This window comes from Mytilus trossulus, chromosome 3 (assembly GCF_036588685.1).
Source record: "Mytilus trossulus isolate FHL-02 chromosome 3, PNRI_Mtr1.1.1.hap1, whole genome shotgun sequence".
Taxonomy (NCBI): Eukaryota; Metazoa; Mollusca; class Bivalvia; order Mytilida; family Mytilidae; genus Mytilus; species Mytilus trossulus.
Genome location: NC_086375.1, coordinates 39,151,607 through 39,206,885, shown reverse-complemented (window position 1 = coordinate 39,206,885; position 55,279 = coordinate 39,151,607). Strand labels below are relative to the sequence as shown.

The window sequence follows — 55,279 nt, the reverse complement described above, 5'->3', positions numbered from 1 at the left end:
ACGGTCCACTGAACATAGAAAATGAAAGTGCATGTTTCAGGTTAAAGTTTTTGGTCAAGGTAGTTTTTGATGAAGTTGAAGTCCAATCAACTTGAAACTTAGTACACATGTTCCCTATAATATCATCTTTACTAATTTTTATGCCTAATTATATTTTTTATCCAATTTCACGGTCCATTGAACATGGAAAATGATAGTGCAAGTGGTGCATCCGTGTACTTTGGACACATTCTTGTTATAGCTATTTTTTTAACTGCGATGCACTTCCTCGTGATGAATTCAAATCACGTCTCGTCATTTTTATGCCCCACCTACGATAGTAGAAGGGCATTATGTTTTCTGGTCTATGCGTCCTTCCGTCTGTTCGTCGTATCGTCCGTCTGTCCGTCCGTTCCTCCCACTTCAGGTTTAAGTTTTTGGTCAAGGTAGTTTTTGATGAAGCTGAAGTCCAATCAACTTGAAACTTAGTACACATGTTCCTTATGATATGATCTTTCTTATTTTAAAACCAAATTAGACTTTTGACCCCATTTTCATGGTCCACTGAACATAGAAATTAAAAGTATGAGTTTCAGTTTAAAGTTTTAGGTCAAGGTAGTTTTTAATGAAATTAAAGTCCAATCAACTTGAAACTTAGTACACATGTTCCTTATTAGTTGATCTTTTTACTTTTAAGGCCAAATTAGATTTTTACTGAATTTCACAGTCCATTGAACATGGAAAATGATAATGCAAGAGGGGCATCCGTGTACTTTGGACACATTCTTGTTCGTAAAAAGTTCATCGGAAGGTACTAAGACCTTCTTGATAAATATTCCGTATCAACTTTACAAATAATACATGATGGTCTTGATGTATAGATTCTGCATACTAATGTTGTTTATCATCTTAATAACGTGTTATATTGTCTTTCGTTTGTCTTTGTTCTATTATTGAGGGGGATAGGACCTTTGTCGGGATCGGGTGTTTTTAGCTCGGGATTTTGGGATTGACCCTTTCGAGATCTGGGAATATTTTTTTCGAACTTCTGGACCTCGGTATTTCGTGTTTTCAAGCCCGGGACCTCGGGATCAGGACCCCTCCTACCCTCCCTCATTATTAATATTACTTTTGCTGTTGGATGGTTTGATGTGATCTTCATTTAACGTGGCTCGGTACTTAAAAATCACGTCAGTGTGTTTGTATTATCTTTCATTTTTTGCTAGTGTGCTTTGTATATATGCGACTTTTTGTGGGTTTTTTTTTATTCTTATAACGTGATTCTGTACCTTAAAAGATCCCGTCAATATAATATTTTTCTATTGTATGTCATAATGACATATTTCTATTATGAATTAGAAAAATGTAAAATAACAAAAATACTGAGCTTAGAGGAAAATCAATTTGGAAAGTAAAATTTTCTGACGCCATACACGCGAATCAATGAATGTGTTTGTACATAGATTTTTTTTTGCGTTCTGTTAAATTGTTCCTTTAAAAATTGTTAAACAATGATGACTGCTGTACCCATATTTTGACTATTTTATTTATTATGTCTGTTTAGTTCACGCATCATTGTAAATATAACGGAATTTGACGAGACCGTCATCAAAGTGGGAGGTTTGACGCGTTAAAACCAACTTTAATCCACCATTTTTACATTTGAAAATGCCTGTACCAATTCAAGAATTCTTGTCCATTTGTTTTTGATGTGTTTTTGCCATTTGATTTTGCCATGTGATTATGGACTTTCCGATTGGATTCTCCTCTGAGTTCAGTATTTTTGTGAATTTACCTTCTTCTATTCAAATGATATTTTTTGTCAAGTTTTTAATCTAAATCATATCAGGTTGAGCATCGTGGTCTTCATGTTAATATAATTTCTGTATTTCCCAGGACCATATATCGGTCAATTTACAAAGGTATTTTTAGATTTCTTTGCCAGATATAATTCACAATTAGTTACAATTACCCTGTGGCTGTGTTCTTCAATACGAATATGTAATATGGTCGCCGCCCAGCGAAGCTGAAACGGTGCTTTGGGGTAGTCTTGAACAGTCGGGGGAAATTTTCGGCATCATAAGTTTTGCAATAAAAGGTTGTAATGGGTTACTTTTTCAAATTGTTATTTGGATGGAGATTTGTCTCATTGACCCTCACACCACATCTTCCTATATCTACTCATTTGCTTTTTTTCTTTATTTGCTTGATATGATTCATATGTCCTGAGCATGTTAATAATCCGAAAAGAATATCAAAGATATATACTTTTGAAACACTATAAATATAATTTGTTAATATACATTACATGTACACATTATGTTTCTTCACTGATAATAGGTGTAATTAATAATATTTATTTTTGGGCAATCGATGATTTAACAAAAGCTGACTGTGTATGAAATTAAACAATCTGATATACATTTAAAAGCACCCCTAACAGAAACTTTAGTCTAAAAGGAGCTTATTAGTGTGCGACCTGTTGTGCATCCATCAACCGCTATGCAAATCCAAACTCAGTCAAAATGTCCTTATCGGTAACAGACCGCAATCGGTAAATCAACAGATTAAAGCTACTCCTCTAGTTATTAAGGTCTAAGAATTTCAAATAAAGGCAAAAGTAGTATATCGCTGTTCGAAATTCATAAATCGAATGAGAAAAATACAAATCCGGGTAATAACCGTACGAAAACTTAGGGAAACACGTCAAAACACTTTATTTATGAGTTGATATACACGGACACATCAGTAGTCCAACAATTCGTAAAAGTGACTGTTTATATACTGATTAAGTGTCAATTTCAGTCCTTCTTCCACAAAAGTTTGTTGGAGAATTTTTTGAGTTCTTAACACTCTTTGTAAACATGAAATTATATATGCTACGACAAAAGGCAGGGGATTTGCAACTTCATTGTACCGAGAAAGGGAAGTTGGCGATCAGAAAGTTGAAACCATCATATATTCCATTTTGAAGTCGTCCATCTGTTCGCATCGATAAAAATATTAAGACCCGTAGCAAACCTTGTAAGTTTTGGTGGTATTCTGAATCTCATGTTCACTGGTGTTTACGTGATACAAAGATTAGTATAACTTTTATGTTTTAATAAAAGGGTGTTCAATTATTAACCGTTAGTTTACCGACTATTGGGTGAAGTAAAACACAACTAAACTAAACAAATTTATTGTCGGCAATATGTCATACTTGCTGTATTTGTTTATTGAATCAGTGGGGTTCTAGAATTGAAAGTTCACATGTACTACAATTTTTTTCAAATGTCAAAATATAGGCTGTGCGGCATTTTTCAACGTTTAAATGCCCTGAACTTCTCAAAGTTTAAACTAACACTAATTTTCTGAACTCCCCCTACCTCGAATGAAAGGTTACCACATATTTCAATATAAACAATATACACATGTATATTTACTGGTAACATTCCCAAGTTATGTCTCTATCAGATGGAACACAGAAAGCATAACTGGGAACCAGTATGTAAAGAAAATTAATTTTCTATGAATATTCTAGATCTCCCAAAAAGAGGCGTGGTATGAGAAACAGCTGTATTTAAAATGTGCAACCTCAAATAGTAAGATTTTGCAAAAATCAAAACACAAAATAAGTATCTAGGAACCTCATTTTGTAGACAATGCTTTGATTCATGAGACGAGGTATTTGTTTATTCTATTGAGTATGGGAAGTTGTAATTTTAAGTGAAAAAAAAATAAAAATATTCATGACTACAATGTTTGTCACTGAAGAGTCTGCTGTTTTTTGTAGACAAATGAACATATATATATAATACCAACATTCAACCTCGAATTGAACAAACATTTTACATTGAAAATACTCAAATGGTTCTCTTGAATTTTATAGTAAACTAACACTGATCAGAAAAAAGTGTTTATATTGTATTTTATTAGTTTTATTTCATGATATAATCGGGTTATAAATTAGAAGAAAAAGAAACAATTATTTTATTCGTATGAGTCAAAAGTATAACATAAGCAGTTGTTAACCTTCTTCACCTTGTATCATCGTACAGCGAATATAGGTACTAACCAAGCTGACATGATCGATTTTGAACTGACACGGTAACAAACATCTTTGCTTTGTTTTAACAGCATTCAGTGTACATTTCTCAACATCTGAAATTCGATCAAAATCGATCACGCCCGCTTGGTTAGTACCTATATCCGGTGTACTGATGATACACGGTGTTCTTTTCAGGAAACGATATTCTATGAAGTTTTCTTATATTCCATGCACTAGTATTCCAAGAAATGTTGTTTGTGGGTATCGATTAATACTATAGAACACATTGGTGCTACCGTAACTGGTTGTTCTAATAAAAGCATGCTCACTCTTCTGAATCCTGCACAAAGCAGTCATTGATGCGGAACGGTGATTGGTTTCCGTGCCGGTTTCTCCTGCAGTTGAAATAATCTTATTCTCCACCACAAGTTCAGAAACAGCACAATCATTGTGATCAATAGTAACTGTCCAGGAGAACAAGTAGTATCCCTCTCTAGGAGCGACAAAAACGCCATCGTGTTTATTGTAATGTCCTCCAACATTCAAAATAACTGTTTCAAAAACGACAGTAGATTTTGCATTAAGCGGTATAGTTCCTGAATTTATAACTTTGTAGAACATTACTGGGTCATTAACTGATCCTAAAAGAAAAAGAAACCTGTCAAAATATGTGTTTGAATGAATTAAAAAAAAAGATAGACGTTAGAAAATGCATGCTAAAAAGAAACCCTTTGTCAAATAAAAACGTGAAAAAATGACTCATTTGTCAAAGATAGCACAGGAAAACAATATGGCTTTAAAAAAAAGTATATAAAGTACGACTTGTCTTACACTTAGAATTAAGACAAACCATGGACAATATTTAAGAAATGTTTAAGTTTCATAAGAACTAACGGGGAAAATGTATTAAGGAGCAATGCTTTTGTCTTTTTTTATAACTTTTATATAAAGTATTATGAATACTATTTTCACCAAAATTGAAAAGTTTACATAATTTTAATTAGACATGATATGCGAGATAAAAGTCAATTGGACATCAGCGGTAACCAAACAAAGCACGTATACTAAACTAGCCTTTTATGAAATAACAAATGTTTGAAAGTAGTAAACATGTGGATAGATAAAAAAATATAACATGAGATGAAACAAGTATCAGTAAAGAATGAACATATCTCATATTTTATAACTTAGAGTTCAATTGAAAATAACATCCAGTGTATGAATTATTTATGAAATATCATAACTTGCTAAAGTATAAAAACTTCAAAATATTTTTTACCTTTACTGTCAGAAGTATTAAAAATTTCAATTGTATTCTCCAAATAAAATTGAGAATGGAAATGGGAAATGTGTCAAAGAGACAACAACCCGACCATCAGAAGGTCACCAACAGGTCTTCAATGTAGCGAGAAATTCTCAAAGTCCTAATAATCCTTTCAATGTTTTCCAATCTTTCATTCTGTGTCTCTTAATGTCAGGTTTTGTTTTTGGATTGACTTTGAAGAACAAATTGCCACCACAATACATAAAACAAGACGGGATCTAAGCTGTTCCATCGTCCAGAGTTCAAATTCCCCCGTGTTATTTTCTTTTTCTTATTTACAATAAACATCTGAATTTATAGTTAGAAATTCAGATTCATTGTATATGTTATATACAAAAAACATGTTTTATATATCTAACAAAATGTCAGATTGTATTTACAAAAAATGAACTCTGATTTTACCTCCGTTATCTTTGAATAAACATGTCGAAACCGTAGTGTTTTTGGTGGGTTTTTTTCAATACCAGGTGTCTTTTTTGTTCGAGATACATTAGGCTACCTCAATATAATATGACTGCTCCAATATGCCTGTATCGCTTGTGTGTGTTTTTTTTTATTGATATAGCAATACTCATAGTTATCCAATTTAGAATGTCTACCCACAACTACGATGAACTGACAAAGATAGATATAAAGTTGAAACAGAGAAACAAATAAGTCTCGAAAATTGTGTAAAGGATTCAATTAGAACTAACCAAACAGAAAAAGACGATGAATTTGTGTTTACAACTTATCATAACCTAAGTATAAGGATTTCAGTGATTTACGAAGAACTAATTTAAATCTAATACAATAGTATTTGTTCTTCCATAGGCGACAATATTAACAATTTCTAAATTTATTAGTTTTTATAATAAAAAGCCAGACAAAACAGTTTTGTGTGATTTAAGTAGTTACATTTCTTATTCGAATTTAGCTTTTTTATGGTATCTGTGCCGACCGTCGTTTTACATTGAATTTATTTTTAAAAAATAATGAAGGCTTTTCGAATAAAATAACAAAATATTTTTATGTTTTTCAAAATTTAGATTGTAAAGTTTAACATACACACTGTAGTTATTTACAATTAATTTTGAAAAATATGTTATACCCTTACATCCAATCACAGCGCTTCTTAGTTGAATTCTTTCACCTACATGTAACTTTATTCTATACCTTGATAATCCTTTCTATAAACTCTATTTTTTGTGTTGTTGTACTATGGTATTTTTTTGTGTCATTGTGCTATGGTAAATGTTTGTACTTTTGTGGGTTTTTTTTCTAATGTGCGTTGTCTATATGCATTTTTGTGTTTCTTTGATTCATATATGACGTGGCTATGTCCTTATACCTCCCGTCATTGTGTTATGATAAAAGTTGTATTTCTTAATTGTCTTTCATTTTTTTAATGTGCAGTGTCTTTATGCATTTCTGTTTTTCTTTGTTACATATTTGGGTTTTTTTTCGTGTGATTAAGATTGTAGACATTTTTACCATTGCAGGTCGTTGTTTTGGTCACCCATCGTTGTCAATATAATGGAATTAAATTCGACTGTCATACAAGTGAGAGGTTAAACTTCGTACTCTATCTTTCCTTTTTAACTTTTGTGGATGCGAGCGTCACAGATGATTCTTTTTGTAGACAAAACGCGCGTCCGGCGAAAATACAAAATTTAATCCTTGTATCTTTCATGGTTATTTAGCTAGCTATAAAACAAGGTTTAATCCACCTTTTTCTACATGAAAAATGCCTGTACCAAGTCAGAAATATGACAGTTGTTATCTATTCGTTTGATAAGTTTGATCTTTTATTTTTGCCATTTGATTCGAAACTATCCGTTTGGACTTTCCTTGCAGTTCAGTATTTTTGGGATTTTACTTTTTTCTTATAGACATTCTATGTGAACGTGTTCTCGGTCAAAATATGGGCATGATTTCCTACTAGATGCCATACTTAGACGTTCATTCACCAACCAATCAAATCATTGTTCACAGAAATGACTGCGCCTCCTTGTCCCCCTGTCAGACGATATGTTCATCTTGCTATATAATGTACGGTCTTTTCGAGAAACTTCCAAGCAACTATCAACTAAAGACTTTTGTCCTCATTCTTTTATCTCTCGTTAAATAACTGTCTCATTGGTAAACATACCAAATCTCCATGTTTTAATATTTGTCAAAATGTAATCCTTTAAATTTTTACAAATTTATCAACATCTTTTCAACTAATAAAGTACTATTGAAAAAAGTTTACAATTAAATTTATAAATGTCTTCCCTGAAAGATTTTTTTTTAATTAAGTGAATTTAGAAACAAATGCATGAAATAATTTTTAAGAACCAAATGTTTGAAATAAGTCCAATATGCGTGAAAAAGAGACCCAGCTTGGGGAAATTGTGTTTATATTCATTTCTGAACATCGTCTAAGGTAAAGGACATGTGCATATATTTTTAAAACGTGGAAAATACCTTACATCCTTGCTTTGTGTTCATTGTTTCCATGTTGGTTTTTTTTTGTGTCTCGTTGAGAATTTTTCAGTTAAGCAATTGACAACTGAGTTTTACAGTTTTTGTGATGTTTCACCAGATATTTAAATTGTCCAGGTAAGGCAGGATTGCACGCTTACAAAAATGTCAAACTCCATCTCTTTTTTTACATGTGCCTGTCCAAAGTAAGGGACCTTTTATCTAGCGTCAGTCATGTCTGTTTATCGTATTTTTTTTGTCATTAACTATGTCGATAACTTCTTTTGTTTAGATCGTTTAACATATTGTCAAGTAATTTGGTGTCATTTTATTGCTAACTATACGGAATTGGTTGTACTTATTGAATTGTATAATATGGTGACTTATATGTCCGTTGCTTGCGCCTATTTGTAATCATACCATATCTCCTTATTTTATAAAGTATCTCCTAAAATAAAGTTTAACAATCAATCATAGCATTTCAAATTAGCGGCTTTCAAGGAGACGAGCTTTACCATTATTTTGGAGTATTTATCGTGTTAAATCATTTGGTGAGCCAGTGGACTAGTAAACAATTGGGGGAAAAGTGATAATCAGCACACAACATGCTTAAAATAAACTATGTTTATAAATACAAAAAAAAATCAATTATTATCCTGAATTATGTATTTAATTCAAGTAAAATCATATAACACATTCTTCAAATTGATAATATATTTCATTTTTAAATGTCAGAACTATTAGACGCTTTAGTTTTCATTGTGAACAAGCATCCCAAGAAACGACGATCGTGGGCGTTGGTCATAGCTATAAATCGCATTCTCTCCTCCATATGCTGTAGTTCTTATAAATGCATGATCATCTTTCTGCATCCTACATAACGCTGTCATAGACGCGGAATGATAAAATGGATCTGTATCAGTTTCACCAGCATTCGATATAATCCGATTCTGAACCACAAGCTGAGTTAGTATGTATTTAGATGCAGTACTTGATACGGTCCAGGAGAACAGATACACCCCTTTCCTTGGTGCAACAAAAACCCCATCATTTGAATTGTAATTACTTCCTATGTTTAACATGACTGATTCAAAGACAACTGTTGACTTTGCACTCAGATAAATAGTACTTGCTGATTTTATTAAAGCATAGAACATGACCGCTGATTGATCTGATCCTGAAAGAAAATAACATAAATATAATTAGTAAAAAATATTCAAAATGAAGAATACGGAGTATTCATCCATGACACGAGATCATTACAGGCTCTTCAAAACACAAACAAAAAGTAAAGAAACAGTGCTTTTATTACCATTCTCCGTCTCAAGGTCAGTTTCTTTGGGTATACTTCTAACGCGGAATATACTATAGATTAGTTTAGAAACTGCGAACAAGTCAAATGTTGTCGTTAACATATAGTAGATTATTATAATGTTTTCCTTTTTGCATTATTTTCAAACATCTTTGGTATATTTTTTCTTCCGTCCCCTCTCTTGCTTCTCGTGCTTTTTTCACAAACAATTTCGTACCCAATAACTATGTATCAAAAAAAGTTAGGACAAGTGATATTTCACTGTAGAGTAAACATTGTGACCTTTCGGCAATCTATACCAAACCTTTGAATTCATACGATCATTTCTTTTAAGGCTATGAATTTTAAATTTATTTTCTTTTTATTTACTTTTTTTTGGGGGTGGGGCTAGTTTTAGTATTAAAGGATCAAAATATGTACGGGATGAAAAAGTGTTATGCAATCGGAGGCGTATTGTGTCATTTAACGTGACTCCAATCCTGGATAATATAGGACCAATTTGTAATGATAAATGCAACATAAAAAGTTTCGATAGTTTTCAATAAAACATTTCTTTGCCACCAGTACAATGCAATCTATGCATTTTGAAATTTAAGCGACAATAGTTTACCGATGTTGAAATATCATAAATCGCTTCAGAAGACAAATCGGAGTTACAGATATTGTTTCTTACCCTTAGTCATTGTACTATTTAAGATTTCTATTTTACTTTCCAATGTCTTAATCACATTTTCCATGTGTTCTATGCGTTCATCCTGTGTTTCGTCTACGGTAAAGTTCTGATTCTGAATTGACATGGAAGAACACATAACTGCAACAAACACTTGAATGCTCAGTGCAAACATCCCTTTTCTTAAAGACATTGTAGAGTTACAGGATAAAAAGGTTGCGTAAATGTGAAGTTAGTTTTAAATTACAACTTTTAAAGTAGCGTTGATAATTGTGTAGACTTTTCCTGTCTGGGATAGGTCAGATTTAAAATATCAGTTAATTGTGTTTGCTTGTCAGTTGGTTTAATGCTAACACTAGTTTCCAGTGCAGAATCTATTTAAAGCGTGTAATCATATTAAGCTACATGTTTATTCTTAGTTCTTATAGAATTTCTCAAGGCCATCTGCTTTCTGTCAGACTCTTGATTTTTCTTGTAATCAGAATTGTTTATTTGAGAAAATCAGTTTTGGAATATCGAAAATCGAGCTCCCGTGATTTATTTGTTTTAAAAAATACATAATTCACCTGTAGATGATAGTTTCATTTGTTTTTAAGAAAAATCTACAGCAAACATGTGAGCTGCGTCGGACAGAATTCACCTTGTGCAAATCAACATCGATTTAATACATCTAAATAACCTATTTCGATTTTGAAAATCATTTCAATGGAACGGGTTGAAATGTTTGCAAGTTGCATTGTTAATCGAATGCTTAAAAACAGACCATATATTTAGAAATTGCAAACATGGTTTATCAAATTGAATCTTTATTGTTGCTCGTAAATCTATGAATTCTAAAACTTTTTTCAGTTACTTGACTACCTTAGCTGTATTTGGCAAAATGTTAAGGAATTTTGGTCCTCAATGCTCTTCAACTTCGTACTTTATTCGGCCTTTAAAACTTGTTTTGGATTTGAGACGAAACGCGCGTCTGGCGTATATACCAAATTTAGTCCTGGTATCTTTGATGAATTTATTGACTGTTAGTGTTGCTCTCCAACTATTGCAAAAAGTAAAATCCCAAAAATACTGAACTCCGAGAAAAATTCAAAACAAAGTCCCTAATCAAATGCAAAATCATAGGATAAAACACATCAAACAAATGGACAACATTCAAAATTCTGGCCAAATTGTAATTTGTTTTATTAAACCAATCTGTTCAACTGGTCAGAATTTCGAACACACTGGTGAGTCAAAATGTGAAAATGCAAGGTGATGAAATAAAGCATAATTACAATATGATATATGATTTTCATCCACTTTAATGTTATTGTGAAAAATCAGTGTAACAGTTTGTATAGATATGTTATAGCCATTGTCAAGCCAAATATAAAATGTTGTTATTTTGATTTGCTATTAAAATGTCCAAACGAATCTTCCATAAAGTTATTCTAACGAAATATCTTCTATATTCATAAGAATAAGACTTCATTTGAAATAAAACAATACGTTATAGATAAGTTTCCATGGTATGATAACCTAAAGCATTATTCTTTTTGAATAAAGACTTTTTGAAATGGAAACTTCCTACAAACATATTATAATTTCACACTTATTTCACTGAATATGAAATATTTTAATTCACAAAATGACTGATTCTGATGAATATAGAAGACTTTTACAATTTACAATTCACTGATAAGATAGATAAAAAAAGAGTATGGGATATCCATCCACGACATAAATTCAGTTCATGCACTGCGAAAAACACAAACAGAAGTAAACAGAGATTGTATTACTGTTCTTAATCTAAAAGTCGCAGTGGGGACATCGAAACGGAGCAAACAAAACACTCTCACCTCACTGCAAGTTAACGCTGGCCCTTATATTTTTACCAATTTATCTAAACTAAAAATCCTCTCCACATGCAAATCTTTAGTGTACAATCATACAATTGTTCATTTAACTTTAATGATTTGATAGACATGCATTTACGCAATACAAATCTATGTGAAAATGCATAATTTTATTTGGGTTGGGGTTAAAAAAATCATACATATTTGTGTTTTCAACATCAAACCAAATGAAATAACTTCTAAATGATATATCTGGTGATTGTGGTTCCCATTGACGTTGCAATGTCATGACAGTTTGATGAATACCATTGTCTTTGGGTCTGAAAGTACGAATGTAGTATCACTCTTGCCTGGCAAGACATTCTGTCATGACAAAAACTATACTCGTTGTAAATATATATAAAAAGAACTATAAGTTTGACTTCAGCAACAATGTTTCAACTAAATCAGAGCAAATTATAATATTTTTTAGAATCTATCTATGCATTAATATATCTGATTAGATTGATAGATTTTTTATGCAAATTTATAGATTGTGTTAAAAAAAACTTCTAGCGGAAATCATTTGGATTTATTAACTAATTGGTTGGTGATTAACGGCTATATCGAGATGAGGAATCATTTTGAACACATTAGCTAGGCACAACTGTAGCCATGTATAATATTTTATTAGTTCAAAGTGAAATATCTTCGCGTTTATAGTGAAGCTTCGGCTGAGTGTCTTGCTCATTCGAATTATTTTGGCAGGGAATGGACAACGAACACCAAGTGATAGATATAGTTAACGGTTTTTGGTTGTGTTTCATTGGTTTTAACTACATTAACAGGAATATCAGCTTGCGTCAATGTGTCAGTTTAAAACATAAAATAGTTAAGACAATTGAAACAAATAATCTGAAGTTTAACTGTCCGAAATGGTTCAGATTCAAAATATCAGAGAGATTAGTTATTCAGTGTGTGTTTAATGATTAAAACAATTGTCCACTGAAGAAATTAAAGAAGCATGCAATCATATTAAACGTACTTATTTTCGAATTGTCAAGCCATCTGCTTTCAGTCAAACTCCAGCTATTCATTGCAATTTAAATTGCATAGTTGAGAAAATCACGTTTGGCATATCGAAATCAGACTTTTTTGTTGCAAAGAATATAAAAAAAAGCTTTAAAAAATTCTACCTCTTTAGATAATACTTTCGTTTGTTTTAATGCTTCTGAAAAATTAAACTATGATATATATTCAATATATTTGTTCTTGGTTCATCTAAGTGAAATTTCATAATTGCTTGTACAATTGTGTCTACAAAAGCTTGTTGAATTAAACCTTTAGTGTATTGTTATTATACTATAAATTAAAATATTTAATGTTCGTAAACCATGTAGGTCATGAAATTACACCCGTTTCTTATGAGTAAGAGAAGTTCTTCTAATATAGTGATTACTCAGAACCCAATTCTAATTCATCTTTTGCTGAAATATTTCATCACTCCAATTTTATATCTACTAATAACTTTCCATTTGTCTACAATTCCAACTAAAGTATACCAAATTCTGCAGCAAAAATAGATGTTTGCCCAAATCAACATTCCCCTAATTTGTTGGACGACTATAACGATCTCCAGAATTCAACCACCTCTCATAAATTTGTCCTCCGCTCCAATGTAATTCTAGGTGAAATACTAGCATACTGTTTCAGATATTGTATCGTTTTATATTTTATGGTCTTATCAATTTTTGCTGAAATGTTGTTTAGTGAAACAGTTTATTAAAAAGAAATGAAGCAAAGTTCTGTTCATTGGATGCAAAGCAAAGCAAAAATTTCATCGATATGTTGAACTTCGATCCCAAATGTTAATCTAAATAAAGTATACTTGTAAAGCAATGGTCTATTCTTTTACAAAAATATATTCAAAATATATCATTAATGTATTGTCATTCATTTGCATTTTTATGTGTATTTACGTTGATATAAATTTTGTTACGTCAAGCTATAGTAAAAATATTTCGCGGCAAAACAAGAAAATAAGCTGAACCATTATTATCATCTTCATCATCATCTTGACATTGATAATATACTATAAGGCTTTAATATGAGCAATTCTGGTAAGTATTATTTATTCTTGTTAAAGTTATGATGGTATTTTTGATTTTCAATTAATCACAACTTTATAGATAAAACCCCGAAGACTGCATGTCAAGCCAGTCGATTAAAGTCACGAGTGTACATCTGATCAATTTGATGACATACATTCTTAAATAACTGTAAATACAATATATATATTTTTGCTAACCTTGCACATATAATTTGTAATTAAAAGAAAATGATACAAACATAAGAAAAATTCGCAGGAGCAATATAACAACTTCGGATTTGCAGTAACATTTCAATATGTAGTTTTATTAAACTGATCTAAAATAGTCGTATTTTTTCAAATATTTTCAACTGTGTTGTTGTCCATTCGTATGATGTGTTTTATCTTTTGATTTTGCCATTTCATTAGGGACATTTCGTTTTGAATTTTCCTCGGAGTTCAGTATTTGTGTGATAATGCTTTTTGCAAATTATAGTCAAGTCGATAACAAACGCTACAATTTTGATAAAAATAAGACAAGGAAAAAATAACAGTTTTTGGCAAAATAACATCGCCAAGTCGGGAATATTACAGTTGTTTTCTATTCGTTGGTATATTTGAGATTTGAGATTTGCCATTTTTGGAAGCACTTTCTGTTTTGAATTTTCATTGTAGTTTGGTATTTTTAGGGTATTTGTGTTTCTTTAGATTACAAAACAACAATTAAACTCGTATCTGATCATTATCGACAAAATGGTTAATGAATTATATTTCATAGAATAATGTATGTGGAAGCAATAATGTTTTCACCAGCCCAGAAGTCAGCACTTCGGTGTTGACATGAATATCAATTATATGGTCATTTTTATGAATTTTCTGTTTACAAAACTTTGAATTTTTCGAAAAACTAAGGATTTTCTTATCCAGGAGTAGATTACCTTAGCCGTATTTGGCACAACTTTTTGGAATTTTGGGTCCTCAATGCTCTTCAACTTTGTATTTGTTTGGCTTTTTAACTATTTTGATCTGAGCGTCACTGATGAGTCTTATGTAGACGAAACGCGCGTCTGGCGTATAAAATTATAATCCTGGTAATTTTGATAACTATTTGAAAGCTACATTGTGATTACATTTATATATGTATGTGATATGCTAAATTTAAACCAAAGTTAGAAGAAGTCTGAGCTGTTAATCCTATACATCATCGTTTGTCCAATTGCAAGTTTGAATTATTCCTCTTTGCATTTATACTGAGTAAACATCAATATCAATTACATATTCCTTTACAACTTGGTATATTGCGCTTCCATAAAAACATGAAGAAAAAAAAACAAATACAAAAGATTCGGAGAAATTACTTGTCGAGATTAATTGATACCAGACTTTTCTAAAAAAAATAATTTTCGAAGGCATCGCCTTCTCTTCGTGAATAGGTATATCAAGGAAACTGAGATCTCCGGGATGATGACAAAATAAAAACAAAATAACATTTTTAAAAACAATGAATTGATGGTAAATGAGACATTTTACACTGTTAAATTTACTGGTTACTGAATAGTTTCAATATTTATTGAATATCATGTACAAATATGTTTACGTGTGCTCCAAAATGTATGAGTGCACAGCTGCAACCAATTTGAAGAAATTTTCAAACCAGAATTAAGGTAGATTGATGGTATACCGCCATCTTGGATTGTACAATCACAGTACAAAATTGGTCTAGTTATTTGCCTTAATCTGCAAATTTGGAGAAAGATTTGCAATTCAATAGTTAGACTGTTTTTCTATATGAAGAAAAATTGTTAATTAATTGTATAAAACAAAATATTTCAACAATATCATTTTTTGTAGTTCTGAAATAATTTTATATCAAATGAGCCATTTAAGGGGATATAACTCTTTTAGTACATTTTTTAATTTTTATTTGTAGCAAGAAAACAAGTTCAGTGACACCATGTTTTCTTTTTATTTTCTTAAAACATATAATAAAACCTTTTACTTGTAGCTAGAAAACAAGTTCGGTGAAACCATGTTTAATTTTTATTTTCTTAAAACATATAATGAAACCTATCTTCTCACAATTTATTTCAAAATTCTATCTCATAGATTTTTTTTTATGCACACTAATGTGTTTTTTCATGAACAAACTAACCAAATGTTTGCCATTTTCAAAGACTCATAACTTGAAAAATAGCACGGTGACCCATACTTTTTATTAAATTTTTGATAAAAGCATGGTAAAATCTTCATTTTGGCAAATTATAAGAAAATTTTGTCTCAAAATATATATATTTATGATCTACCTTTAAAGGCACGCGAATTGTTATACAGGTCAGCACAGATTAACGCTTCAAAGGGGATGAAGCTGGCTTTGGTGGTTGCTTTTTTTATTAGACATAATAATTATGTTATGTCTATTAAAAACGCACTAATAATGTCCATTCATACGATACAACTTAATAAAACGGAACATGCACTGATAAATGATTTAATTTGAGCTGAAAGTGTTTTGCCTATCAGCTAATTAAATTATTTTGTCATGTGAACGTTACGTCATTAACGTGTTCAAGTATTTACTCTTGCAGTTATAGTACTTAATGTTGCGGTTTCATAGCCCGAGACTGATAAACTTTTGCCGTCGGTATAAGAAGAAACAAAACATGGCATAGTTTTAAATTTGAAATATATCTATATTGCAATGCTTTACTGAGTCCAACAATTGACTGATATGTGTAGCATATTATCCAAAATCAAAATCATGGCCACATGGACTTCTTTGGTAAACATACATGAAAGTGTACCTTGTTAACTCTATTAGTTCGATAGTCATTCATGTACGTGAAATGTGAAAATGCATAATTTCTTAGAGAAGGTTGATGGGGTTGAAAAAATGATCAATATTTTTATTTTTCAACATCAATCAAAAGAACATACTTATATAACCATATGTCGGGTGATTTTGGTTCACAATTACATTGCAATTTCAAGAGAATATAAATGAATTTGATATTATATAGGTTTCATTAGTACTTATATAGCATTGTGAGGAGTCATAGCATTACAAAAACGATATCAGATTGGGAAAACTTTGAAAATTTGTCTATCAGAATTAGAAATTGCTTCTGTCGTCTATAAGTTTCTATTCCGAGCAACACAAGTTTTTGGTAAATATTTATGTGAAGCTTTAGATTTATAAGGTTCTTTTCAATGATTATAAATTCAATCAAATGCGTCAAATGTATGCCACCTTGCCCGCGGTATGCAATAAGAAATCATAAATTTGCAGAAATTTCATTCATTTCTCCTGTAAATTTAAAAAAAGGGGAGAAGAATTTTCATTATTAATTTGACATTAGCACTAATTATTTTAACTCGATCAGAGTAAATTACAATCTTTTCAAAAGTCATTTATTTTATATTCATTATTTGTGTTTAAGTTTGGTGGAATTTTAATGCTGTTTTTAAAAATATGAGGTAAAAAATTATTTCTAGCATGAATCAGTGTGATTGATTAATTGGTGACTGATTAACGACAACATGTGCGATAAGGAATAATTTTGAACATCTTTGGCACCATTGTAGCGATGCATAATGTATCATCAGTACAAAGCGATAACTGTTTGTACCTTTTTATAAAGCCTCTTTTGGCTGTCTTGCTAATTCGAATGATTTTGGCAACAGACACCAAGTGATGGTTAAAGTTAACGTTTTTGTTACCAGAGAACACGTATAGTTGACAACGCATTGTTTTGCTATTTGTGTTATGTTCTTTGTGGGTTTTTTTTTTTGTTTTTTTAAGGGGGATAACAAGGAAAGGGCCAATGGCAAAACTATCCTGACCAAAGAGCTAATCCAGAAATAAGCATTTAAACGAAACGATGTCATACGTTTTGGTTTTATTTATATCAACGAATTAAGTATAATATTATGTCATAATTGTGGTACCAATATCAATGACGCGTGAACAGATCTTGTAGATAACATAGCTGTGATTTTACCAGGGAATGGATAAGGAAGGGATAAGAAACCGAAACCAAAACTAAAGTTTTAACAACCCTGAATGGACAAAAAACAAAAAAAGGAGATGATAAAAATTCTTTTTTCTGTTTTTGTTATAACACGTCAGTTTTGTGTGTGTGTGTGTTGGTGTGTGTGTGGTTTTTTTTTCAATAGCAGTGTAGTGTTGTCTCATGTTCATTCCATCAATATCAGTTCTTTCTGATATGCTCCAGAAAATATGGATGTCGCACGAAAATCGGTTTATACGAATCTTGTATATTCTCGAGCGCCCAGCAGGATTTAGAATGTTTTCACAACTAGGACTGCCAATGTTTATACAGTTTATTTGACAGATTTTATTTTAAAATCTGATTATGATCAACTATTTCATGATAAATAGTAGCAATTATTAATAGGTGAAATCCTTAGTATCTCTTAATTAGATAAATAGATAAATGCTTCCATATTAACCTGTTAAATCAATCAGTAATTCAAAAGCTCCTGAATTCTTTTATTTTCAAGTGCATAAAGTTCATTATAAATGAAAAGAGCTTGAAATCGTTTTAAACAGAATTAGATCATTTTTATTTAAGTTTAGACTTCAGGTGTATTTCAACGTACTCCGCTGAATTTCTGTCCGACAACTTGGTGATGAGATAGCCAGCAAATGAACAGAAGCCTTCCCCGTATATTGTTTGACCACCTACTCTTGCATCGTGAACAATTTGAACAAAATCTCCTTTACCTAATTCAATGACAGCGTTCACTGAACCCATTTCAGCTTCTCCACGTGCATCATGACCATACCCAATCACATTCTTATTTTTCATCATAACAATATGCAAGTCCTTATTGTGAACTGCCATCAAAGTTGAAGTAAAATAATAAAGTCCTTTTTCTGGAGCTGTGAATTTACCATTCTTGTTGTTATAACCAGAGCCTAGATTGGTATACACTTTATCATACACTACTGTTTTTGCACCATTTAGTACTTGATGTTTTGTTAAAGTTGCATAGAAAGCCACATCTGAATATGTAAAGAAAAGCAGCATGATATTAATTTTAATGGTGATTTCAAAATTGGTGTGTAGACATAAAATTAAGTTGAAAATACAAGAATACTTTTCATTCTTTCAGAATACTTGTCATTTAATACTTTCAACTATTATGTGAAAAATAAAAAATAAAGATATGTTCATTCTTCAAGAAAAATACGGTACCAAATAAAATTATTTCAAAATATTCTTATTCTTAAAACTACCTTGTATTTTCTGTATTGGAGGTGAATTGTCATTTTTTTAGCCATAGGACTATTAGATGTACTTAATATTTAACCAGAAATCCAAAATCAGATGAAATATTCACCACACCTTACAATTTATTTATTTTTTTGCATTTTGCATTTTGCATGTTTTTTTCTTTCGTAAACATCCATATAAGTTAGAATGACAGATTTAAATACTATAAGTATAGTATAATCTAAATCTAAAAGTATTTTTCATACGAACAATACAACTGGCAACCGACTTTTTTCGAATTAAGCTTTGGTTAACAAGGACGGACTGAGTGTTCGCATTGTTTTAGTTTTTTTCATGTTTTTTTTTTCATTTCATATAAACCAAACCCTATTTGGTTTCAAAAATGTGAAGTAACTGTATTATTTTTGGACAAAAAAGTCGATAGGACGCCATCATTTAGGTAAGTTAGAATATGAATATGGTGTACTGCAGTCATCTGACAATATTGTAAACTAAATATAATTAATAATTAATAATATAACTAAAATTGTAAAACTAAAATCAATTAGAAATACAAGTTCGTATATATTCTGCATGTCTAACATGTACGCGTCACCAAGCGCACGTGATAAGAACTCTTGCTTTGTTTTTACATTTTCAAACTTTTTCAAACAAAGGACTATGCAAAAAAAAACCAATGGTACCTTATAGAAATAAATGTGATTTTAAGAATACATCTAGTGATTGAAAATGACTTTGTCATCACTATTTTTTCATATTCTAAAATCTCAAATTATAAAACATAAATTTCGTGTTTGCCCATTTTTGACATATTGGTATTTTGGTTAGTAAAGTGTGGTTAAGATAAAGAGCATTGACAAGAAACACCCCCTGTTATGTGGCCTTGGTGGAAAAAAAATTTCTCTCCTGGTTTGTTTTAAGAAAAATTGTAATATTGTTTTAAGAAAACAAACTCTATTATCTATAGTCGTCTATATACACACATGGTATCATACGGATACGATCATGGTCATACGCGTATTGTCCAAATACATATATCATATTCCTGGTAGACGTATTTTAAAATTTAGGAAGCAGAGGTAATAGATGGATATCATGCATCTAATGAAAATATGTGATTTACTTACATGTACTTTTGGCTTGGATCCTATAGCTAGTAGTCAAACCAAAACAAACCATAACAAGTAGACAACTTTGGAGTATGTTCATTTTTAACGCACTGTTAAGTGAAAGACTAAAGCGAAATACTTTTAAGGATACATAGCATGTACATTAAATTGATCTTTTGAACATGTGTTAGGTCATATTACGTTTTAATTATTTGTACATGTTCGGCAGATTTAGTAACCATAGTAGGATGGAAATGGTTTCAACTCTTATGCTTAAATTTGCATTGTCATTGAAAAATTTAACAACACTTTTGTTTGAAGAAATTTGTAGAAAAAATCAAATGATAGGTAATGATCAACAGATATATTAAAGTGATCATAGTGACCCTAAAACAAGTGGTAAACTTTAAAATGATTATCTTCGATTCATTGCACCATCACATCAGTAAGATAGTCATTCTAATTTATAGTCAATTGTATTTTGTCCAAAGTTGTATTACTTATAAAATACAAATTGATTGAAAAAGAAGACAAAAGATCTGAAGGAAAGTAAAAATTATGTAAATGAACAAGTCTAGTTAATATGTCGAGACAAAACAAGTTTGCAGGTAATTTAACAACTCATCGGCGGTAATCGCGGCCTCAGTGGCTTGGTTGTATAAGTAGTTGAACTAATGTATTATTAGCCTGCCATTACTGAGGTTGTAAGTTCGAATCATGCACGTGGCAGGTGCTCTCGATTCCAAACTTAATTGAATAGATTGACAGTTTTCCTGTCAGTGGTTCTGTACAGGTACTCTGGATTCCTCTACCAATAACAACTGACCGCCACGGAAAAAACACATTAGTGCTGAAAGTGGCGTTTGCCACCAATCAATCAATCAATTCGGCACTAATCAGTCCAAGAGGGAAGTAAATAGAATGATTCACACCGTCCATTCTTTGTTAGTAATTATAACGTAGCTTGAAGACAACTTTATGTCTAAAGTATCCCAATGTAAGAGGCATTCAGACGAGAATTAAAACCAAGCATGCAATATACTTTATGTTTAAGTGTTGTTGTTTGTATAAATGGTTTGGTTATTTCACCAATCTAATTTTATAACTAGTATTTTTTCAGTATAATTTATGCAGAAAAACTAATACACCTTTTAAAATGTTTAGTCCACCTTGACTTGAAATGTTTTTACTCTTTCGTGTTTGCCCTCATCGGATTTGGTTCGCTGAGAGTGTAACGTATTTCACCACAAAAAGAAGGATCTGAGTGCACATGGTGAAGTTTACCATTATTTTAAAAATATGTATATCGTATTGCTCCTCCAGAAGTATGGGTTAAGCGTACTTTGTGCAGGTTATTCCAAGAAAACATGTAATGTATTTCTTCCAATCTGGTGAAGGTTATTCTGTTAGTAAGAACACGTGTTTAGTATTTCGCCCTCAAAGGCATGGGTTAAACGTATTTGGTGACGATTTTTCTATGAGTAAGAACACTTGTTACGTATTTCACCACCAGAAGTATTGGTTGAGCTTGGTGAAGTTTCATACAAGAACGAGTCGTGTATTGTGTTTCACCTCAAGAAGAATATTGATTGAGTGTACTAATCTTGATAAAGGTCTAAAGAAGTATTGGTTGAGTGGTCGTCATGACGGTTATTTCATTGACACAAGTTTTACCCGCTGAAATTGATATAATAGGAATGCAAAATATTTGGAAATACTACCATGAAATGATACAAATAACCCCGAAAATATAGAAGTCAACATGAAATCTTCACAAATATATTAAAAACCAAGCAATAAATCGATCGAGGTGGTAGTTTAAAAAGTTGTTAATAAATATAGCAGCGACTATTAGAAATCAGATAACATTTTTGATGCCAACGTCTCTGTTGTTGACTGTGTTCTGTTTTTTTTAATATAGGCAGTGCTGTTATTTTCAATCTTTCATACGCATTATAGTATTGCATTAATCAAAAATACAATATGATCAATCTGACTCAAGATGTGCTGTGTGCTTTGTCTCTATTCAACCCCCTTTTAGTTAAAATTCATATCTTCAAGATCACTATTAGATAAACAAGAAGTAGAACTTAGAAGAACTGCACTCTTGTGGGCATAACCAAATGAAGATGTTTGGCCAGACGGACAGAGGTAAAAACATCTCCTTTTGCGTCGGTTTCAAACAAAATGTATGAGACAAATTGCAGTTTAGATCACACCACAATTTAGAAAACCTTTTTTCCTGAAGGTTTGGACAAACAATTTTTGAATCTAAATATATAAAACACCAAGAGCATCAAGCACAAAATGGTTTACATTGGGAATACTTGTATTAGCACGCACCAAATGGCATTTTTCCTTGAACGATATTTGTAAAACAAATAACTGCTAATTACAAAAACATGTCTTACAACGGTGGGAGTTAATGGGGAGGAAATTCTACTGAAAGCAATTTAACAAAGAGCATTTTAATATCTAAATTGTCAATACTTTTTGTTACATATATTTACTAACATAACATATATATGCAGTATCAATGCGCTACATAATAACGCCTTTCGTAAACGTTCAGCAAATATAAATATGAAATTTAACAAAGTTCACAAAATCCATAAGAGACGATAAGTTTCAACAAGAAACGTATATAATAAACAAGAAAGATCCATAATCATTGACCACAGACCCAGTTTATGTGGTTCCGTTTTCAAAATGTTGACAATGGTACATTTTTATCTGTGCAATTAAAATTATAATAAGTCTTTACAAACTAATGAAACTTTTAAAATGTATCAATTGATTATTACAATATTTTGATCAATTCTTTTTTATTCCATTTTACTGTGAAATGGATTATGTTTGTTTGCATATGGCTGCATTAACCTTTAACACAATTAAGGTGGAAATGGGCGGGTATCTATGTCAGATTGAGGCCTTGCAAAGGGGTATAATTTTTCAATATATACGTGGGTCTTTTTCTTTCAATTGTATTTATAAACAAACATGCAGGTCTATTAAATAGATCTTTTAAAAAAATGTTGTTCAATGAAATTTAGAATGGAAATGGGGAGTGTGTCAAAGAGAGAACAACTAGATCAAAGGGCAGACGACAGCCGAAGATGATTTCGAAATACTATTTATGAACGTTGAAAAACTTCTGCATATTAATGGTAAAATTTTCAGGTGGTGTTAGTTTTATTCAAATAACTTATAAACGTTAAAAATTCTACAGACACAAAACAAAAATCCCGATATCAGCTATAAAAAAATCCTCAAACATGCACATACAAACTTTGGTTATTTTTTTAACAATCTGATCGAAAATTGACGCTTGTGAATATTTTTTTTGAATTTGCCAATCACACATTTCTAATTTTCCCAAAAAAAAGTTAAAGACATATTATATTGGTATCACATTAATTTAAATAGGCTTTCATTAAATAACAAATTTTCTTTTAATTTTCAATATATAGTTTCTTATTTTAGTGAAGAATTACCAAATGGGCATTTTGATGGACAAATACTAATTTTCACTGCAAACAATCTAACGTTGAGGACAGTTGGCATTATTTATATATCATTATCACATGAATAAAAACTAAATTAACATTAAACAAAAATAAAATGTAAAGTTATCTATAGACATTTTGTTTAAAAAAAAAAGTAGAATCATTTAAAATATATAAGCATTATCTAACAATAAAACTAGAAATTTAACATATCTCTTAATATTATAAAACACAATCAGCACATCAGACATTAGCGTCATCACAAAAAAAAACAGCAGTTGAAACAATAATAAAAAATAAAGACGGTTTTTAAAAAATACTTTGAATTTCTACAATAACACACATTTGGACAACATTACATACGACAAATTAAATCACATATATGTTTTTTGCTATAACATGATATATAAACATAACAATATAATAACAGGCAATTTCTAAAAAGATATCTTAAAGTCATATAAATACAAAACCCTATTGTAAATATATACTATGTTATGATCGAGGATAACTTATACCGAAAAATGTTCCAAAGCCATGGTATTGTTCCGGTGGAAAATAAAGCAAAAATACTTCAAACTTAATGTCGTGTATTTTTTTTTCAAGGGTCCTGATGAAAATCGAAGGAAATCTTAATCATTTAAACGATGTATTGAATGTTTTATCCAAAATTTCGATACTTGTTTTTGTAAATGTTACTTATTTCGAATTAGCCGTTACTGTATGATGCATCAGCCATTTGATTGTTTGTATTTCCTAAAAAAAAAAGTAGTAAAATTTCTACAGCTCTATAGTTGACTGAAAATTTTCCTAATTGGGCATCGTCCAGAAAATTTACTGCAATAAATATGATTTGTGTTAGCCCTTTTTCATAAATATTTTAATTTTTATGATCATTTCTTGCATGGTGCAGTTTGATTTAGGCAACTTTATCTACTAGTAACTGAAATGCCCTTGCCTATATGGAATTGAACATTTGTAAAAAATAAAGGCAAAACGGTTGTATTACCCCAAAAAATAGGGACAATACCATTTGCGTTGGAAAATCATTCGATATTGGACGGGATCTTTGTAACCATAACAAGTGCATTGATAGATAAAATGGACATAAATATGAAAAATACAGTCATTCATACGTTAGTATCATAACTTGCCTCTCTAGTCTCTCCAGAAAAAAAAGAATCTTCCTGAGTATTACTTGCCTCAGATATTGAATACAAATTTCTGTACTTCAAAAGCACAAGTCAAATAATAAAATGTGTCATTATTCTTCTGTTTTCATGAGCAGAAAAGGTCTTCATTTCTTTTCTCAAATTACACAATAAAACTATTTTAATTTTGAAAAAAAAAATCCTTATGTTTGATATTAGGATAAGTATAATGTAGATAGCAATATATGCTGATACGTAATTATCACAGTATAAATTGAATATCACATTTTAAATCTGAAGACATTATTTTCAGGTTAATAAAAAGATAAAAATAGCTCTCTTTTCATAATTTCTGTCAAAAAAAATGTCTGAATTTAGAGAAAATTCGTGTCATATGTAAAATAAAAAAAAAGTATCTGTGTATATTACAGCTGGCCATTTCATTCCGGATGATTCATTTCTATTCCGGGACCGGTATACCGTCAATTGTGAGCATCTGGTTTATTGTAGCGTTACTACAACCGGCACTCTGTAGAGAAATCCTAGCTTTGTGGGCTCCAACACAAAAATCAACAGTAGCATCGCTGTGATCATCGTCTGGAAAGTTGTTCTGAAAAAGATGCAATTGCCATTAGGGACCATTTGATTTTATAGGTGTTAAATAGATATATTGTTATGCGTTTACTTTTCTACATTGGCTAAAGTATAGGGGGAGGGTTGAGATCTCATAAACATGTTTAACCCCGTCGCAATTTTGCGCCTGTTCCAAGTCAGGAGCCTCTTGCCTTTATTAGTCTTGTATGATTTTTAATTTTAGTTTCTTGTGTATAAATCGGAGTTTAGTATGACGTCCATTATCACTGTACTAGTATACAAAAGGGAAAACCAACGGTCTAATTCATATAAAAGAACTAGGGGAGGGGGAGGGGGTTCACAAGACGGGGTGAAAATGAATATTCTGCTAAATAAAATACAGGATTAGTTGAGGATACGAATGTGTACAAAAGTGAGAAAAAAAAACTCAAATGGTTATATGATTCGAAACCAATAATTACAAGCTAGTCAACTTGTCTCATGTTTATTGTTGTTTTGTTATTTTAGAAGTATGCATTTTACATTGTGGAAGTCGAGACAATATTTGCGAACACAGTGTGTATGCTATATTTTTCGAAATACTAAACTTTTCTAACAATGCTGGCGCCAAGAAACTAATCTACAAATCGATTATTTTGCAGAATACTGGTATCCCCTTTAAGGCATATTAGTAATAATACTTCGAATTGAATTATTTACTTGTCACGTCAGGTCTGACTTCAAATTCCTGCATTCTCTTTGCTTATAACAATATGTCTCCTAGTGTCGTGCCAAGCAGACGACAACTATTGGATAACTTTAATCAATAGATTATATTGCAGAATGTAGATAACAAAATCGTTATTTCAATGGAAATATATATTCGAGACAATATTAAAAGTTTTAATATTCATTTTCGTCCTATAATCGATTCAGCTATCGTATATTTAAGTTATGTCTGCTCATATATCACTTATAAGCAAAAAGAATCATTAAATTAATGTATCGTTGTCGGTTTTACCTGAAGAGAGGAATCCCACGGAGATTCCATCAATATTGAAGGTATTAGCATCAATGGAAATTACTTCATGCTGCTTTTTCTTGTTAGACTAGAGCGTTTTTGTTTCATAACATGATTGAGGATCTCGATAGGGGAATTCTCTATTATTTAATTTGTTATACCATGTTTCTTCTTTCTTAGTTAAAGTTTTTTTCCCAATATTCTATATTCGTTATACTTTTACGCCTCATTTTTCTCTATTCTTATATTTTTCTCTTTTTTCTATTCTTTATATTTTCTTCCTACTATTCTCTAATTTAAGAAACCCCGTCCAAATCCTTATGATTGAACTTTATCGGATGATCTGATCCAGAGTACAACTTATTTCATTTCTTAAACCATATAAAGAGAAACTTGGAAAAAATCAAATGGCATAGTGTTTTATGTCTATGATGCAAGCTATCTGGAATTTCCAGATAAAATAATACTGTCAATATTCAAATGATCTGTGTCAAAAAAATGTTGCGGATAGAAAGTTTAGAATCCCATCATCTCCATCTTATTTAAAAAGATATTTGCGAGTTAAGTGCAAAATAGCAACGTTCTTATAAGTGATAATTTTTTTGTATAAATAGTTTAATGTACATCAGAGTTAATAGATGATATATAAAGGTTATAAATGGTTACAAATTACGCGTTTTATTCAGAAAAGCTTTACTGCCAATGATCGATTTTATTTTGAAAGTTTAAGGAACAGGTGAATTCAAAGGTTTTACTACAAGTATAACATGAATTCAACATTACAAATAATCCATGACTATGGAATCAAGGTCAGGACAGCCATGTTAACCTTGAAAGGAACCCATCTATAAATAAAGTTGTCATATTACTCATAGCTAATAAAGTGAAAATTAACATGACTCGGTTTAAACGGGGATAGTGCCGGACAGTTATCGTCGTAGTTGGAACTTGAGATACTTCAAAATGCACCTTTACAGCGGACACAATTTTGTTCGAGGCTAACCTGGTCTGTGGAAGCTCTAAACTCTGGTCTGTGGAAGCTAGAGAGACTCAGTTTTAACTTGAACAAAATATTTCATCCCACTTTTCGATACGTTCAGTCAAACTTTCAATCATATACACTGCAAAAGCGGATTAAGAAAGACTAATGCTTAATGAAATATGTAGGTTTTCATGTTCAGTTATGATAATTTAATGATTCAGGACCATGATATTTATATAGTTCGCATGCCTGCGTCAACTGTAACATTCAACTCTTAGAACACACATATGTAGGAGTAAAACATGTTTAACCTTTTTCAAAAAATCTCCAGTGCTTCCGCAGTATCATAAATTACAGCAATATGACGCAACGATTGTTTATTGAGTCTTCAATACCATGAAAGTAATTATTCCCTCTAATGGTAATATGTTTTTTGTGGGGTTTCAATTTATTCAAATGTTGCATATATCTTTTTTTGTTGGTTTTTGTTAAAATCCGTAATTTCGTCCAATCAGAGTAGACATTTGTGACATCATGTACGCCATTACCATAGACAAGCGTTCTTTTTAAATACTAGTAGGTCACAAACTGAAAGTATTACTGACTTCGTCAGAAAAACAAAGTTCCTAACATAGACATTCAACAAAGGACGTAAAGTTATATTCTTTTTGGTACTAGAAATTAACATAAAATAAGATGTCAGTAAGTATTGCTAATGAGAAACAAATTTTCACAAGCGTCTGCAATGACTTAAAAATGTCAAAACGTGTATCCATAGTCCCTTATCTAAAATAGCAATTTGTAAACTACGAGAGCGTTATCAATATAAATAAGAAGATGTAGTATGATTACCAATGAGACAACTCTCCACAAGAGACCAAAATGACACAGACATTAACAAAGGAGTAGGTCCGGTAAGGACCGATTTTGGCCTCAAATTTCAGTTTCATCTGACGAAAGATTTTGACCACTTTTTAAACACTTAAGTGTCTATTTCATTTGATTCAATTATTGTTTGTGAAAGATTTTAACTCTTTTAGTCATTAAAAACGATCCGATTTAAGCTAAAATATGAAAAATCTACCAAATATGCGAAAAAATGTCACTTTTCAGATAGTTTTTGTCAAAAATGAAAGTGGCCGCATCCGTGTTCATCCTAAATCTTTATATATGTTATGTATTATCATCAAATACAACTTCCATCTCAATATTTTGGATGAACACGAATGCGGCCACTTTCGTTTTACACGGAAACCGTCTAAAATTTAACTAAAATGCTGGAATTGTGAAGATTTCAGTAATTTAGCATGACTTAATGGTGCTAGTACTCAATATATGTGCATTGTATTGTCAAAAACAACCAATATTTATGTAGCGGATCCATTCTACTATCCCATAAAAAACTAAAAGTTTCATTTTAACAATTTTGTAAAACTGCTATATTTTGGGGCCAAAAAGGGCTCTTACCGGACCTACTCCTTTATATAGGTCAAAGTACGGCCTTCAACAATGAGCAAAGTCCATACCGCATAGTCAACTACAATAGACCCCAAAATAACAATGTAAAACAATTCAAACGAGAAAACTAACTGTCTTATCTATATATAAAAAATGAGTGAAAAACAAATATGTAACACATAAACAAACGACAACCACTGAATAATCGGATCCTGACTTTGGACAGGCAAATACATGCATAGTGTGGCGGGGTTTAACATGTTAGCGGGATCTCAACCTTCCATTAGCCTGGGACAGTGGTATAACAGTACAACATAATAACGAACTATACAAATCAGTTGAAAAAGGGCTCAACTCATCAGATGGACAAACATAAAAGTGGACGTGGTCGGGTACTTGTACATCCCAAAAACAAAAAAACACTAGGAAAAGATCTCTGAGTACTCGCAGTTATCTGACAGCTAATTCAAAGCCACTAATAAAACAACTAATAAAAAAAATCATGCATCTAAGACTAAATACGTACTAGGTTCCGATAGTAAAACGAAGGAAGTAATCAATCAGATCGCAATTACGATAGTAGATTTTTTTTGTGATCAAATTGCAGGATACTTTCCTCAGGAAATGATGATGGATATCAAATAAGAGTATATATCTTGATGTTGATGAAAATTTTTCTTTGAGAATAAAAACGTCACTACTCTAATCAATGCTTTTAAAACTTTACTAGTTTAATAAAACTTGAATTATTGACATATATCAAATATTAAATAACATGAAGAATTAAAACTCTTTTTTTTTTTCTTAAAAAAGACTAAAAACCGAACTGTCTTCTGAACAAAAAAACAACATAACTAGTGAAAAGATAAGTTTTGATTATTAAGAATTCTAAATCAAAAAAGTTTACTGTAACATTTTCAGTTTCCCTTCTTCTTTGTAATATATTTTCGTTTTAGTCCTAGATTTGTGTTTGTAATCAAACAATTTTCAAGTGTGTTTATTATAAGAGACTAGCATGCTTTGCCTAAAATTCAACCATTTAAAAATGCTTTTATCTCCAAGCCTAGCATGTGAGATTTTCTTACTGTTCTTTAATATTGATGTATTCTTCATTAAAATGTGTAATATATCAAAATACACATCCTAACTTAACATCAATTCAAGTCTTAATAAAAGCATACCCTAAAGATATTTTTTGTCGTTTTTCATAAAGCACTCAAAGTCAGAATGTTGCACACGTAGACTCAACTAGAAAAAAATCCTTACCTCCCCACCCTAACTTTTTTTTTGTAACTGGAACCACTTTTTTATTTGGCCTAAGTGTTATATTTAACAATGAATTAGCACAGAACATGGAAACTTACCAAGCAATCCATTTCCTCACCATTAAGGTAGACATCAAGCGTATCTTTATCTGAAAATTGTCAAAAGAATTATTCATAATTTTACTATTAATATTAATCAAAATACAGATTGCACCGAATATCAATAAAGTCTCAGTGTCTTGTATTTAACATAATGTGTGCCGAGATAATACAGATTTTATGATTAATTCACGCTTTATTTATTAAATGTATAATCTGTTTTTATTTGTTATTGTCTGCCTTTAGCTGACGGCTATTTTATGAATTTATGAATGAAATCAATATGATGCGATATTTTTTAAAGTGATTTTTAAACCACTTATTTGTGGTTTCATATAGGAAGAACATTTTTGGATCATTTTAGTCTCTTATTAGGGATTTGATGCAATTTTAGACAAAGGTCTATAAGCATTGAAAGCCATTGATAACATCTGCCTTTCAACAACAACAAAAAAAAACAGTTTCCAAACTTTTTGATAGTTAAAATATTCATTAAGCTCAAAATACGGTCCAAATAACCGTATTTATAGTTTAATGATGACGTCGGGGTCCTTTCACCTTTTCATATCTTACCGTTTCCTCTAGATCTAGAACTGCTTATTCGACCAATGTGAAATATTCACAATCAATTTACCGCTGTCGTTAATTGTAAATAGTGTACCAATCGCTGTTGAAATAACCTATCCCAAGTCAGGACCCTGTCAATCAGTGGTTGTCGTTGTTGTTGTTTATCAAATGTGCTTTACGTTTATTGTTTTGCCATAAATCAGGTTATTTTTGTGTTTTTTTTCAACTTTTTCATATAAGATGGTTATGATTCCTTTTGTATCTGAATAATGTCTGGGTTTTGCTAATTATTGAAGGCCGTACGATGACCTACAATTGTGTCCTGAGAGTAAATGAGATGTGCCTATAAGAGAACTCTTCAAAAGATACAAATTAACACAGAAACATACAGTAAAACACATAAAAAGGGCTCTGCTTGATTATTGTCAAATTGGCAATCATACCACTTCTTGTTTTATAAGTATTCTGTACATTAATGAGTTTATTGAACGTCTATTTATGGTTAAGTTATCAGGAATACGAAATCTCGGTTGTATTTTCGTAAGAGCACGGATATAGACAAAGATCTTTCCGATAACAGAATAATGTTTCCATTATTTGTGTTGTGTTCTTAAAATAACTAATTTTAATTTTATTGTTTTCTTATGTCGTCAGAATTTTTTTTATTTTCCTAAAATCAATCTTCCTCCTGTATCTCATCCATTAAGACATCAATAAATATATTCTGTCACTCTATACTGTGATAATCACAGGAAATCTATTTCATTTGAAATTGACAACATCATAACGGAACTCTAGTGTATAGGACTACAATCATAGTATTTCATAAATGTGGTTTATAGATCGATTGCTTTTATAAATTGTAATAAAATCCAAAATCAAAGTATGTTTTTGGCTAGAGCCAATTCTAAAGCTTGACCAATATTTGATCAGCCCAGCATGTCTTTATGACGTCATTTCCTGTCTGCTTTATAAAACTCGAAGCAAGAACAAAGAAGTCTAGTAGCAATTCCTTCTTCCTTTTAAGAAGAGAACTAATTTGAAAATGTATAGTACAAATGATGATTTTTCAAAATCATTTATCTAATTAAAAGATGAAAAAGGCCTATTAATTGAAATGCTGTAAAATTGAAAGAGACCGACGTAATCTCTTTAATTGCGTGTTTCTAGGAGTTCACCGGGTGTATTAGACTATATCTATTGATATCAATGCATTTAAATGTTACTTAGACACGATTAAGTGCTTCCTCTAAATATAAACAAATACGAAATCACAACACTATAGATGAGTATAATGAGAGGAAAAAACGATACATTTGATAATAATGCAATGATTTAAAAGACCATTAAATTGTAAATCTATTTTTGAAGGGAGAAAATGTAGTTTCTTGGGCAGTTAGTGGAATGTCCTAGTAACTGAAACAAGAAGAAAACATAAGATAGTACACGGTAAATCCAAAAACCAAAGACAAACTCTGCATACACTTGACCACAAGAAACCTATGGATGTGAAAATAAACCGCCATATGGTATGCTGTTGACTGACATAAATATGTGCTTCAAAATGATGTTGAACATAAAACTTAACATCATGCGTGTAACATTTGTATTCAAATGGTATCTTGCGACCAAAATATACCAGCATCTGTCAACCAAAACAACATTACATTGGATGATTGGACAATAGAAATTCACATAATAACCAACCTGAAAGGATAGGTGTATCGGGACAACAATTGCAATCTATGGTGTTCCAATGTAAGCAGATCCAAAAGTTAATCCATTGTATAAAAAATTTAAAAGCCACATTCGCAAAACCAATATCTAAGCATTTCTAAAAGAATTTAGATAAGCAAAACATCAAATGATGACAACTTTGACTGAATCAGACCCCAACAATATTTGTCAATATATGTGAAAACTGCTGAGTGCTCAAATTAAGAACACTATTGTACCGGTAATCAATAGAAAAGAAGTAAAATCACAACAGTACTGAACTCCGAGGAAAATTCAATCGGAAAGTCCATAATCACATGGTTAAATCAAATGACAAAACGCATCGAATGAATTGACAACAACTGTCATATTCCTGACTTTGTACAGACATTTTCAAATGTAGAAAATGGTGGATTGGACCTGGTTTTATAGCGCTAAACCTCTCACTTTTACAACAGTCCCATCAAATTTCGTTATATTTACAATGATGCGTGAACAAAACAGACATAATAAATAAAAAGGTCGAAATATGGCTTTACACTTGTTTTCTTTTTGTAAGATAATTTAAAACATGATACTGTAAACCAACTTATTTTCGCGAGCGATTTATTTTCGCGACTTTCGCGAGTAGAAAAATAACGCGAATTTAAATCGTCGCGAATATGTATCACTTGGATCTTTTCTAATTTAACCACCTCAAGTAAATAATAAAATCGCGAAATTAAATAACCGCGAACTGGCCTAGATAGGACCAAACGCGAAATTAAGTATCCGCGAAAATAAGTTGGTTTAGAGTAAGTCTTTGACTTGTCTTGATCGATCACCATTTAAAAATTGATTATTATTCTAACCAGAGGCATTAGTATTTGATCAATTATATATTCTTTAGTTTTCTCTGTTGTGTCATGTGAACTATTGTTTGTCTGTTTGTCTTTTTCATTTTTAGCCATGGCGTTGTCAGTTTATTTTCGATTTATGAGTTTGACTGTCACTCTGGTATCTTTCGTTCCTTTTTTATATAAAAATAGTGTGAAGTGGTATGATTCCCAATGAGAAAATGGTTTGATTGCCAATAAGACAACTTTCTACCAAAGTGCAAATAAAGTGGATGTAACCAATAATATAGGTAACCGTACGGCCGTCGGCAATGAAAACACTCTATACCGTAAAGTCGGCTATAAAAGACCCCGACGTAAAAAATCTGAAATAATTTAAACGAAAAAAATAGCGGACTTATTTGTAACAAAACAATTAACCTAAAACAAATATGACAGCCATGAATCAACAACAAGCACTAAACTACACGCTCCTGACTTGGGGCAGGCATATTTTGAATGTGACGGGTTTAAACATGTCTATAATTTAAAAGATTTCGTCAACGGACAATTTTTGGCAACCGCCAGCTGAAATTATGCCATGCTTGGTAATCAGCATTGGTGTAGTACATGTAATCATATAATATTTTTTAATTATTAGAGTAGCGCATAGCAATTTGTTTTAACATCAGTAAATCTAGTTACAAACAACATTGGTTGTGAAACCGCCTGTAACCGCATGAACTCACATAGGAGAGAGACTGGAGGGCGAAGTAGTGTTACCAAACTCACTCAACTCACTATGCTTTCAGTTGAGAACTTGGAGATCTCATGATGATTTTAATTCATTTTCCATTTTCTGCCTATTATCATCCAGATTAAAGCATGAGACTTTATAATAGTGTTAATAATATCCTATAGGTTTCATATGTATGCGGAACACAAAAGTATAGCCAAATGGCGACAATGAATCCGAACTTTGTGTGATGCGGTATATTTCTTAATTTACAGTATCAATTTCCAAAAGAGATGCTTATATGTATATGACAAAGACTAATGTTTGAGATTTTGATTATCACTTACAGAATACGATGCTTATGAGCATCAGAGCTTTGCATGAAGGGGTATGTATGATCCTTAATTTAAATCAATTTCCAAAAGAGTTGTTTACATGTTTCTTATAAAGACTGATGTTTGATATCTCTGAATTAGCACTTACAGAATACGATGCTTATGAGCATCAGAGCTTTGCATGAAGGGGTATGTATGATCCTTAATTTAAATCAATTTCCAAAAGAGTTGTTTACATGTATCTTATAAAGACTGATGTTTGATATCTCTGAATTAGCACTTACAGAATACGATGCTTATGAGCATCAGAGCTTTGCATGAAGGGGTATGTATGTTCCTTAATTTAAATCAATTTCCAAAAGAGTTGTTTACATGTATCTTATAAAGACTGATGTTTGAGATCTCTGAATTAGCACTTACAGAATACGATGCTTATGAGCATCAGAGCTTTGCATGAAGGGGTATGTATGTTCCTTAATTTAAATCAATTTCCAAAAGAGTTGTTTACATGTATCTTTTAAAGACTGATATTTGAGATCTCTGAATTAACACTTACAGAATACGATGCTATATGGTTCTTCGTCGAGGAGGAAAGTCCAGATTTTTGTAGCTGGTTCTCCATCTTGGTCAGGTGGCAGGTATTGTGCTTCCGGTATATCCACTGGATTAGATATGGGATTGTTATTGTCTATTTGTGATTCTTCGAATAATCTTGCTTGTTGTTGTTCTTTCCTTTCACGTCTGAAAATAACATATTCTTTTTTATTTATCAAATAGCAACGTCAACTCATAGTCGTAAAGCTGCTAATGAAATAAAATAATTCGTTTCCTTTTAAAATTTATACAACCAAACCAACATTTATTGTAACCAATGGAAATTAAAAAAAAATTAAATATCGTATAACATTAGCTCATATGAAGAAAAAAAACGTGGTTAACCGAATTTTTTTTTCAAATTATACCACGATGATGTTACATTTAATTTGATATCCTGAATTTATCATGCTTTTCCGTAATATGATATCAAATTGCGAAAAAAGACACCCTTCTTTATTATTGATATCTGTTCTTTTTCATTTACCATTTATCTAGGTGTTAATAATATATACACCAAATCGAACTAACGCCCTCACGTGTATCCATATATAATAGCACAACATGCTTTCCATTCACAACATTTAAAGTTAAATGTATGTTTGCTTCATGTCTTTGTGACAAAAATACATCAGTTGTTTCTTGTGTTTACATGCTTGCTTTTCCGTTACATTAACTACGTCAGTAACTATGTCAAATCAAAAGCGGAATCGGAAAATAGAAAAGATTTCAGATTTATCGCCTAAAATGATTTAAGTTGTGTTTGTTTCTGATGTAAAAATACTGTTTAATTGGAAAATGAGTCCGATTATAGCAATTTTATTCTGCATGTCGTGGGAAAAGGCAGTAAATCATTCAATGAGAAGAAAAAAGCTATGATTTTTACATCAGGTTCTAATTTTGAGTGTCCATGTAAAAAACTCGACATACTTTTTTTTTAAAGAGACAACAGAAAATCTAAAATAAATTGTATACTTGATACAAGAAAAAGCTTTTAGACAGAAATGATTTGTAATCGTATAATTTCCTCTAATTAACTGTTGTTATTCATATCATGGCATATATGAGTTTTTTTCGGTTCCTGAAATAATAGTATAAATATATATTAAAAAAGGGAGATGTGGTATGATATCCAATGAGCCAACTATCCACCAAAGTTCAAATGAAGTGGGTTTGTTTTTTTTTGCAGTTATAAGCATCCGTACGTTACCTGGTTTCGGCGTTAAAAAAATGCAAAACCCATAGCCTGCTATAAATGGCCCCTTCGTGAAAAAATTGAAACAATTCAATTCAAACGGCCTGATTTATAACAAAATAAATTACAATACAAATATGACAGACTTGAACGAACAACAACCACGTGCACTGAACTAATAGGTTCATGACCTGGGACCGGCAAATAAGGAATTAATTTTCAAAAGAAAGATAGTAGGTACTTTCGTTTGTTTCTTTTTAAAAATACATGCAGCGGGGAATGAAAATATTTAACCTTTAGCTCAAATTACTATATTTTTATTAGTATATTTGTGTACAACTTTCTCTCTTTCAGTCAAAATCTAAAGTTTAATTGATTTTTTAAACTTTTGTTTTATTCACCGATGAAAATTAATCGACACAATAGTTCAAATAAATCAATTTGGTTTGTTTGAATTTTATAATATTTGTATAAGCTTACACGCTTACATGTTTGCAAGTGGTTTGTTTCATTTCTAAAACCACTTCTGTTTTGGTTTTTAAGACTAAATCTCTCGAATATCTAAACCTTACGTTTTATTTTGTTCTGACGTCGACGTGGTTCAACGATTTCTGAGGTCATTTTGATGACTTGTAAAATAGATATACAATAAAAAAAAAACAGGAAGTCAGATGTTTTCAAAGTGGCAAATAAAGGGGGGGGGGGGGGGGGAAGGATTATAACTGGGTTTTTTTTTCGTTTTTTTTTTAACATAGGCCTTACAGTTACATGTAAAATAATAAAGTATAAAATGTGTGATATCGTCGTTGGGCTTCTAAAATGTCGTATATGACTTTTTTTGGCTAAAATACTTTTTGACACCAATGGTCTGGGCGGGAGGAAATCTTTGGTATTACAAAATAGCATACAGTTAGATCAATCAACATGTGTGAAATAAGACATATTACAAAATTGCCAATGTCAGTTGTTTGTAAAGTTTGCTTCCAAAATGTTGTATGAAAACTTGAAAATCGTTGTAGAATGGCTTTGGCAAAAAAAATAATTGTACATTTCTTTATTTCTGCGAAAATGATTTAAGTTCTTGGATAATCCAGAAATGTCAAAGTTTTTATTTCACTGCTATTTACAAAATGTTCTAGTTCACATACAACATTTTGGAAGTATGCATGTTGCCAAAATTTTCAAAGCCTGTTTACAACATTTTAGAAGCCCAGCGACGATATGATTCAACATTAATTACATGAAAACCTTAGATGAAGTTAACATAGCAACAAGATTCTTTCATTTTGTTTGCGTAATAAAATTGCTTATTTTTCCTGTGGAGGTTAGTGAATGACACAAATATATTGACGACAACCTAACGTTTTTCGAGACTTTTTTTACGACTTAGACGGACATTATTCTAAATTTATAGAAATTCAATATTTTTTTTAGTTTTTTAAAACTGCACTCTTTATAACACTATTGGCTATTTCATTGCGACCAATTATTTTAAGTTGAGAAACTCAGACGGAATGCTGAGAGAACCACCTACTAGCTTTCGACAGGAAATTAGCAATCATAGTACAAAAAGAATGAAGTCGTACATTTGTCAGATGTGGGATTCAAAATCAAAACCGGGTTGTGACAAAAAAACAAGACTAAGAGTAGATTAAGTATTTAGAACAATGGACAACCAAGGATCCCTTTTTCAAAGAAATACAGTTTCTTAGTATAGATTAAAAATATAGAAGCAAATTGGATAAACAAAAGCATTAAACTTGACTTTTGTTAGTTTAAGAATTATATGTTACGCTTTTAAATCAAATATCATATAAATTGTAACTGTTCAAACATGTAAATATAATATTTTGATTATTGAAAACCATGAAACACAATTGAAATATACAATTCACAGTGAGATGATGATTATCTTTGAAATATAATTACTTTTATCCCATCAATTTAATGCAGTCACCTTGAGTAATATAAATTGTAATTGTATAAATCTGAACTCCCACGCGATCCTGGTAAATGTCAAATGGTCTATTATATAATCTGTGATAGTTCGTGCTATTTGATATTTATTTATCAGTAGTAAATATTGGAATTTAAACTTTGCGAAAATTGCATTGATACGTCACTGTCATTTCAACGTCATTCGCATTCCTTTATACACTTTCACAATAACTTGTATTTCTACGTCATGGAATACATTCTTGTTTTCGTGTTATGTTTCAAGAAAATGCATTACTATGAATAAGTAATCTATATTATTCATGTTTGTAACTTCCTTTTGTCAATAAATCTGTATGCATTATGTTTAATGTTTTGTCTTTGCAATCAACACACATGAACATAATTTAAAAATAACTTGGGTTTCAATATTTTTCATTTTTTTTTAAATGGTTGTTGGTCATCTTGCTTATACATTCAGTCACTACTTTAATTGAAAATGTTATATTTAGTTTACAAGTATAAAATTGCCAAAAATCATAGAAGAAATTTAAAATGATCGGAATTGAAATGCAGGTAACTAAAATTATTTAAAATATATAACATAGAAATTGCTTTAACCTATCTGTTATATTTGACAAAATCAAAAGTGATTCAATATACCACAAACTGATTTAGAAACAACCTTTTAGGGGCAGATATTATAAATATTCTTAGTTGCAATAGATGTTTTATATTATATCAGGCAGATGACTCCCATTGGTCAATTGCAACAAACATTAAGATATCACTACTATAAGAGCCAAGTAGCAAATGCAAAATACAAAAAAATATTATTGATTTCTCCTATTTCATCTTTGATTATTTCAAATAGCAGTATTTCAACGAATCTTATTTGATATAATTTATTTTCTTGGTTTATAATATATTATACACGAAGACACAATGAATCAAGTTGTGATTTGCGCAACATACTGAAGCTTATTATAAATGTCCGAAACCAAACAATAAACATATAAAGCCTAAAAGAGGTACTTTGGTTCTCAATGCTCTTCAAAGAATTGGTAAAAAGAGACGTTACGGATAACAAAATAGGCTAGAGAAATCAAAGGGACATTCAAACTCAAAAGTCAAAGAAATCAACAGACAACTATATGACTAAAAACAAAACAAAACAAAAACAACCAATAGTATACAAAAAACAACATAGAAAACTAAAGACTGCGCAACACGTACGCCATAAAAAAAAAAGGGGGTGATCCTAGGTGCTACGGTTATGTGACGTCAGTTCAGCTGCATATTGTCTGCAGCGCGGATAATATGATCTCTTTTTGACGAAACTCGACTAGATTTTTCCTCGACCGAGTGATTCAAGCCATAGATAAAAATCTTCCTACTTACAAAACATGCTTCCATTCTCAATTTCATTCTGTAAGTGCTATTAATTTATTAATATTGTGAAACGATTGATCGAATCTCAGAGGAATTATTACCTTTAGTTCAAAATAAAAACATTGCAATAGTAATTATTATACAGACAGTCTAATATGCTGATTTGGGGAAAACACATTTGTCTTGAACAATAGAGTTTTATCAGCAGTTCAATCAATTTCGATGTTGCGTCAAACGTAATGGAGGTGTCAATTATTACTGTATCTTATTGTTTATGATCAAATGAGGATAAACTAAATGAGGATCTTAATGAAAGGGAAGGATCCAATTTTGTATCGTTAGATTTCTAAACAACTTTTTTCTCTTTTCTTTATTATGTTGCCCATAATTCTAAATTCTTTATACAAAAGCATTACACGTTTTTAAAATGATATTGGTATGATTGTCAATGAGACAACTCTTCACAAGAGACCACATGACACATACATTAACAACTATATATATATATATATATAGGTCACAGTACGGTCTTCAACAATCAGCAAAGACCATACAGCAAAGTCAGCTATTATAATGTGTTTCCCATTATTATTTTTTTAATTGTTTTTTCTATATGTTATTTTATTCATTTGTTGTCTGTAAACTCACCCGGACCCTCATGTAAATAGCTTTTGTAACGGAAATCATTTACAAACGTATCTGAACATCAAGTACCGATAGCTAAATTGTACTTTTATTTCTACTTTTATTAATAATTCAAGTTTCCATTACACTTCTCTATTATGTTTCCTTCTCCGATGAAATTTGTTAATAACTACGAATATATTTTGATTATATCAATATCATTATACAATTGTAAAATTTGAATAATGATTTTCTTTATCACCAAAACGTAATAACGAATATTGTTGGATTTAAAATTTTAATTTGCAACTACTTAATCGATTTATGTATTACTACACAATAACATGTTTATCTAGAAACCAAAAAAACAATACAATATAGAGCAAAAAACCTCAATATTTTAAATTTGTTTCCAAGTGTGTACTGCCAAGAACTACGGAAGCCATTTATAGCCTCGCTGCCTTCGAAAAATGTCGTAAAAAAGTCGTTATATACAATGGGTCTTCAACGCATCCAGAAATCAGGCGTCAGCTGTCACCTAAATAAAAATGTGTACTAGTTCAGTGAAAATGGATGTCATGCATAACTCCAAAACAAATAAATGAACTAGAATTAAAAAAAACATACATGACTAACAACAGGCAAGAGGCTCCAGACTTGGGACAGGTGCAAAAATTCGACAGGGTTAAACGTGTTTTGGGAGTCTCTCGTATACCTCTAGCCAATGTAGAATAAAGAGAGCAATACGCACGGTAAAACTTAGTTTAAAAGAAGTCTGAGTCAGATGTCAGAACAGTCAACAAAAGAAACTAAACAAAATGACAATGACACGTCAATAAACAAAGGACTACTAGCATGTTAGCTCCAGACCTCAATATAACTGATTGAAAGCTGATGTCTTCATCATATAAAAATCAAGCAGAATCCCTCACGTTAGCGGTTTAGTATCATACCATCATAAAAATATATGAAAAGAACATAAAATGTCAAAGTAACAACTAATTTGTTTATTTCCGATGCAAAGACCCTATCAGCGAATCAATATTAATATCAAAATATGCCATCCTTAATGACCTAACAACAGTTACTATTCATTAACACTAATGTATAGTTGATTTATAGATATCAAAGGTACCAGGATATACTAATGTATAGTTGATTTATAGATATCAAAGGTACCAGGATATACTAATTTATAGTTGATTTATATTTCATAGTGTAATTATGATTTATTGTAAATAATTAATTACTTGTATTGTGTAACTTTACGGTTATCGTGTGACAGGATCCTCTTGACTTGACACATTTTTTATTATTTTTTTTTTATTTTTTTTAAATTAGCTGTTAAATTATTTCATTTCAAAACATTAAAACACATTACCAGCAAAACCCAGAGGAATGCATACAATTGAGAATGGAAATGTGAAATATGTCAAAGAAAAAGCAACCCAATGAAAGAGCAGATAACATCCGAAGGCTACCAATGGGTCTTCAAGCGCAGCGAGAAACTCCCGCATCCGGGAAGTCCCGACCCAAATTCAAATTGATTTTATGTTAATACTTTGATGTAAAGCTAGTAAAATGCATAAAGTGGTGATCATTCTGAATATGCCAAATTGTGTAGATATTACACATATTGATATATTATTTCTATAATGTGATTCTCCAAGAGTTTAATGCAATTATCAAATCAAAATGTCATAAAATGAAGAAAACAATGCACTTTACTAAAAGTTTTTGATAACCGATTTTGTGTATTTAAAAGTATTTCATGCTCACATTTACTTTCTTTTTTTAATCTTTATATACATGTATTTGATGTACTTCAACATATAAAGAAAAAAACTCAAGGATATATTAACATATAAAAATAACACTATTTATTTGGGCGTCCGATTGCCTTTTTTTATATACCTCCATTAGAAACGCTCAAACCGAATTATAAGATTCTCAAGGATGCATCAGATCTGATAAGCATTATTGTGCTTTTGGTAAATGTCAGTGGTCCTGTTTCCACGCGGAACTGTAACTGAAGGTTAAAACCTGCATGATCCCTCATAGTTTTTTTTTGTTTTTGGCATAAAAATAAACGATTTGATTAACCTATTAACATTGAAGTACTGTTATTGCTGATTTCATTTTATATAACAGATCAACAGATAAACTTTTTCAATGCTTTTGTGTATTCTTTTAAAATCTAACTGGCGTTCCGTCGAAGCTGTTCTAAATAAATAAACGACTTTTCGAACATTGTAATTTAAAATTACATCATAAATGCTAATATATTCTTTCTTTTATTCTAATTAATCTTTCTTTTATAGATTCTTCCAGGATTTCAGGTAGGAGGATTTTAAAAGATATCGATTTTGGTTCTTTCTGTTGGAAAAACTTTTGAAGTAGAATTCTGAATATGTATTTTTGAAACAGTAAATAGCAAATGTATATCGACAATAATGATAATAGATGTCTATATATCTTTTACATAAACTGGAAATTTCATCTCGAAATTTGTAAACAGTATATTTATAAATATAACCATACCAATGACAATTCATGTCAACACAAAAAGTGCTGACTACTGGGCTTGTGATACCCTCGGGGGAATAAATCTCCACCAGCAGTGGCATCAACCCAGTGGTTGTAAATCATAGATACCAGGAATAAATTTAGTATATACGCCAGACGCGCGTTTTGTCTACAAAAGACTCATCAGTGACGCTCGTATCCAAAAAAGTTAAAAAGGCCAAATAAAGTACGAAGTTGACAAAGCATTGAGAGCAAAAATTTCTAAAATTGTTGCCAAACACAGCTAAGGTAACTATGCCTGAAGTAGAAAAGCCTTAGTATTTCAAAATATTCAAAACTTTGTAAACAGTAAATTTATAAATATTACCATATCAATGACAATTCATGTCAGCATCAAAAGTGCTGACTACCGGGCTTGTGATACCCCCGGGGAAATAAATCTCCACCAGCAGTGGCATCGACCCAGTGGTTGTAAATACACTCTTCATAGATACCAGGACTAAATTTAGTATATACGCAAGACGCGCGTTTCGTCTGCAAAAGACTAATCAGTGACGCTCGAATCGAAAAAAGTAAAAAAGGCCTAATAAAGTATGAAGTTGAAGAGCATTGAGAACCAAAATTCCTAAAAGTTTTGCCAAATACAGTTAAGATAATCTCTGCCTTAGGTAGAAAAGCCTTAGTATTTCAAAAAATCTAAATTTTGTTAACAGTAATTTTATAAATATAACCATATCAATGACAATTCACATCAGCACATAAAGTGCTGACTACCGGGCTTATGATACCCTCGGGAAAATAAATCTCCACCAGCAGTGGCATCGACCCAGTGGTTGTAAATAAACTCATCATAAATACCAGGACTAAATTTAGTATATACGCCAGACTCGATTTTCGTCTACAAAAGACTCACCAGTGACGCTCGAATCCAAAAAAGTTAAAAAGGCCAAACAAAGTACGAAGTTGAAGAGCATTGAGAACCAAAATTCCTAAAAGTTTTGCCAAATACAGCTAAGGTAATCTATGCCTGAGGTGGAAAAGCCTTAGTATTTTAAAAAATTCAAAAATTGGTAAACAGTAAATTTATAAATATATCAATGACAATTCATGTCAGCACTAAAAGTGCTTAAAAGAGTGGAAAACCCAGTTTATGTTGAGATTCCGCTTCTAATCAAACAGCAACATATTAAAAACCGAATGGACTTTCGCTTTATGACATGGCCAGGATGTGGTATGACAAACAAAAGAAAACTCTAAAATATACAAGAAGTATTGCATATATGTTTTGTAAATAGCATTGCAATTGACCATAAATTGATAGTTTTATTTAAAAAAAAATATACGCAAAACATGTACAGAAAGCTTTTTAATTACAAACGAAAAGAAGACTGTTATTAGTTATCAAAAGGTACCAGGATTATAATTTAGTACGCAAGACGCGCGTTTCGTCTACATAAGACTCATCAGTGACGCTCATATCAAAATAGTTATAAAGCCAAACAAATACAAAGTTGAAGAGCATTGAGGATCCAAAATTCCAAATAAGTTGTGCCAAATACGGCTAAGGTAATCTATGCCTGGGATAAGAAAATCCTTAGTTTTTCAAAAAGTTCAAAGTTTTGTATACAGGAAATTTATAAAAATGACCAAATTATTGTTATATTTGTTATTCTCGTAAGATTTTGTCTGATGCTCGGTCCGTTTCTGTCTCTGTTACATTGTAATGTTATGTCGTTGTTCTCCTCTTATATTTAATGCGTTTCCCTCGGTTTTAGTTTGTTACCCCAAATTTTGTTTTTTGTCCATGGATTTATGAGTTTTGAACAGCGGTATACTACTGTTGCCTTTATTATTCAACGGGCTACGCTACGACTAAGTCGTGGACTATTTCAAACTACTGTTATATATTCCATGGTGTTATTTTAAATGGCAAAACACTTAATTGTTTACAAAGAGAAATTTACCAACTATAAAATAAGGAAAACTTTTTAAACAAAAGCTTGTCAATGGCGACAAGATGCATATTTTACCAGAGGAAAACACTACATGCAGTACGAAATAATCGTTATCAGTCTTAAGTTATTTGATTTATTGTTGCTTGCTTGACATCTTGCGGCATTTATTTCATGCATATGTATGCAGGAAAGCACCAATGAAATATGTAGGTACTGCAATTTGGAAAGACCTTGACTAATTGCGGGAAATTTGGACTGCCACTGATTGATCATTCAGTCTTTGAAGGGTGAATGAACCCAAATGAAGTACTAGTAAGCTAAATTGAGAAGGGAAAGTCAATTTTCCTCCGATGTTTTATCAAGTCAGATGTCTTGCCAAATGTATCGGTTATAGTACACTGAACATTAACTCATCAAAGACACCATTTCTATGGTTTTGTACGCTAGATACACGCCTTATGAACACAAGAATTGCAGTAAAAATCAATAAGAAAGTTAATACATTTTTAATATTAAAAACCAAATATTTCAACAGTTGTGCAATGTCTTGCTAAGGCAATCCATGCTTGGGGTAAACCCTGAAATATGTCGAAGAACTTTAATGATTTTGAACTTCAAACTGACAAAAGTTATGTTTCAATGATATTTCATGTCTGCATGAAATTACTGACTACCGGGCTGGTGATACACTTTCGATGACTAAACTTCTACCAACAATGTTGTAAAAACTTATCAAAGTACCAGGCTTTATTGTTGTACACCAGTTACGTTTAAACAATTTTTTGTCACTTTTAATCATTTTTCTCTTTTATTTTTAGGGCGTTGAATACATGTAAGTTTTTCTATAGGTTTTTTGTTTCTAGCCTCGTAATGATATGGAGCTTGACACATTGTCTAGACACTTCACGATTGCACGATTGACAAAAATATGTTTACTTTTATCTTTTTCTGCCACAGTTTGGCTGCTGATTTATACTATTAACGCATACCTCTCTTGACTCAGATGTTTCATCAACACACACCACGGTATTTTTCTCTCTCGATGCAAGAACAGTTTAATTATACTAATAGTAATACCCACTAAATACAGAATCCAATTTGACAACAAAAATACTCTGTCATACATTGACTCCATTATATTTTTCATTAAGCAAACACTTGTAATGTAATTATTCAATCTCTCGCTGTGCTTAACTTTGCCCTGCGATATTATATTAAATTTTTGTTGCACATTGGCATCGTGCTGATACATCTGCTTCTGATAAACTGAAAGCTATTTTCGTTTTTGTTTTTGTTTTTGCTTTTTCCTGATTTCATAACAGTATATTTTGTACATTTTTACCAGGAAGTCTTGTGCTACTGTAAGTTATATGCCAAACGGGATAATATTTCAGTATAGTATTACATGCATTTCCAATATTACCTATACCCAAGTAGATATTGATAAAACTCAGTGTGTATCATATTCCTTTTAGAATTGCAGAAACTTGTTTGAACATAACGTATTTGGTGATTGTCGTTTTGATAAGAGTTATTCGTAAACTGTCTTGCTTGAATGAAGCGTCGTTTATTCTTATAATTGTTTTTAAGTTGAATAAAAAGACAGGCATCACCAAATATTTGTTCGTGAGAGTCTAAATGGTTATCCAAGACATATCATAGTGTTAAAGATAAGCAGACCAGTCTTAATTTCGGTATTGTTTTTTTTTTAAGTTGTATAAATGATTATTGAATTAAGTAATTTTAAACACGTAAAAAATGACCAATATATCGAACCATAGGTTTTACTAGTAAACCTTATATAAAGTAAATTAAAATATTAAATATTATATTACATGAAAATATTGATAAGCTATAATGAAACTGAAATAAAAAAATCTGGTTTTTTTTTAGTCACAAGAAATATACTTTGACATTTCTACTACTCCGATAAAGTTATCTGACCTTTCAAATACATATACATATAACATTTAAAACCTCGAGTTTTAGTGGTATCAAAACTTTTATTAGCATTCCGTGGCGGAAGAAGACTTTTTATGCATATCAAATGCTGAATTTAACCAGTACTGATATCTTTTTATCTTATATTTGGAACGATTACTAGTATAGTCATAAAACATTTATTTTCTTGTATAATATATGTGACAAATTTTACATGATGACCGCTTTTGTATTGATCTGCTTATGTAATTGATGATAACAGAATTTTACATGAAATGAAAAATAATAACATCAATCTCTACTGATGATGAAAATATTTAATGTCAAAATTTATGAAGACACCGTTTAAAGTTTTTCACACTGTCTGATGTAAATAACAATGCCCAATACAAACGATCATTTTTCTCTTATTGACATTGCTACTCGCTACCTCAAATTACGATTTCGTACCATAAGTTCCTGAACATGGCTTTTTGAACGAAGTGGTTTGTGGTATAATTCGAAATTGATGGCACGAAATGGTTATGGATATACAAAATACCTATAACTCTGATATTAACACCTATTAAGTCTGTTCTTTACACATCGTTGTCAATATAATGGTATTTTATGAGACTGTCATACAAGTGAGAGGTAAAGATAGCTATACAACTAGGTCCAATCTACCATATGCTTCATAAAACTACCTGTACTAAGTCAGGAATGTGACAGTTATTATCCATCGGTTTGATGTGTTAAAGCTTAAAATTTTGTCTTTTGATTACAATATGTTTTGAATTTTGCCTCGGAGTTCAGTACTTTTGTGATTTTACTTCTTAATAATTAGTATTGGGTTCCTTTAAATTTACATGTGAGTCTTTTTATGTCTTGCTTTCAATTTGACGTGTTTTTTTTCTATTTATTTATTATTCTATTCCCAAGATTACTTAAGGTGGGTTACACTGTCTAAGGACTAGTCTTAACTTAACTCTTCTCATCTACACGTTCCTATCCTAAGTGGATGTTTTTCGTTATGCTTAAAAACGTCTTTTTTATATAGAATTTGGTATTAATGGCTTGAATTTTTCTATTTGACACTTTTTATAAATTTTAAAAACTTGAAATATAAACTAATCTTTTGTCGTTGTCGCATGCTACGGTATATTTTGACAAAAACAACGTTGATATATCCATTTTACGATTTCGAGTTTGGTATGTATAATATTATATTTTAAATTTCCCGAAAAATGACAAATTATGTAATTGAAAAGTTATGTTATAAATGATATTTCCATTATTTAAATCAAGCACTGTATTTATCTATATTTTTGTTTCCACTTTCGAAATGTAAGTACCTTGCCCGAATTTCTCAAAAGTAGTAGCAATGATTGGACTAAACTTAAGACCTTTTTTTGTGAGATTGGTCTTTTTTTAACGATGATTTCAACTACATACAAATATCTTGAATCATTTTTTCTTTAAAGGGCGCTCATTATTAAAACATTTTATCAATCTGTTTTGTAATATTTTGGTTTAAAAGGTTTAAAAATATGGATTTTTGTACAGCTTTTTGATTTTCACGAACTTTGTCAATATTTGAAGATGTAGATATTTGTATATAACATTTTTTAATCGATTGTTACAAATTACAAGTATGTATTAAAAGAAGAAATAACTGAATGCAAAATACATTGCTTTTGTAAAGTGCTCTATCAATTTGGGGATTTGGGGATTTTTTTTACTTTACATTACACGCGCCAAATATCATTTGTAGTGGTTTCTTTCAAGATTTCAAGATTTATTAGGAAAACACTCAGACACATTTACAATGTGCTACAAGAGGTCATATTTGATAACATATATACATTAAATATGACAGAAATGAACAATTGATTAACAAATTAAAACAAACAAAATTTAAAGAAGAGAAGACAGTTTTCTGATAAACATTGACAATTTCTTATATAATTCAATATTGCAGAGTGACAAAAGACCTTCCATTTTTACAATGTTTGGGTTATTTCTTTAATACTGTGGTAAATATCTGTTTCTCAGATCTACTATCTCTGCATGTTTACAAATAAATAATAAATGATACTCATCACCAATATCCTCTTTGCATAAATCACATTTTCTTTCTGATTTTGATATATTGTACCATCTACCCGTTTCTATAGGTAATCGTATACGTTTGCAGTTCTGAATTTTGAAATCCAAATTCTAGATGAATCTGGTAAATTAATAAGGTATCTTTCTATTTCAAAACTCTTTTAGAACAGTGAATAAAATTGTCCACGTGATGTGGTTTGTAAATCACTATAACATTTTTGTATGAACTGGTCACACAAAACTTGTTTTTCTAAAGCCTTATCGTATACAGCAAACTGGTTTAAAAAAATAAAGCTCATGTCTAGCTCATTAAATATGGATTCTATGTGGTTTATCCACTTGAAAATCACACCATGGTTGCTTTTTAAACATAGCATTAACTTGCATAGAGTACGGCTAAGTTTATTTTCATTTAATACTAATTTACTCCAAAAAGAAATCATCCTCAATTCGACCCGAATTTCGAGTGGATACCTCCCAAGTTCTCCATTAACCATAAATGATGCAGTTGAATTTCGAACTTTCAAAATTCTCTTACAGAATTTCAAGTGGATTTGTTCAATAATTTTAAGGTTTTCAATACCCCACACTTCTGAACCGTACAATAAAATTGGTTCAATCATATAATCAAACATTTTTAATTGTATATCATTCTATAGGTATTGTTTCATTACGAAATAGTTTGTAAATGCAATATAACGCTTTTTGTGCTTGCTCAAAACAAAGTTTTATTTAACGCGAGATTACCTTATTTACGAACGCATCTTATTTATTACTCATAGAGTAGAAAGAAGCTGAGTAGCTATATACAACTGCAAAATTCAAAATTGAAAAAAAGGGAAAAAAAATCTATTGAACGATATTAATAATACTAAATAAACACTGGCGTTAAGCAGCGTAAGACGTTATTTACGTATAAAACCCCGAGCTTAGCTGGAGTGATGGAAAAACATGGCGGCGTTTTTTTTTGGATTTTTTTTAATTTCAAAGCTTCGTAGCATAAGAAGTATCTCAATGTAAACAAACATGAAATATTTAGCACTGGACGTTAAGAAGATAATATCAATTAATCAGTAGTGACAAAATACAAGAATTTTATCCGATTATCACAGTTAAAGACATACTTTTAGCAATGATATAATATTAAGATAAATTCAGAAGATCAGTAGGCTAGCCGTTGAGGCTATAAAAGAATAAGAGTTCTTGCTTACAAAAAAGCGACCAGGGATTGTGTTTGTCGTCATAGATGGGTTGGTGGGTATAGTAAATACATGAACGTAATTTATAAATAGGAGTTCTATGAAGCTTGAGACTGATACAAAAGTACAAAAGTTATATATTTTATTATTCATAATGTTAATGAGCAAGCAATAAAAGATTATGAGATTTGCATGAGATCAACGCATTTGGTGGTCTTCGTTTCAAAGAACGTCAGTGACCTTTTTTTTTAATTGAGAGTGCATTTTGCTTTATCTGGGTAATAATCTTGATATTTAGATATTGTAACTGAGTTGCTGTTTATATTTTACAAAAAACGTAAGCGCAATATTTTAAACATTTAAAAAGTTATAATATTTTTTTTTAAATAAGTGTTCATTTAAGTTTCATCTTTGACACAGTGAGAGCTACAATAAACCAACTGCAAAATATGCACATGTTTTTTATGAAGTTCAGTAACAGTCACTTGGGAATTTTCTAATTCAGCACTAGTCATTTTAGGTTGTGCCAAAAAACATTGTTTATTTTTTTACCGATTTTAACTGAAATCAAAGCATGCTTATAGTTTGACTATGAATAATGTTGGTACAATATAATTCCATAGTTTGATAAATTTTTCAATAATCAGAAGTATTAAAAGCTGGAACAAACATTTGTTCATGGCACGAGTAAGGTGAGTGACCAAAATTCATTAAGTAATATCTATAAATATATCAATTGTCATCAGAAGCCATCTTTAAGTATTATGCGAATCTTAATAGTGTGTTTACCACTAAAGTTTTATAACATTCACACGTGGGGGAGGGGGGGGACTAGTGATAGATTAGTATGCGACAAAAAGTATTAACATAAGTATTTGCAATTAAGACGGTATAGTAATATCAATAGAATACATCTTTAATACAATAATGATCTTGATTATTGAGACTGATAAATCTACCCCCTCCCCCTAAATCGGTCATCATTTTTATAAATATGATTTTTTTCTTATAATAATGGAATAGAGGAAGCTTTCTAAGCAATCATTGAATATTGTATATTAATAAGTATATCGCTTGTTAAACTCATACAAGTTAATGGAAAAGCCAGGCTTTTATCTCGAATCGATCTTGAAAAGGATCTGAATGTAAATAAAGGTATGAATATTTACCTGGCCAAAGTTCAATAAATGCTGATTTTAATTATAACTACACCTAATGGCTCTGTTGGCAGACACTTTCGCAATTTTGCGTCACCATTTTTATTTAGATATATTTTTTTTTGTTTTTTTTTTTTAACTTAAAACTAAAAATTTAGTTCGTTAATTGAAAGGCACCAATTAAATAAATGTATACCTTACATGAAAATTGTCTTACCGTTGCACTTTCATCCTCTTTTTTTCAGCCGCTTTCTCCTTTCTTTTAATTTCAGCTTTCCTCATTTGAGAAATACGGAAAGCTGTCAAAAGGCTTGACATATTTCAGCTTTTACTTTCACAATATTAAATGAAATCAGCTGTAATTTCCAACCTATAACCAGACACAGGTATTTCGGATCTAGTAAATATTTTACCGATATTGATTTATAAACATAATAATAATTGCTTCATTGACTTGCTAGCGTGCGATTGAAAAATCATCGTGGAATAATAATCATCATTGCCGTAACAATTAAAAGGCTTTGACAAAAATCGATGAAAAGTTTAAGAATCCTGACAATGATGAAAATGATATTACCTGAAACACCTGAAACTAGAAACAGATATTACTGATCATCAATTATTAAAAGACCTCTACTTACTGTTTTTTTGCTCTCTCTTTTAACGCCTTTTCAATGCTTCTCTGCTTAGCATTCCGACATGCAGTTAGTATTACGGACATTGTTGAAATTTAAATGTCGTACGTCTTCTCAATGATCTCGGCTGTATATAATATAGATCTATATAACATGTCCTCATAGACTTCCACTTGTCACTAAGCAACCGTGGTACTGCCATTGCTGTTCGGATTGATTTTCCTGTTAAAGTAAATTTCATGAACAATGGGAAAAGTTTTACAATACAGTTGATCTGTACGAACAGGAATTTTCTCGTTTAATTCACTTTTCCTTAGTGTTTAAGGCGTGTTAAAAATTCCTGCAGTTTATTTTTTTTCTTCAAAATATTTTAATTTTAAAGAAATCATTATGTTATATTATTCCTATACAAGGAAGTATAAATAGTTACTGCTAAGAAATTTCAAAACAAACAATAATTTTGCAAATTACGTTTTGGATTGGCTTTTACAAATTTCGTTGGAACACTCATTAAAAGATTTCGTCTTTAAGTTGCATTCTTTATCAAAGTTTGTTGCAAATTTCTTGAATGGTGAATTTGATAGTTAGATTTACGCCATAACGAGTTGATTGACCGTTGTGGAATATCTGTGTCACGGAAATATTATAATTGTCGAAACCACAATATATCCTCTGGTTTGAATGAGACTAATTACTAAATTTGAACTTGCATGAGATCATGATGGATGTCATATTTGGAGCAGGAACTGCTTACCTTTCCAGTGCACCTGAGTTGAACCCGAATTTTAGTGGAGTTCTTAAATTATGTGTTTTGTGAATTTTTTCGTCTTTCCGTCGCTTTTCATTCTTTGGCATCAATTGTTAGTGTGTATTTTCAATTAAAACGGAAGGTTCTGTACAAAAATTGCCACTCCACTTAAGATCCACTTAAACGAATAAATATCAATGATATCCGATACTAAAATAGCAAAGTTTGACTCTAAATTTTGCATCTTTTTAAGTGATGTCACGGTAAACCAATCGCTCTCTTTCGATTGATATGGTGCTTTTTGCCCACAATTTGGTTTTTGTCCGCTTTTGCTTTTTGTCCGATAATTTTGCTTTTTGTCTGACACTTTTGCTTTTTGTCCGATAATTTTACTTTTGGTCCGACACTTTTGCTTTTTGTACGTTGCCTTTTGTCCGATAATTTTGCTTTTTGTCCGACACTTTTGCTTTTTGTACGTTGCTTTTTGTCCGTTTTGCTTTTTTTAGCTAACCTGGTGCAGAGGGCTAAATGAGCTTCTCTTATTACTTTGCATCCGTCGTTGTTGTTGACTTTTACAAAAAATCTTCTTCTCGGAAACTACTGGCAAAATTAAATCAAATATGGCCAAAATCATCCTTAGGGTATGTAGTCCAAAAAAGTATCCGATGACACCGCCCAATAATCAAGATGGTCTAGAAATAGATAATTAAGGTAAAATGTTGATTTTGGCTTATATCTCTGAAACTTAAGCATTTAGAGCCAATCTGACAGGGGATACACATGTGCATCAGGTTCATCTGACGAAAGATTTTAAACACTGAAGTGTCTATTTCATTTGATTCAATTAGTTTATGTGAAAGATTTTAACTGATTAGGCATTAAAAAACGATCCGATTCAAGCTCAAATATGAAAAATCTACCAAATATGCCGAAAAATGTCACTTTTCGGATGGTTTTTGTCAAAAATGAAAGTGGCCGCATCCGTGTTCATCCCCAACCTTTATATATGTTATTTATTATCATCAAATACAACTTACATTTCAATACTATCGATGAACACGAACTCTTTCGTTTTACACGGAAACCGTCTAAAATATAACTAAAATGCTAGAATAGTGAAGATTTTAGTAATTTAGCATGAATTAATGGTGCTAGTACCCGATATATGTGCATTGTATTGTCAAAAATAGCCCATATTTATGTAGCAGAAGCATTCTACTGTCCAATAAATAACTAAAGGATTACAGTTTACCAATTTTGTAAAACTGCTTTATTTTGGGGCCAAAAATGGGTCTAACTGGAACTACTCCTTTGGTTTCATACTAATCCCGTAATCAAAAGCAGCAGACTTTTGTAAAGTTTAAAGATATTACCAATAAATTCATTGAAATTGTCGAAAATGACTTTAAAATCACAATTGCAAATCAGCTGCAAAGTAACAACACTTGATCAGCACCTCGAAAGGAATATTATACCATGTTTGGTTTCAATTCATTTAGCGATTGTCTGGAAGAAGATATTTTGATATATTTCCCATAGTTGCATTAAGTTTGTCAAACTAAGTCCCCCGTTGGAAACTATCTCGGTTGATGCATTTGCCACAAAGTAACATGGTCAGAAAATCAGAAGGAACATCCATGACATGTTTGGTTTCATTCTATTCAATGGTTCTTTAAAGGAAGACTTGTTTTGATTTTACATAGAGTCCACTGCTAAACTAAGTCCCCCTCCCCCCCCCCCCCCTGCTGGCAGCCATCTCATTAGGACCATTCATGCTATGTTTGGTTTCATTCCGTTCTATAAAGAAAAATAGTTGTATGTGTTTTCCGTAGATCCTACGTTAAACTAAGTTCCCGTTGGCGTCTATTTTGGTTGATTGATCGCATATAAAGTTACAATACTTGGTAGTCTACTCATAGGGATCGATCATGTCGGTTTTTTTATTTCATTTAATTCAGTTGTTCTCTAGAAGAAGTTCAAAGTGTAAAAAGTTAACGACGACGACTGACAATGACGGACAACAGACGTCAAGTGATGACAGAAGCTCTGTTGATCCTTCGGACCTTGGTTTTGCTAAATGAAGATGTATTTCACCGAGAGAAAAAAGTATTTCTATTTGGAGAATGATCAAAAGTTACCTCCGTCAAATCTAAGCAACTCACAGATGCAAAATGATGACCAAAATATTTGTAAAATGATTTATACTAGTACACGAACTTTTAATTTTAAATTTATATGTCTTATATCATAACATTTAAGAAAAAGAGTCTATAAAGATATCTCAAAATATCGCGTCAATGCGGATTTATATTATATGCACGTACTGAATTCGAACATCCCAGCAAACCGTGTCAGACACAGTTAGTGAACTCATTTTTTTATTAATTTGTTTGTCATAGAAAGAATTTTTAAAATGAATTTGGCTCAGTTTTCTAGTGTCATGCTTATTTGAATTTAACATCCCTAGAGGTTTAGTGTATATTACAGTATTTATGGCGCATATACCACCGATTGAATATCGATAGCGGAGTTTACCGACCGTAAGAGGGTTGTATAGCCAGTCAAGGTCGTTAAAATCTTCCATCATCATTGCTGAGTATGCAAAATGGTTCCCCTAGCTACTGCTTAGACGACTTGTCTTAAACGTATTTTTGTTTAATTACTTACTAAACATCCAGTAGGGATTTATATGAAACTTATCTAAGCGAGCGGAAAGGGAAAGATTGGTATATAAGTGTGAATGGTCGTGTTAAATTGTGTTTTGCCCGAAAGTGCCTTGCGAATAGGGTATAAAGAACTTGATTTGACAGAAATTAACACTAAGACTTATAGGTAGTTTTAGAAATAAAAGATTTAAACATCGGATATTTAGGAATACTCGTGTATGGTACTTGCTCAAATAGGTTTTTGATTTTATTCTATTAAACAACGGTTAACTCGTTTCTTTTCCGTTCAGGTAAAATATATGAAAATTATATATATTGAAACATTGTAATTGTTATTTAAAATATCTTGTCGATTGAACAAACCATGACA

General features: G+C 31.2%; 3 protein-coding genes across 4 annotated transcripts; all 3 read right to left on the bottom strand.

Moving 5' to 3' along the window:
• Positions 1-8,495: 8,495 nt before the first annotated feature.
• LOC134709412 (cerebellin-4-like) lies at positions 8,496-9,981 on the bottom strand. The gene is made up of 2 exons (XM_063569574.1): positions 9,764-9,981; positions 8,496-8,955 (listed from the first exon to the last, which is right to left on the bottom strand). The coding sequence occupies exons 1-2, from the start codon at positions 9,951-9,953 to the stop codon at positions 8,528-8,530; spliced, it is 618 nt and encodes a 205-aa protein (XP_063425644.1). The 5' UTR covers positions 9,954-9,981; the 3' UTR covers positions 8,496-8,527.
• An 8,265-nt stretch (positions 9,982-18,246) lies between these two features.
• LOC134709410 (complement C1q tumor necrosis factor-related protein 3-like) lies at positions 18,247-20,135 on the bottom strand. Its single transcript, XM_063569573.1, has 2 exons — positions 20,049-20,135; positions 18,247-18,689 (listed from the first exon to the last, which is right to left on the bottom strand). The coding sequence occupies exons 1-2, from the start codon at positions 20,128-20,130 to the stop codon at positions 18,247-18,249; spliced, it is 525 nt and encodes a 174-aa protein (XP_063425643.1). The 5' UTR covers positions 20,131-20,135.
• A 2,344-nt stretch (positions 20,136-22,479) lies between these two features.
• Positions 22,480-51,651, bottom strand: LOC134711445 (fas apoptotic inhibitory molecule 1-like). Of its 2 annotated transcripts, none has more exons than XM_063572038.1 (4): positions 51,502-51,651; positions 34,811-34,995; positions 30,086-30,135; positions 22,480-25,297 (listed from the first exon to the last, which is right to left on the bottom strand). In XM_063572038.1, exons 1-4 carry the CDS (start codon positions 51,579-51,581, stop codon positions 25,148-25,150), a joined length of 465 nt encoding a protein of 154 aa, XP_063428108.1. In that variant the 5' UTR covers positions 51,582-51,651; the 3' UTR covers positions 22,480-25,147. The 2 variants fall into 2 exon arrangements, with proteins under 2 accessions (XP_063428108.1, XP_063428107.1); XM_063572037.1 differs by lacking the exon at positions 51,502-51,651 and adding an exon at positions 51,078-51,275.
• Positions 51,652-55,279: the final 3,628 nt, after the last annotated feature.

Bases quoted from the DNA above. Each gene is read 5' to 3' on its own strand.
- LOC134709412 (XM_063569574.1), bottom strand. From the start codon at position 9,953: ATGTCTTTAAGAAAAGGGATGTTTGCACTGAGCATTCAAGTGTTTGTT. The intron at 8,956-9,763 runs GTAAGAAACAAT...ATTTTCTTTCAG, and splicing joins AAATAGTACAATGACTAAGG to GATCAGATCAATCAGCGGTC.
- LOC134709410 (XM_063569573.1), bottom strand. From the start codon at position 20,130: ATGAACATACTCCAAAGTTGTCTACTTGTTATGGTTTGTTTTGGTTTG. The intron at 18,690-20,048 runs GTAAGTAAATCA...TTACATATTCAG, and splicing joins GATCCAAGCCAAAAGTACAT to ATGTGGCTTTCTATGCAACT.
- LOC134711445 (XM_063572037.1), bottom strand. From the start codon at position 51,178: ATGTCAAGCCTTTTGACAGCTTTCCGTATTTCTCAAATGAGGAAAGCT. The intron at 30,136-34,810 runs GTAAGTGTTAAT...GACAATTTTCAG, and splicing joins ACCATATAGCATCGTATTCT to ATAAAGATACGCTTGATGTC. The intron at 25,298-30,085 runs GTAAGTTTCCAT...CATCTTTTTCAG, and splicing joins GTGAGGAAATGGATTGCTTG to AACAACTTTCCAGACGATGA.